General features: G+C 44.8%; 2 protein-coding genes and 1 long non-coding RNA gene across 4 annotated transcripts; 2 read left to right on the top strand and 1 right to left on the bottom strand.

Moving 5' to 3' along the window:
- The first annotated feature begins 48,781 nt into the window (after window positions 1–48,781).
- On the top strand, window positions 48,782–55,052 carry LOC125525552 (cyclic phosphodiesterase-like). Of its 2 annotated transcripts, XM_087535764.1 has the most exons (5): window positions 48,782–49,073; window positions 54,381–54,391; window positions 54,543–54,631; window positions 54,714–54,768; window positions 54,844–55,052. In XM_087535764.1, the coding sequence occupies exons 1-5, from the start codon at window positions 48,889–48,891 to the stop codon at window positions 55,050–55,052; spliced, it is 549 nt and encodes a 182-aa protein (XP_087391890.1). In that variant the 5' UTR covers window positions 48,782–48,888. The 2 variants fall into 2 exon arrangements, with proteins under 2 accessions (XP_087391890.1, XP_048546519.2); XM_048690562.2 differs by lacking the exon at window positions 54,381–54,391 and having other exon boundaries at window positions 48,782–49,071; window positions 54,533–54,631.
- Window positions 55,053–59,075: 4,023 nt separating this feature from the next.
- On the bottom strand, window positions 59,076–60,214 carry LOC125522305 (uncharacterized). The gene is made up of 2 exons (XR_007289718.2): window positions 59,673–60,214; window positions 59,076–59,467 (listed from the first exon to the last, which is right to left on the bottom strand). It is a non-coding gene; the product is annotated as an uncharacterized LOC125522305 (long non-coding RNA).
- Window positions 60,215–61,727: 1,513 nt separating this feature from the next.
- On the top strand, window positions 61,728–62,990 carry LOC147958630 (uncharacterized). Its single transcript, XM_087535236.1, has 2 exons — window positions 61,728–62,757; window positions 62,865–62,990. Exons 1-2 carry the CDS (start codon window positions 61,890–61,892, stop codon window positions 62,909–62,911), a joined length of 915 nt encoding a protein of 304 aa, XP_087391362.1. The 5' UTR covers window positions 61,728–61,889; the 3' UTR covers window positions 62,912–62,990.
- The last annotated feature ends 9,099 nt before the right edge of the window (window positions 62,991–72,089 follow it).

The following is a 72,089-nucleotide window of genomic DNA, read 5'->3' as shown; positions in this document are numbered from 1 at the left end:
CTTCACAAGCTTCTCACCGTCCAGCTTACCCCAGTGCACCTTTGCATGGGCAAGGGCCCGACGGGCACCTTCGATACAAACGGAGCGCTTGATGACCTCGAGCCTCGGACAGGCCTCCACCAGTCGCCGCACCAGCCCGAAATAGCTCCCAGGCAGGGCCTCTCCGGGCCACAGCCGAACTATGAAGCCCTTCATGGCCTGTTCGGCCGCCTTGTGGAGCTCGACCAGCTGTTTCAGCTGGTCGCTCAAAGGCACAGGGTGTCCGGCCTCAGAATACTGAGACCAGAACACCTTCTCCGTCGAGCTGCCCTCTTCAGCTCGGTAGAATGCGGCGGCATTGGATACGCTGCGGGGAAGATCTGCGAATGCCCCTGGAGAGCTCCGGATTCGGGTAAGTAACAAGTAGTTTACTTTTATATTTCTGCTTTGCATGAAGAATGCCTTACCCGCTGCTATCTTCCTCATCTCCTCCAACTCTTGGAGGGCCTTTTGGGCTTCGGCCTTGGCAGACTTGGCAGTCTCAAGGGCCGTCGCGAGCTCGGATGCTTGCGCCTTTGACTCAAGCTCCAAACTCTCATGTTTTTTCATGAGAGCCTGAAGCTCTTGCTGCACCTCGTCGACCTGAGCCCCAAGTCTGTCTCGCTCGGTGCGCTCCGCGACCGTTTTCTTTTCGGCCTCAGACAGCGCCTGCTTAAGGGTCGCCACCTCAGTCGTGGTCCCTACAATAAGCAGTACAATCCTGTTATTTTTTTTGCAATCACGCCTTTTTATAGGCACTTTTTCTGTAAGGTATTTCTTACCTTCTTTCTCCTCGAGCTGCCGCTTGGCAAGGCCGAGCTCTTGCTTGGTCCGCTCGAGGTCCTGCTTCAGGACACCCACCTCCGCAGTCAGTGCGGCGGTGGATAGCAGCGAAGCCTGCATACGCATATTGACTCTTTTTGTTAGACTCCTGCGAAATTTAATAGATCCTCTATTCGGCTTTTCTTTCCGAACGCCAAACAGAGCATCAGGGGGTACTATCTATGCGGTAATATTTTTACATATTTTTACTTACCTCAAAGCCTGTTAGAAGGCTAGTGCAAGCTTCAGTCAGTCCGCTCTTGGCGGAATGAACCTTCTGGATCACCGTACTCATAATAGTACGGTGCCCCTCGTCGATGGAGGCGCCATCAAGCACCTCCGGCAGATTGTCCGGCACCTCCGGTTGGACGGAGGCCGCCGGCTCAGAAGGCTTGCTCCTCTTGGAAGGAGTTCGCCTACCGCGGTCCAGAACTGTGGAAGATTCCGGCGCGGTGTCCGGCACAAAGCCGGACTTGGAGCCCTGGGGGGCCTTATCCCCTTCACTCCTGGAGTCCTGGAGGTTGCCTTGCGGCTCCTCCGGGACCACCTCCTCCTGCCCTGGAGCTTGTCGCAACGCCACTTCGGCGTCGTCTATAGTGCGGGGGGAGACAGCGGGCGGAACTGAGTTCACGTCCGATGAGTCCAGGGAGCCGCCCGACGATTCGTTGAATTCGGCTGGGGCGGGCTGCATAATTACGTTCGACATTAGGGACAGCTATGCAATAAAGGAACATCATGAGTTACTCTGATGTCCGAACTTACGATTTCGCCGGACGCTTGGCCCTGTTTGGCCACTCCTCTTCGCCCTCTTCGGCGTCGGGGGAGTAGTCCGGCGGAGGGGTCTTCCTTTTCCTAGACCCCTCGGCCTCCCCCGTTGGGGCGGCCTTCCTCTTCTCTCCTCCCTCCGCTGGGGGGGGAGAGTTTTCTTCTTCCTCCTCCTCGTTTTCACGGGAAGAGGGCGTCTCGGACTCGTCGGATGATGAGTCCGACACCACCACGTTACAGGCACTCCTTCGAGTCCCCGTGGTCTTCTTCTTCTTGGCCTTCTTCTCCGGCACCACATAAGGCGCCGGAACCAGTAGCTTCACTAGTAGAGCTGGGGCTGGGTCTTCGGGCAGCGGAGCTAGACAGTTAATTGGTCCGGATATCACCCGCCAAGCCTGTTAAAGGTAAGGGAGTTTAGATCCCGCATAGAGTCAAACTATGAAGAAAACTTAACATCCTGTAAAAGGTGAAGATAGCTTACCTCGCTAGCGTGACGCTGTGAGCTGTATCCGCGGTCCTCGGAAGCGGATGCGGGAGCCTCGGCGCCCTTGAATAGCACCTTCCAGGCATCTTCGTACGTCGTGTCGAAGAGCCTGCTAAGGGTTTGGTGCTGCGCCGGGTCGAACTCCCACTGATTAAAATCCCGTTGTTGGCACGGGAGGATCCGGCGGACGAGCATAACCTGGATTACATTAACAAGCCGGATTGGCTTGTTCACCAGGGACTGGATGCATGTTTGCAATCCGGTCACCTCTTTTTCGTCACCCCACGACAGGCCCGTCTCTTTCCAGGACATAAGCCGCGTGGGGGGTCCGGATCGGAACTCGGGGGCTGCGGTCCATTTCAGATCGCGTGGCTCGGTGATGTAAAACCACCCGGATTGCCACCCCTTTAGGGTCTCCACAAAAGAACCCTCGAACCATAGGACGTTGGCCATCTTGCCCGCCATGGCGCCTCCGCACTCCGCCTGGCTGCTGCGCACAACCTTGGGCTTGATGTTGAAGGTCTTGAGCCAGAGGCCGAAATGAGGGCGGACGCGGAGGAAAGCCTCGCACACGACGATAAACGCCGAGATGTTGAGGATGAAGTTCGGGGCCAGATCGTGGAAATCCAGGCCGTAATAGAACATGAGCCCCCAGACAAATGGGTGGAGTGGAAAACCCAGTCCGCGGAGGAAGTGGGGGAGAAATACTACCCTCTCATGGGGCCTTGGGGTGGGGAGAAGCTGCCCCTTTTCGGGAAGCCGGTGCGCGATGTCCTTGGACAGGTATCCGGCCTTCCTTAGCTTCTTGACTTGGCCCTCCGTAGCGGAGGAGACCATCCACTTGCCTCCCGCTCCGGACATTGCTGGAGAATGTTGAGGTGGGAAGTGCGGGCTTGGGCGTTGGAGCTCGAGTGCGCAGGAGATGGATAGGCAAAGGAGGAAGAAGGCGTAGGTAAAAAGGTGGATCCTTATCCCCTTATATGGGCGGATGCGGTTGTGCATCCCCACCAGCCTAGTAAAACTCGCTTGCCTCCCAAGCGTCGTGATAAATGGCGCGGTTGGGTTACCCACATCCGTATTGATGAGAATCCCGTAAAGGGGGTACACGATCTCTGCTTTGACAAGACGTGCCAAGGAAACCGCCTCGCAAAACATGCTGAGGTGGAAAAGTAAAAAACGATTCGAGTAAAGGACTTGGCCGTAGTGTGATGACACACTGCGGAATACGTCAGCAGTTTTGATTTGTGTTAATATTATTCTCTCTATGGCGATATGTGGAAGCTTATTTTGCAGAGCCGGACATTACTCTTGGTGTTTACAATCTTCTATGAAGGACTTGGAGGAGGAACCCGCCTTGCAATGCCGAAGACAATTTGCGCGCCGGACTCGTCATCATTGAAGCCTGGTTCAGGGGCTACTGAGGGAGTCCTGGATTAGGGGGTGTTCGGGTAGCCGGACTATACCTTCAGCCGGACTCCTGGACTATGAAGATACAAGATTGAAGACTTCGTCCCGTGTCTGGATGGGACTTTCCTTGGCGTGGAAGGCAAGCTTGGCGATGCGGATATTCAAGATCTCCTACCATTGTAACCGACTCTATGTAACCCTAACCCTATCCGGTGTCTATATAAACCGGAGGGTTGTAGTCCGTAGGCAAACAACTCCATATACATCATACCATAGGCTAGCTTCTAGGGTTTAGCCTCCTTGATCTCGTGGTAGATCTACTCTTGTACTACCCATATCATCAATATTAATCAATCAGGACGTAGGGTTTTACCTCCATCAAGAGGGCCCGAACCTGGGTAAAACATCATGTTCCCTGCCTCCTGTTACCATCCGGCCTAGACGCACAGTTCGGGACCCACTACCCGAGATCCGCCGGTTTTGACACCGACAGTCTCCAACGTATCTATAATTTTTGATTGCTCCATGCTATATTATCTACTGTTTTGGACTATATTGGGCTTTATTTTCCACTTTTATATTATTTTTGGGACTAACCTATTAACCGGAGGCCCAGCCTGGAATTGTTGTTTTTTTGCCTATTTTAGTGTTTCGGATAAACGGAATATCAAACGGAGTCCAAACGGAATAAAATCTTTGGGAGCGTGATTTTCTCACCGACCGTGATCCAGGAGAATTGGACCCTACTGCAAGGGATCAAAGAGGAGGTCACGAGGGTGGGGGCGCCCCCCTAGGGCGCGCCCCCTGCCTCGTGGGCCCCTCGGTGCTCCACTGACGTACTCCTTCCTCCTATATATACACACGTACCCCCAAACGATCAAAACAGGTGCCAAAAACCTAATTCCACCGCCGCAACTTTCTGTATCCACGAGATACCATCTTGGAGCCTGTGCCGGAGCTCCGCCGGAAGAGGGCCGTCATCACGGAGGGCTTCTACATCATCATAGCCTCTCCGATGAAGTGTGAGTAGTTTACCTCAGACCTTCGAGTCCATAGTTAGTAGCTAGATGGCTTCTTCTCTCTCTTTGAATCTCAATACAAAGTTCTCCCCCTCTCTCGTGGAGATCTATTCGATGTAATCTTCTTTTTGCGGTGTGTTTGTTGAGACCGATGAATTGTGGGTTTATGATCAAGTCTATCTATGAATAATATTTGAATCTTCTCTGAATTCTTTTATGTATGATTGGTTATCTTTGCAAGTCTCTTCGAATTATCCGTTTGGTTTGGCCAACTAGATTGGTAGTTCTTGCCATGGGAGAAGTGCTTAGCTTTGGGTTCGATCTTGCGGTGTCCTTACCCAGTGACAGAAGGGGCAGCAAGGCACGTATTGTATCGTTGCCATCGAGGATAACAAGATGGGGTTTATTTCATATTGCATGAATTTATCTCTCTACATCATGTCATCTTGCTTAAGGCGTTACTCTGTTTTTAACTTAATACTCTAGATGCATGCTGGATAGCGGTCGATGAGTGGAGTAATAGTAGTAGATGCAAAATCGTTTCGATCTACTTGTCACGGACGTGATGCCTATATACATGATCATGCCTAGATATTCTCATAACTATGCTCAATTCTGTCAATTGCTCAACAGTAATTTGTTCACCCACCGTAGAATACTTATGCTCTTGAGAGAAGCCAATAGTAAAACCTATTGCCCCGGGGTCTATTCTCATCATATCAATCTCCATCACTTCAATATTGTTTTGCTTTTTACTTTGCTTTTACTTTTTACTTTGCATCTTTATACCAAAAATATTATATCTATCAGATCTCACTCTCGTAAGTGACCGTGAAGGGCTTCACAACTCCTAATCGCGTTGGTTGCGAGTAGCTATCGCTTTGTGGAGGTACGAGGGACTTGAGCGTGGGCTCCTACTGGATTGATACCTTGGTTCTCAAAAACTGAGGGAAATACTTACGCTACTCTGCTGCATCATCCCTTCCTCTTCGGGGAAAACCAACGCAAGCTCAAGACATAGCAAGGATTTCTGGCGCCGTTGCCGGGGAGTCTACGCAAAAAGTCAATATACCAAGTACCCATCACAATCCCTATCTCTCGCATTACAATATTTGCCATTTGCCTCTCGTTTTCCTCTCCCCCAATTCACCCTTGCCGTTTTATTCGCCCTCTCTCTCTATCCTCCCTCTCTATTTGCCTCTTTTTGCCCATTTGCTTTTTGTTTGCTCGTGTGTTAGTTTGCTTGTTTGTCGCGATGGCTCAAGATACTACTAAATTGTGTGGCTTCACCAATACCAATAATAATGATTTCCTTAGCACTCTGATTGCTCCTCTTGCCGATGTTGAATCTTGTGAAATTAATACTGCTTTGTTGAATCTTGTTATGAAAGATCAATTCGCCGGCCTTCTTAGTGAAGATGCCGCTACTCATCTGAATAGCTTCCTTGATTTATGTGATATGCAAAAGAAAAAAGATGTCAATAATGATGTCGTTAAATTGAAGCTATTTCCTTTTTCGCTTAGAGATCGTGCTAAAGCTTGGTTTTCGTCTTTGCCTAAGAATAGTATTGATTCATGGAACAAGTGCAAAGATGCTTTTATCTCTAAGTATTTTCCTCCCGCTAAGATCATCTCTCTTAGAAACGATATAATGAAATTTAAACAACTTGATCATGAACATGTTGCACAAGCTTGGGAGAGAATGAAATTAATGATACGTAATTGCCCTACTCATGGTTTGAATTTTTGGATGATTATACAAAAAATTTATGCCGGATTGAATTTTGCTTCTATAAATCTTTTAGATTCGGCCGCGGGAGGCACTTTTATGGAAATCACTTTAGGAGATGCTACTAAACTCCTAGATAATATTATGGTTAATTATTCTCAATGGCATACTGAAAGAACTTCTAATAAAAAGGTGCATGCGATAGAAGAAATTAATGTGTTGAGTGGAAAGATGGATGAACTTATGAAATTATTTGCTACTAAGAGTGTTTCTTCTGATCCTAATGATATGCCTTTGTCTACTTTGATTGAGAATAACAATGAATCTATGGATGTGAATTTTGTTGGTAGGAATAATTTTGGTAACAACGCTTATAGAGGGAATTTTAATCCTAGGCCATATCCTAGTAATCCTTCTAATAATTATGGGAATTCCTACAACAACTCTTATGGAAATTATAATAAGATGCCCTCTGATTTTGAATCTAATATTAAAGAATTTATTTCTTCGCAAAATAATTTTAATGCTATGATTGAAGAAAAATTGCTTAAGATTGATGATTTGGCTAGGAACATTGATAGAATTGCTCTTGATGTTGATGCTTTGAAACTTAGATCTATTCCACCTAAGCATGATATTAATGAGTGTCTAAAAGCCATGAGAATTTCAATTGATGAGTGTAAAGAAAGAACCGCTAGGATGCGTGCTTCCAAAGATGCCTTTATTAAAGCATGTTCTTCCAATTCCTATGAAAATCAAGATGAAGATCTAAAAGTTATTGATGTGTCTCCAATTAAATCTTTATTTTGCAATATGAATCTTCATGAAACTGAATATGATCTTCCTTTACCTAGAAGGCGTTCTAAAAATTCAGAGTATTTAGATCTTAATGATGAAATTGATGAAAGTGGGATTGAAAGAAATAAAAATCTAGATGTTGCTAAACCCACTATATTGGATTTCAAGGAATTTAATTATGAAAGTTGCTCTTTAATTGATTGTATTTCCTTGTTGCAATCCGTGCTATATTCTCCACATGCTTATAGTCAAAATAAAGCCTTCACCGAACATATTTTTGATGCCTTGATGCAATCTTATGAAGAAAAACTTGAGTTGAAAGTTTCTATCCCTAGAAAACTCTATGATGAGTGGGAACCAACTGTTAAAATTAAAATTAAAGATCATGAGTTTTATGCTTTGTGTGATTTGGGTGCTAGTGTCTCTACTATTCCCAAGACTTTGTGTGATTTACTAGATTTTCGTAATTTTGATGATTGCTCTCTAAACTTGCATCTTGCGGATTCCACTATTAAGAAACCTATGGGAAGAATTAATGATGTTCTTATTGTTGCAAATAGGAATTATGTGCCCGTAGATTTCATTGTTCTTGATATAGATTGCAATCCTTCTTGCCCTATTATTCTTGGTAGACCTTTCCTTAGAACGATTGGTGCGATTATTGATATGAAGGAAGGGAATATTAGATTTAAATTTCCATTAAAAAAGGGCATGGAACACTTTCCAAGAAAGAAAATAAAATTACCATATGAAACTATCATGAGAGCCACTTATGGATTGCCTACCAAAGATGGCAATACCTAGATCTATCCTCGCTTTTATGCCTAGCTAGGGGCGTTAAACGATAGCGCTTGTTGGGAGGCAACCCAATTTTATTTTTATTCCTTGCCTTTTGCTCCTGTTTAGTAATAAATAAATTATTTAGACTCTGTTTTGGTTGTGTTTTTTGTGTTTAATTAGTGTTTGTGCCAAGTAGAACCGTTGGGAAGACTTGGGGAAAGTCTTGTTGAACTTGCTGTAAAAAACAGAAACTTTAGCGCTCACGAGAACTGCTGTAATTTTTATGTGAAGACTGATATTTAGTTAATTATTTTTGCATATGGTTAATAGATAAATTCCTCACGTCCATCAATTTATTTTAGAATTTTTGGGGTTCCAGATCTTGCGCTAGCTACAGATTACTACAGACTGTTCTGTTTTTGACAGATTCTGTTTTTCGTGTGTTGTTTGCTTATTTTGATGAATCTATGGCTAGTAAAATAGTTTATAATCCATATATAAGTTGGAATACAGTAGGTTTAACACCAATATAAATAAAGAATGAGTTCATTACAGTGCCTTGAAGTGGTCTTTTGTTTTCTTTCGCTAACGGAGCTCACGAGTTTTCTATTTTGAGTTTTGTGTTGTGAAGTTTTCAAGTTTTGGGTGAATTCTTTTGATGGATCATGGAACAAGGAGTGGCAAGAGCCTAAGATTGGGGATTCCCATGGAACCCCCAAGATAATCCAAGGACACCAAAATGTCAAAGCTTGGGGATGCCCCGGAAGGCATCCCCTCTTTCGTCCACTTCCATCGGTAATTTACTTGGAGCTATATTTTTATTCACCAACATGATATATGTTTTTCTTGGAGCGTCTTGTATTATTTGTGTCTTTGTGTCTTATTATGCCACAATCATCCTTGCTGTACACACCTTTTGAGAGAGCCATACATGAATTAAAATTTGATAGAATATTCTATGTGCTTCACTTATATCTTTTGAGCTAAGTAGTTTTGCTCTATGTGCTTCACTTATATCTTTTGAGCTAGATAGTTTTGCTCTATGTGCTTCAATTATATCTTTTGAGCTAGATAATTTTGCTCTATGTGCTTCACTTATATCCTTTGAGCTAGATAATTTTTCTCTGTGTGCCTCACTTAGATCTTTTAGAGCACGGTGGTGGATTTGTTTTAAAGAAACTATTGATCTCTCATGCTTCACTTAAATTAATTTGAGAGTCTCTTAATAGCATGGTAATTTGCCTAATAATAATATGCTTGGTATTCAAGATTTGTGAAACTTTCTTTTGAGAGTGTTGAATACTAAGAAAAGATTGAAGCATGATAATTGTTTTGAGATATGGAGGTGATAATATTAAAGTCATGCTAGTTGAGTAGTTGTGAATTTAAAGAATACTTGTGTTGAAGTTTGTGATTCCCATAGCATGCACATATGGTGAACCGTTATGTGATGAAGTCGGAGCATGATTTATTTATTGATTATCTTCCTTATGAGTGGCGGTCGGGGACGAGCGATGGTCTTTTCCTACCAATCTATCCCCCTAGGAGCATGCGCATAAAACTTTGCTTTGATAACTTCTAGATTTTTGCAATAAGTATATGAGTTCTTTATGACTAATGTTGAGTCCATGGATCATACGCACTCCCACCCTTCCACCCTTGCTAGCCTCTCTAATACCGCGCAACTTTTGCCGGTATCATACACCTACCATATACCTTCCTCAAAACAGCCACCATACCTACCTATTATGGCATTTCCATAGCCATTTCGAGATATATTGCCATGCAACTTTCCACCATCTAGTTCATCATGACACATCCATCATTATCATATTGCTTAGCATGATCATGTAGTTGACATAGTATTTGTGGCAAAGCCACCATTCATAATTCTTTCATACTTGTCACTCTTGATTCATTGCATATCCTGGTACACCGCCGGAGGCATTCATATAGAGTCATACTTTGTTTTAGTATCGAGTTGTAATCATTGAGTTGTAAATAAATAGAAGTGTGATGATCATCATTCAATAGAGCATTGTCCCAAAGAAATGCCAAAGAAAAAAAAAGAAGGCCCAATAAAAAAAGGGGGCAATGCTACTATCCTTTTTTCCACACTTGTGCTTCAAAGTAGCACCATGATATAGCGAGTCTCATATATTGTGCTTCAAAGTAGCACCATGTTCTTCATATAGAGAGTCTCATATGTTGTCACTTTCATATACTAGTGGGAATTTTACGTTATAGAACTTGGCTTGTATATTCCAATGATGGGCTTCCTCAAATTGCCCTAGGTCTTCGTGAGCAAGCAAGTTGGATGCACACCCACTAGTTTCTTTTGTTGAGCTTTCATACATTTATAGCTCTAGTGCATCCGTTGCATGGCAATCCCTACTCACTCACATTGATATCTATTGATGGGCATCTCCATAGCCTGTTGATACGCCTAGTTGATGTGAGACTATCTTCTCCTTTTTGCCTTCTCCACTACCACCTTTCTATTCCACCTATAGTGCTATATCCATGGCTCACGCTCATGTATTGCGTGAAGATTGAAAAAGTTTTGAAAAAGTTAGAGTATGAAACAATTGCTTGGCTTGTCATCGGGGTTGTGCATGATTTAAATACTTTGTGTGGGGAAGATGGAGCATAGCCAGACTATATGATTTTGTAGGGATAACTTTCTTTGGCCATGTTATTTTGAGAAGACATAATTGCTTTGTTAGTATGCTTGAAGTATTATTATTTTCTATGTCAATATAAACTTTTGTCTTGAATCTTTCTAATCTGAATATTCATACCACAATTAAGAAGATTTGCATTGAAATTATGCCAAGTAGCACTCCGCATCAAAAATTCTCTTTTTATCATTTACCTACTCGAGGACGAGCAGGAATTAAGATGGGGATGCATGATATGAAAGTCAACTGTATACACAATTGAAATTGAAATCAACAGAGCTATTGATAAGAGCAAACCTGTTAAAGAAACATGCGTGAACATACTGATACGTCTCCAACGTATCTATAATTTTTTATTGCTCCATGCTATATTATCTACTATTTTGGACTATATTGGGATTTATTTTCCACTTTTATATTATTTTTGGGACTAACCTATTAACCGGAGGCCCAGCCCAGAATTGTTGCTTTTGCCTATTTCAGTGTTTCGGATAAACGGAATATCAAACGGAGTCCAAACGGAATAAAATCTTCGGGAACGTGATTTTCTCACCGAACGTGATCCAGGAGACTTGGACCCTACTGCAAGGGATCAAAGAGGAGGTCACGAGGGTGGGGGAGCCCCCCCTAGGGCGCGCCCCCCTGCCTCGTGGGCCCCTCGGTGCTCCACCGACGTACTCCTTCCTCCTATATATACACACGTACCCCCAAACGATCAGAACAGGAGCCAAAAACCTAATTCCACCGCCGCAACTTTCTGTATCCACGAGATCCCATCTTGGAGCCTGTTCCGGAGCTCCGCCGGAAGAGGGTCATCATCACGGAGGGCTTCTACATCATCATAGCCTCTCTGATGAAGTGTGATAGTTTACCTCAGACCTTCGGGTCCATAGTTAGTAGCTAGCTGTCTTGTTCTCTCTCTTTGAATCTCAATACAAAGTTCTCCCCCTCTCTCGTGGAGATCTATTCGATGTAATCTTCTTTTTGCGGTGTGTTTGTTGAGATCGATGAATTGTGGGTTTATGATCAAGTCTATCTATGAATAATATTTGAATCTTCTCTGAATTCTTTTATGTATGATTGGTTATCTTTGCATGTCTCTTCAAATTATCCGTTTGGTTTGGCCAACTAGATTGGTAGTTCTTGCCATGGGAGAAGTGCTTAGCTTTGGGTTCGATCTTGCGGTGTCCTTACCCAGTGACAGAAGGGGCAGCAAGGCACGTATTGTATCGTTGCCATCGAGGATAACAAGATGGGGTTTATTTCATATTGCATGAATTTATCTCTCTACATCATGTCATCTTGCTTAAGGCGTTACTCTATTTTAACTTAATACTCTAGATGCATGCTGGATAGCGGTCGATGAGTGGAGTAATAGTAGTAGATGCAGAATCGTTTCGATCTACTTGTCACGGACGTGATGCCTATATACATGATCATGCCTAGATATTCTCATAACTATGCTCAATTCTGTCAATTGCTCAACAGTAATTTGTTCACCCACCGTAGAATACTTATGCTCTTGAGAGAAGCCACTAGTGAAACCTATGGCCCCTGGGTCTATTCTCATCATATCAATCTCCATCACTTTAATATTGTTTTGCTTTTTACTTTGCTTTTACTTTTTACTTTGCATCTTTATACCAAAAATATTATATCTATCAGATCTCACTCTCGTAAGTGACCGTGAAGGGCTTGACAACCCCTAATCGCGTTGGTTGCGAGTGGCTATCGCTTTGTGCAGGTACGAGGGACTTGAGCGTGGGCTCCTACTGGATTGATACCTTGGTTCTCAAAAACTGAGGGAAATACTTACGCTACTCTGCTGCATCATCCCTTCCTCTTCGGGGAAAACCAACGCAAGCTCAAGACGTAGCACATACCTGCTGTGCCATTGGAGTTTCGATTGGATCCTTCAATTTAAAAATAAGTTTGTATGAGTAAATACAGTGATACAAGAGCAAAGCAATCATAGTTAAAAAGGCGCGCCTAAGCGAGCGCTTAAGCGCGCCTAGGCTCTAGGCGTTGGCAAAACGCATTGCGCATAACTACGCATAATCTATGCATAACTGTGCATAAGCATGCATTGGTCAGTAAAGCGCAAGGCGGTGGCAAAACACACAATTAACGCCTAGCGCTTTTTTGAACTATGATAGCAATGGAATCTTAAATTAGAACCGTTGTTCTTCAGGTTTAGGCACTTATTCTACATGAACAGAGTACAGTAAGACGCAAGAATATAATACTTAAAAAGAGAAAATGAGCTCATAGACCTTACCACATTCTTGGTTCGAGACCAGTACAGAACAAGGTGTTCCCAGTCATCGTCCAGTAAATGTGTCTCAGGAGAACGTAAGGGAATTTGATGAGTTTCTTTGCCGGTGAAGTATGTTTTCTTCAGGTAGTTCCGATACTGCCACCAAGCATTCTTGAAGATAGCAGAGGTATTAGCACAGGTTACCTCATCCTGAGTTTCCAAATCGGTCCTTCTCTATAGAGAAAAATGGGAAAATTTGATGTATTATAACCATCATGGAGGTAGGATGTATGGGACGAAGCAAAGTAATTGCCATGAATAACATTACTTACACATAACTCCTGGACAAACACCTGCAACTGGCATTTTCCTTCATCTTCGGTATAATATTTCCAAGATGGGAAGATACGCACATACGATTTAACAACATCAAATGCGATAGATGCTAAACTACGACTAGCTGGTTGTGCTTCCTCCATAGGAATAGGCGTACTAACTGGTAGAGTTGGGGTTCACCGTGATAGTACTGGCCCTTTGGGCACTGGAGCTGCCTTACTAACTACTCTTGTTTGGGAGCTCTGTGGTCGAGATGGTGTTGTGTCAATAGGAACTGGGTTACTATCGGCTGGGGTTGGGGTTAGATTGGGTGAAGCTGGTTCTCTGTCCATCGCAGTAGGGGTACAATCTGCGAGAGTTTGGGTTATGTGTGGTAGGGCTGGTTCTTGTGCATGTACAACCGGGGTACTATCTCCACCAAGAGGTAGCACTGTTTTATTTGAAGACCGTGTTTTTAGTCCGCTAGATACTGGCATCACCCGCTCCAATTCAAATGGCTGATAAACAGGAAACATAGTTGAATGTACAGACATTGTATGAGAGACAGATGCAATAGATAGTGTGGAAAAAAGAGGGCACGAAATAGTTGACATGTATATTGTTTAACTAAAACGGATAGCATGACATAATTTCACATATATGATGTCTATCTAAACTGGATAGCATAGCATAACATAATTCAAAGATATGATGAATAACTAAATAGGATCGCATGACATAATTCACCTACATGTTATCTAAGTAATCAGAATCGCATCATTTAATTCACATATCTGATTTATATGCTAAACAGAGGGCATTCGATATGATGTCTGAACTAAGAACATGGTGTTGAATATTGTTTATATGATGTCTAAACTATGCAATGCAAGACACCGTATGCATGATATGAGCAGTATAACCGTGCCAAGTTAGAGCATACACCTCAGCGGGGGAATAGGACTGGTCATCTGTCTCTGAATCCATCTCTGAGGAGCTATCGGGACCCAACAAGAGATCTGCTTCGACGGGTAGCACTGTCTGCTCAGAAGGCCTTGTTTTCACTCCAGATTTTTCCATCTCCCACCCAAATGGCTGATTCACAGGAAGAGTAGTTTAATGTACAAACATTGTCGACAAATGGAAATGTAATGAAGAAAAGGATGGGCAAGATATCATTCAAATATATGATGTCTGGTTAAACAGGATGGCATTGCACATTTCACATATATTATGCCTGGCTAAAAGACATGAGACTGCATAATTCCCATATATGATGATGGACATTAAAGGGGAAAACTGAGCAAAGAGATATAAAAATATATTAGAAAAGCTTTTCACTTCTACTTCGTTTTCTTGTTTAGATTCATTACTTCAGTGATTGAACATGGGCAGATACCTATAAGGACCCCATTTCATTGACCTTCGCCCTTTTATATCCCTCGTTAAGATATGTTATAGAAACTAAACAGGTGGCATTACAGAACATGTCTAAACTAAGCAGATGACATATATGATGTCAAAAGTAGGCACTGCAAGGCAACATATGCATGATATGACTAACATCATCATGCCAAGGTAGAGCAAACACCTTGGGGGTAAATAGGAGTGGTCAGCGGCGTCTGAATCCGCCTCAGAACAGATATCTTCCTCTGGATTACAATCTGGAGAGGGGTGGGGAGGGTTTGCCATTGAACCCACCATGGAGCAATGTCTGCATGACATTGTATTGCCGTGCAAAACTCTTCTCTTTTTCTCTACATGTTCAGCATGACTGTGTACAATATCTGACATGCATACGAAAAAAATATGGTGACATTATGTAAGGAGAGCATGCAGAAATTTAGAGTGATGGTAACAACCAGTGGATCGACGTTTTTCCGTTGAACCAAAATAGCCCTAATGGATCGACGTGGATGTATAGTAATAAGTGATGCAACAAGTGTACAACCTCTTTGCCGTAGTTGTGTCGACCTCAGCATTAATGGGTTGGTCGCTGAAGCAGTTGAGGCAGAGTTGGCTGTCGGAGGTGTGGAGGAAGATCTGAGGAATCTATAGACGGCGTCCAGGGCACTGCTCTCTTGTGATGGATCGTTCTGTCGTTGGAGCAGCTCCGGTGAGCCGTAAGACGTCAAGGCTGAAGCAGCACAAGACAGACATCGTCAATCTCAAGTGGGATTCTAATAGCATCTCCAATAGATGATGTAAAATGGATGTAAAATTAACATCACCAAAAACCACCTGACTACAATAGATGAGGTAAAAACTATTGACTCTGAACTTAACTGTCGAAACTGAAATTTACTGTGGAATCTTAATGCTACTGTCGAAACTGAACGTAATGGTAGCAGAGAGGCACTTGACATGTAGTTTAGGGAGGGCCTGCAGTTCATCTTCAACCTGCACCCCCCTGAGCCGCCAGCCACCACCGGCTGAACCGTCGGCCCCAGCGCCGCCTCGCCGCCCCAAAACAACTCGCCACCGCCGCCCCGGCCAGCCCTCTAGGCCTCCCCCCCCCCCTGAACCCTAAGATAGATAGTGGGGTACCTCTCTGGCGAGCCCCCGTCCCCGATGCTAGTGGTTCTTCCTTAACTCTGGCGAGCCCCCCAACCCCTGAAAATCGACTGACCCAAAAGTCGATTCAGTCGACTAAAGTGTGGCTTAATCGGAGCAGAGCAGCAGCATGAGCGAGGGGGAGAGCAGCAGTAGCTGGGCAAGCGAGCGATCGAGTGAGAGCCAGAGCAGCAGCAGCAGCTCGAGCGAGCGAGCGAGAGCCGGAGCAGCAGCAGCAGATCCGGCTGGTATGGACGCCGCCGCCGAAGGGACCTCACATTGGGGGAGAGCCGCCGTGGAGATGTCTCCCGCGGTGCCGGCTTCAAGGTAGCCGCTCCATGGGGGTGCGGGATGGAGCACCGTCGGTGCCGGGAGGTCGAGTTAAGGAGAAGGGGCAATGCGATGAGTGTACAACCTCTTTGGTGGCGCCGAGTAGGACTCGACTTCGTCCGAGGAGTCGGTGAGGATGCTGCGGTTCCAGTGGAGCAGGTTAAGGCGGCGCTGTGGGGATGGAGCAGCCGCGATAGACGAGGCGATCGTCGGAGCAGCTCCTTGGAGGTGGAGGACGGGGCGGCTGAACCGGTGGGACGGCGAGATGGAAGACGGATCCTCATCCGGGGAGGTGGACAAGGGACGTCGAGCTGTTGTGGTGGACGACGTCGTCGGGGAAGAGGCTCCGGCTGGGCAGCGGTGACGTGGCGGACAGAGGAGGGTGGGGTTTCGCGGCTGGAGCGGAGAGGTTATGGCGGCCTGGGATTTCGAATGGCGAAAAGGGAGTGATGGGAGGGGGTGAAGCATGACTTAGGGACGTGCTTGTCCAAAATGTAGGGTGTGTTACAGAAGTACCCCCCATCGATTTGAACTAGCGGCCCTTTCGGCTCAGGGTTAGAAGGGGGATTTCATGTGTCGGGATTTGGCAGCTGGAGGGAGTTTTCACGCGCGTTGTAATTTCGGGATAGCAAGGCGCGGGTTGTGAAGGCGCCAGTTTTGGGAGCATGATATTTGAATTTTCGGGATATAACAAGACACGGGTTGAATATTAGGGACAAGCCTAACGTGTAGTAATATTGTACTTGTACGTACCAAATCAATTCGCACTTCCCTCAACCAAAAACAAAACGAAAAAAATAAAACTATTCACACCACACAAAGAGAGAGTCTTGCCCCGTTTTACTATACAAATGCTATTCAAAGCTACTCCCTCCTTCCATCTATATAGGGCCTAATGTGTTTTTCGATGCTAACTTTGACCAAATATTAGAGCAATGATATATGACATGCAACTTACACAAAGCACACCGTTAAATTCGTCTGTGAAAGGTTCTTTCAATGATATAATTTTCACATTGTGCGTGTCATGTACTATTAATCTTGTCAATAGTCAAAGGCGATCTTAAAAATCTCATTACGCCCTATATAGATGGAAGGAGGGAGTATGAATCCATGTTATGTCCGATTAAATTTTTTCGCTTGCTGTATAATGCATGTAACCTGCTCATACCAACATTTTAGTGCATTCCAAATGTCTATACTACCGCTGCAATTCGAACTAAATTTGAATTTGTTTCTCTATTTCAATAAGAATCTACAATCATGATTGTTGCCAACTTCAACCATCATAGTTTCCTTGCTATCCGCCAGATATAAATCGGACGGCCTATAATGCAGGATGGCAGGCACACCATCATCAACAACTCCGTTTTTATAAGAGTAGAGATAAAATATATTAAATGTAGTATAACATGTTCATAACCACACCATGTGTATCACCGTTATATATATTCACACATGCGTCGGTTTGAAACACTATGATAAATTCTTCAAATATCCGAATTCTCTTTTTATAATGAAGTATATATGATCTCTATTCGTCTTTTACACCCACACAACCCTCTTATCTTTGTAGCTAGCGCTAACTTTCTCTTGTGCATGCACACGCCCGCATCCCTCTCACCCTCCCTCAGCATTCTCTAGCTCCATCGCGCAAATTCGTCTTTTCACTTTAGGTCGTTCACCCACGGTGTGTGTAGGCCCCCCAACTCTTTCTTTACGGCACACATCGATGGATATGCCTCTCTAGCCAGGTGTGCCTAGCACAAACACAAGCTTCCCCTCTTCTCTTGTCACCGTCCATGTCTCACTCCCACCACTCTTTTCATCGTTCTCGTACTCGCACACTCCTCCCCCTCGATATAGTATGCCTCTCATACCACCTCCTACATGCATCCCTCTCTCTCTCTCTATCCTTCTCCTCGTGCCTCATTTGCTTCTAACACACACATGCATGTATACCATCGATCTCCCAACATATACCTAGATCGACTTTAACTAACCCCCCCCCATCGATCGACGTACCTCACAAGTTATGTCTCTCCTTTCTCTAACAAAGGGTGATTGATCTTCCTATGTAGTTACGTCTGCTTACCACAGCCACATCGTCCCCCCTCATCATTCGTGCATGCCTCCTGACCCGTCTCTCACACGCACGTGCACAGACAACAAGCAGCCATCTCCTCTCTTATTGATATTGCGGGCGTGCCCTCCGTTTGTCTAGCAAGCCTATCCCACCATTTGTTAGAAGCAACTCCACTACCACCCCCTCCAACACTCTAGCTCTGTCTCTCTCCCAACCTTATTCCTCTCCTACACATATGCATGGATGCCGATCGATCTCCCTTAATACATGAGGCAGATCGATCTCCTTAATACATGAGATAGGCCTCTCTCCTCCTCCACACATATACCAGCCATTGTACCTCTATAGTTAATTGAGCCTCCCTCTTCCCCCACCACACACAGATAGTCAAGCGCTGCAGGTAGGTATCCATGCCACAGAGACAAACTGCACATGTCCCGTCTCACGTCCCAGTAGGCCAGCCACTCTATATCTTTGACGTGGGCACACACAAATTCGATGGCACTCTTTATTGATCGCACGCGCGCACACACACATCATCCCTCTCTTCGATTCTATGGACACCTCAAGACGATGATACCTCCACTCTCTTCTCGTGGATCTCCCCCTCTATATATATGTTATATCCAGGACTCTATTTCACACACATTGCATATGTTACATTTTTTGATTGACCCCCCCCCCAAAAAAACTCTCAAGAACCCACACTATATCTCTCTAGGTTTGTATCTCTCTCACACAACCCCACGTAGGTGGTGTACGTATACAAGAAGAGAATAGGTGCACCGTGCACGTACTCACGCTTCGTGCCCAGCCACACCCGCGCGGGTACACGGTGGAGCTCATTTCTTTACGAAATAGCAGCCCACGTGCTAATTTGAACGCCTGTAGCGGTTGTTTACCTAGGGAGGTCGTGTACCACGCATGCACGAAACAAAGTTCGACTTGACGCGTTGCCGCGTTATTTTTAAATAAAGTTATAGCGCTCAATGGCACGTACATAGAATACAAAACGATTTTTATGGAGAAAAAGGTAGTCCGCTCACTATATACAATGGAGCATGCCTGCCTGGTTTGTCGCTCTTCAGAGTATCTCACACAAGGCTGCGGTGGCCTCTCTCTCTCACCGTTGGTCACTGATCCGGCCGCATCCCGTCCGCCGGGGGAAAGGGAGTGCGGTGGCCTCTCTCTCTCTCTCACCGTTGGTCACTGATCCGGCCGCATACCGTCCGCCGGGGGAAAGGGAGGAAGTGCATCGTTTCTCCGTTCGACGGCGTCGAGGCAGCACGTCCCGATCTATGGTACACGCCGTTCTCTCTGACCAAACTCCGGCACGGCAGGGCCTACGCCACCTGCTCGCAGATTCCGCCCGCCGCCGCTCACCTAGTTACATCCCGACGACCTCCAGGTATCCCCTCCGGCCTTGCTCCACTGCCCGTCTTCCCACGTCGCTGCATGTGGGTCTTCCATAGTTCTTTGCCCAAAACGTAGCTCGTCCGGCGTACTTTCCATATTGTATTCTCGTCCTCACACCATTTTAGACAAACACGACTGTGTTGTTATCTTCCCTTAGGATAAGGAATATGCTTATTTTTTGTCGTCGCATGTGTCATCAACTGTTATTGGCCAGTAATTGTTTCCTTTCTACCTCTTTTTTGCAAACAGGGCTATCCATTTCACCTTGTTGCTATTGCGACCTTTTGGTGAACTACACAAATCACTTTTTTCTTAAGAGTGTTTTGTGCAGTTGTACTAAAATGTCACACAGGCAACGTCTCTACATTTCAGTGCGACTGCACAGAGGGAGATTGGTTTTGCTCTATCCTCCTCATCCAACTCCGAGCCTAATCTTCTCCAACTAGTTAGTCTTAAGAGAGACTGCAAAGGTGACCGGCTTCTATTTGTGTGTTTATTGTTTCATCAGCAGTCCTCTATTATCGTAATCACACTTAATATCTTTGGAACAGGGACGCTCAGCTCTATTTTAGTGGAACTGCACAAAATGATCGGAATGTTGCATGCTCCAGACAGCTACTTTTTTCCCAACATGCCTTGTTGATTTAGACAGAGCTGGGGGGACGTTGCTGCCAATGAAAGCATGGATCAATTTTAATTTAACACCTTCTCACAACTATGTCTTCAGTTGTGATGTAATTATTAGCTCTGATCTGCTAATAATTGACATGCATTAGCAAGGAAGTTAGTTTTTTATTGTTTCCGAAAGAGCATCGATGGCAAGACACGCAAAACAAAAGCTGAAACCTCACACCATTGTACAATTTCATGTCGCTGGAAAATTATTTGTATAGTATGTCAATTATGTAAACAAATTATGGAAGCTTGATAGCATTGCCAGAAGCCTCTTCATCATCCGGGTCCATGTGCCATGCACAAAATTATACTCCTTCGTTCCTAAATATTTGTCTTTTTACAAATTTCAAACAGGCATATTTTAGAGTGTAGATTCACTCATTTTGCTTCGTATGTGTACTCCCTCTATTCCTAAATATTCTATTCGTCTTTCTAGAGATTTCAACAAGTGACTACATACGGAGCAAAATGAGTGAATCTACACTCTAAAATATGTCTATATACATCCGTATGTGCCAGTCCATTTGAAATCTCTAAAAAGACAAATATTTGAGTAGTCACTCGTTGAAATCTCTAGAAAGACAAATACTCCGGAGTATATTTAAGAACCGAGGGGGTAGTGCACAACCGCATGGGAGAGTCAGCCGGTCGTTGCGCCGCATTAATAATGAGTAATGAGCAGTCAAATCATAAGCCCCACCTTTCCCACTGTAAGTTGCTCTGAAGAAGCAACCATCAATACGCTCTTCTTTGAATCCGCTCATACTACTCCATCCGTCACTATTTATACAGCGCGCTTCAGAAAAAAGAAAAAAATCTGTGGGACCAAGGCGACTACCGATCGGCCTGAAAAATAGCATTGGTAGTTATAGCACGCCGTCTATTACTAGAGGGAATAATGCATACACACATGCATGCAGTGCTTCCACCCCGGGTACACACATGCATGCACTTACTCCACTCTATAGTAGTACAGTACATGGAGATAAAATTGTGGACTTGATTGCGGTTACCACACCCTAATTAATTGAGCATTAAACCAAACGCGTCTAAACTCTCTTTGGTGGTGGAAATGCATTGAGAGAAATGCATCATAATGAAGCGCGCCCTGTAAACTATGACGGAGGGAGGAGTAGTATGAAGGTGCAAAACCAAGTACGCGTATGGCCAGTCGGTCAACGCACCTCCTCTTGGCATATCACTGACATGTGGGACAGGAGTATGAGCAAACCGATCTCAATTGACGGCAAAGAGCCAACCCGCCGTTCCTTGAGAGAGACGAGGAGCGAGAACACATAGACGGGCTCGCACGGAGGCCAAGATATATTCGAGCATGGTTGGTTGATCGATATCATTCATTACATGTTGGGCTGCCGTTTTCTGCCCTTCTCCGGAATAAACGTGTACTTTATCAAAGAAAAAAAATAAGAGTACAGACGCTCCACCATGCGGTTCTAGTAGTAGTACTACTCATACTACTGTGCTTGGCTCTTCGCCTCTTTGTGAAGTCGAACAATGATGGTACTCCGCATGTTGGGTACTACAGTGTATGCCTCTGACAATCTGACACCGAATGGACTGATGCATGTCCACCGAGGGTAGGTTGCATTAGTCAAAAGGCGTAAGCGAGCTTCACCTTGTCCTACAAGCTTCTCCTTGTTCTGCGAGTTGACGGGACACACCAAAAAGTAGTGCTAGTCCATACTCCCTCCTTTCCGGTTAATATGGCTTAATCTTTTTTGCGGGTAAATGAGAGAGCTTTATTCATATATAAGCATTCTTAGGACGATCAGCCAAGACACTAGTCACTAGGAAGCGAGGTACCCCGCGAAAAAAGAAGTAGGAAGTGAGATGTTTCATCAAGCCAGCTCTCGGCCACATTCAAAGTGCAGCAAGCACGGTTCGCATGAAGATGCGCCGCAAGGTTTGATGACCTGTTTACATGTTGAATAACAAAAAAAGAGGAAATATTACCGAGCGCTACTATTTGTAACAGGATATGAGCCAGAATTAAACGAGAATTGTGGCAAGTGTTCCATGCAATCAACTTCCATTATCACATGCGAGAACCCTCGAAGAGAACCAAATGTGTTGAAGATTGCTTTATCACATTTTAAAATTATAATAAGAGTGCAGACGCTCCTCCATCCGGTTCCTAGTACTAGTATAGTACGTACCTTTATAGACTATAGTAGTAGTACTAGTAAACTTTGCGCTTGGCTGTTCGCCTATTCGGGAAGTCGAACAATAATAGCACTAGTAGTATAGTGTATGCTTCTGGTAATCTGACACCGAATTAACTGTTGCACGTCCTGTTGGGGATCGTAGCAGAAATTTAAAATTTTCTACGCATCACCAAGATCAATCTATGGAGTAATCTAGCAACGAGGGGAAGGAGAGTGCATCTACATACCCTTGTAGATCGCTAAGCGGAAGCGTTCAAGTGAACGGGGTTGATGGAGTCGTACTCGTCGTGATCCAAATCACCGATGATCCTAGCGCCAAACGGACGGCACCTCCGCGTTCAACACACATACGGAACGGAGACGTCTCCCACGCCTTGATCCAGCAAGGAGGAAGGAGAGGTTGAGGAAGAGAGTCTAACAGCAGCACGACGGCGTGGTGGTGATGGAGTGGCAGTTCTCCGGTAGGGCTTCGCCAAGCTCACGCGGAGGAGGTGAGGTATTGGAAGGGAGGGGCTGCGCCAACAGGTTCAAGGGTGTGGCCGCCCTCCCACCCCTCCACTATTTATAGGTGGGGAGAGAGGGGGCCGTCCCCCCTTAGATCCCATCTAGGGTTGGGGGCGGCGGCCAAGGGGGGAGGAGTGCCTCCCAAGTCAAGTGGAGGCCCTCCCCCTTAGGGTTTCCCCTATCCCATGCGCATGGGCCTTGGGAGGGCTGGTGCCCTTGTACCATTAAGGTTAGGGCGCCCCCCTACAGCCCATGTTGCTGTATTGGACGTGGTGGAACATTTTCCGGACCTCCGGAATCCTCCGGAAGCTTCCCGATACAATACCGGAAAAAACCGAACTTTTCCCGGAACCCGAACAACAACTTTCCATATATAAATCTTTACCTCTGGACCATTCCGGAACTCCTCGTGACGTCCGGGATCTCATCCGGGACTCCGAACAACATTCGGTAATCACATACAAGTCTTCCTAATAACCCTAGCGTCATCGAACCTTAAGTGTGTAGACCCTACGGGTTCGGGAACCATGCAGACATGACCGAGACAACTCTCCGGCCAATAACCAACAGCGGGATCTGGATACCCATGTTGGCTCCCACATGTTCCACGATGATCTCATCGGATGAACCATGATGTCAAGGATTTAATCAATCCCGTATACAATTCCCTTTGTCTAGCGGTATAGTACTTGCCCGAGATTCGATCGTCGGTATCCCGATACCTTGTTCAATCTCGTTACCGGCAAGTCTCTTTACTCGTTCCGTAACACATCATCCCGTGATCAACTCCTTGGTCACATTGTGCACATTATGATGATGTCCTACCGAGTGGGCCCAGAGATACCTCTCCGTTTACACGGAGTGACAAATCCCAGTCTTGATTCGTGCCAACCCAACAAACACTTTCGGAGATACCTGTAGTGAACCTTTATAGCCACCCAGTTATGTTGTGACATTTGGTACACCCAAAGAACTCCTACGGTATCCGGGAGTTGCACAATCTCATGGTCTAAGGAAATAATACTTGACATTAGAAAAGCTTTAGCATATGAACTACACGATCTTTGTGCTAGGCTTAGGATTGGGTCTTGTCCATTACATCATTCTCCTAATTATGTGATCCCGTTATCAACGACATCCAATGTCCATGGTTGGGAAACTGTAACCATCTATTGATCAACGAGCTAGTCAACTAGAGGCTTACTAGGGACATGGTGTTGTCTATGTATCCACACATGTATCTGAGTTTCCTATCAATACAATTCTAGCATGGATAATAAACGATTATCATGAACAAGGAAATATAATAATAACCAATTTATTATTGCCTCTAGGGCATATTTCCAACATGTCCACGCCTGAGCGAGGGAGAGCTTGCATTAGTCAAAAGTTTCTCCTTGTCCTGCGAGCCACCGTGCGCAAGCTTCTCCCGTAATGTAACCTTCTCCTTGTTCGGCAAGTTGACGGGACACAACAAAGTAATGCTAGTCCATACTGCCTCCTCTCCGGTTAATATGGCTTAATTTCAAACGAGATAAATACATTGTTTGTCACTGTATATTTGTAAAAATACGGTCAGTGGACTTCATAATATGCTCATTGCACTCAATATATATATTTTCCGGTGTTTATACGGTCACTAGCTCACCCTGACTGAGTATGTGTGTGCATGCACGTGTAGGTTGAGCACTTGAGCGTGACCGTGTGTGTTCCGTTGTGTGCTCGGACATGCATGCATTAGGGCGTCGCGTGCGTTTTTGCGTCCATGTGTACGTGTGACTGTTGCATACACGTAGGGGGAGTACGTGTAGGGGCCACTAAGGAGCAGTCAAATCACACAGTAAGTTAGTCGAAAGAAGCAACCATCATTTCACTCTTGAATGACACGTACGCAATATAAAATGGTTGATATGGAGAGAAAAGGAAAACCACTATATATACACTAGCAGGAGCCTAAGCTACAAGCCTGCTTGCTTAGGTTGCTCTCTTCACAAGCATGGAACGACGGGCCTGATCCCGCAGCTGGGGGAAGGGAACAATGTTCTGCGTAGACGCGGTCGACATCGGTGAGGGAGAAAACCCACAGTCGGTGCATCCCAATTGGGGGTCACCGCGGTATGGGCCGATGTCGCGTCCCAACCGCCCTTCTAGCTACAGCCCGACGTCCCAGGTAGTCCATCTTCCTTTTGGAGCCGGCTTGCTCCACTGCAGTAGCTCCATCTGCATGTCGATCTTTCTCTACTTCTACCGGCTTCTACTTGTGATGAGCTTATGTCTCATGAACTAGTGCCAGTACTATTATTCTAATCACACTTCTTCAATATCTTTGCCATCAGGGATGCTCAGGTCGATTTTAGTGGAACTGCACAAAAGCATCGTATGATCCGAGGGTGCCAGCCATATTTCCTTCGACAGGTTCTACCTGGCCAAGAACTTAAATCATGTTTAGGGTTTAGGGTTTAAGTCGTAGTGACCCCATCAGTAGTTTTTCTTTCATACACGCTCTCACAACTTTTTTCTTTAGTTGTGAAGTAAATATTGGCTATGATCTGTGAATCATTGAGATGCATAAGCATGTGTGTTAGTTTTTCTTTGTATTTGATGGAATGTTGTAACGGGGCAACCTTGGAATAGGAATGAAAATGGAGTGAAAGTTTCCGTTTTTCTGGAGAAAAAATGGAAACGGAGAGAAACCAACGTTTTGTTTCGTTGGATCGCGCCATCGAGCAAAACCAACGTTTAAATCACGTATGTCGTGTTCGTGTCTCACCCTCCTCCATGGCTCGACCCCACACGGTCGCTCGGCATGCCACTCACCGCAAACTGAGTATACGATAACTTTCCCGCCTGCTTGTCGATGGATCGCGCCATGGAGTACTAGCACTACTGGAAGAGATTGACGAGTTGGGGGAGGACAGCTAGCTGTAGCACGAACTTCCAAGAACTTTTTACATGCATGTTGTAGCCGGCTATTGCGACCTTTGAACGCGGAGCAGCCGCATGCACCCGAAAGCGGCGCGGGCGACGCTCTATCGGCCGGCGCGTCGCTTCAATGCCGCCGCCAGTGAGAGGTCGCGTCTGCTCTGGCCGGGCATGAATGTGGCACTGACCATTTCGGGCGGGAAGCACGCGCGGGTGATGAAGAGGGTTCGGGTTGGTCAGGACCGGCCACGGCAGCGGTCCGGACTTGCGCAAACAAGAGATGTTGTATGTTAATATTGCTGCGTATATAATTAACAACGTAAATAATGTGCCAGTTGGACAAGTATGATTGGAGATGGAGATGGAAACGGAATTTTACGTAAACACGGATATGCATGTCTATGTCTATGTGTGTGTGCGCGACGACTCTCACGACCTGGAAGCGGGGGCGTGTTTTTGATCGAGTTTTCTTTCTTGGTACGTTAGAAAATCAGTTTGTACATTAAATAAAGAGTTTCGTTTCGTACTTACACAATTTAAAACGATTGTTATGGAGATAATAAGAAAACCACTCCACTATATATTAGTCGTATGCACGAGAGTACTATATGGACGCAGCTTCATTGACTTAGTGCACCTGCCTTTGGATTCATGACAGGTGGGCCCAAAATGTGGCTGGCTCACCTGTCATACAGCGAAAAGCAGGTGCAGTGAAGGCACCAGAGCTCAGTCCGTACTACAGTAGTATATATATAAGCGGGAGCCTCAGCGCTTGTTCGCTAGGGTTTGCACTCTCCACACGCTCGCCGCACTACATATATGTTACACGGTGGAGGCTCAGCGTTCATTTGCTAGGGTTTGCTATATTCACAATCTCTCACCCTCTCTTCACCAGATCTAAACAAGACTGCGTTGGCCTCTTGTCTCTCTCTCTCCCCTCACAGCTGGTGAAGGAGGCGTCTGTATCCCGCCGCACCGGGAAGGGGTGGAGGTGCAGCGTTCACTCTATCACCTTCGGCGAGGGAGGCAATCCATTGTTGGCTGCGCTGTTCTCTTTCACCCAGCGCCTGTGCGGGAGGGCCACCGACCCCTTCTTCCTCGCTATCGTACGTAGTGTGGGCAGATTCGGCCTCCCGCCACACGCCTTGCCACATCCCGACGACTCTAAGGTATAAGTTTCTTTGAAACCGCCGTTGCTCTAGCTGCATGTGGATCTTTTTCAATCTGTAATCGAATCTAGGTCTTGGTTCAAAGAGGAAAGAAGGGTGCGGTGGGCTGGAGCAAGAATCTAGGACGTGGTTCAATGAGGAAAGGAGGGGCGGAAAGTAGTATAGACTGGCTATCCCGCCGCTTTGTAGGTCGAAAAGGGAAAAAGGGGGTAACCCAGTACACACATCTGTAAGGAACCGATCTCTTTGTTGAAAAGGGAAAGAAACTGGGGGGTCGGTAGTTTGTGCAGGACTAGATTTGCTGCCCTCACATAGGAAGAAGGTTCAAAGAGAACAAATATGGGACCAGCGCATATATGTTGCTTGGCTACATACTCTGCATCACCCATTTATACGTGTGGACGCACATGGTGCTGGCATGTCCCATACAGCTATTTTGCTATTGTTAATCTAAGAATGCCGCCGGAAAATTGAAGCAATGCCACTGTTAAAAGTAAATTACATTTTTTAATGAATGTTGTTTCAAGAGAATGTCTCTGTTAATATGAACCAATGCAACCATTTTAGAAATGCTACTGTCCTACTTTGTTTTCCATCCAAGATAAGTTAGATGCTTCTTTCTGTCACCGTTTGTTTCATCCTCCTTTATCGGCAAGTAATTGTTTCCTTTTTTGCCTCTGTTAAAACAGGGGTATCGATTCAACTTGTTGCTGTTGCGACATTTTGCTTCGCTACTTGAAACACTTATGTTTTAAGAGTGTTTTGTGCAGTTCAACTTGAATGTCACACCGGTGACTTTGCTTACTTTTGGTGGAACTACACAAAAGGAGATCGAGATTTGTTTCCTGTCTTCGTGGCGAGTTGTTTCAAATCTTGGTCTCAACCACATGATGTGTAGTGTGCTTTGAGATGTTGTGCTACTTGTTTTGGTGTTGTTTTAAATAAATGTTGAATTGAAGCTATTGTATTATTGTCTTTTCCCATTAAGTAGTGAACAAAAATGGGACCAACCCAGACATGATGCTTGGTGCTTTGTTACAACAAATTCAGCATCACCCCCTTTATAAGCCAGTAATTGATGCCACTCTCAGAATTAATTACTGAATCTTATTTCAAAACTGCAACACTTGTTAGGGATTGGCGGGATTACCATTTTTGTGGCCGCATGTTTCATCCTCCTTTATTAGCCAGTAATTGATTCCTTTTTTGCCTCTATTTAAACAGGGGTATCTATTCAACTTGTTGCTATTGCAACAATTTGCTTCGCTACGCGAAACACTTTGCTTGATTTCAGTGCAACTGCACAAAACAAGATTGGATTTCCTATTCGTGTTGGCAGATTCGTATTTTATCTTGTCCGTCTCATGAAAGGTCAGTACAGGCCTTCATCCACATGATTGTGCAGTGTGCTTTGAGATGTTGTGCTACTTGTATTAGTACTATTTTAAATAAATGTTTAATTGAAGCTATTGTATTGTTGTCTTTTCCCATTAAGTAGTGAACAAAAATGGGACCAACCCAGACATGATGCTTGTTGCTTTGTTACAACAAACTCTCCATCACCCCCTTTATAAGTAGATGGAAGCACATACTGTTGTTGCACCCACTCTCCCCTGGAACTGTTTATGCTTTTCGTTAATCTAATGCCACTGGTAAAATTAAGCAATGCCACTCTCAGAATTAATTAACTACTAAATCTTAGTTCAAAACTGCAACACTTGTTAGGAATGGTACTATCCTGTTTTGTAGTTCTTTCTACATGTTTAACCAAGGTATTGTTAAGATAATGTCTCTGTTAAAATGAATCAGTTGCATTGTTTTAGGAATGGTACTTTTCTGCTTTGTCGTTCTTTATACATGTTGAAACAAGGCATTGTTAAGATAATGTCTCAGTCAATATGAATGAATCACACTGATGGAGAATTGCTACTCTCCTGCTTTGTTTCTCATTAAGATAAAGTAGATCAGTAGATGCTTTTCTTCTGGGAGTACAAGTCATCAACTGTTATTTCTCAGTAATTGTTTCCCTTATACCTATTGTTGCTTACAGGGATATCAAAATTAAAGCTCGGTTTTATTCCGACTTCGATTTTAGTTGAACTACACAAAAGGAGCAAATGTGTAAGGCAAACTGTTGCATTACTGGGTCCAGTTGGTCGTTCCACTTTGCAGAAAGAAGCAGTCACTGTTTGCGCTACATTACAGAAGGAATGACCGAGAAGCTTTATAGAGTATTATCAGACATCGGTGACATGACTAGTCTATAGAGACCATTGGCAATTTAACAACACGTGGAGTGCCCTGGGCAAAAAGTGCCCAAACAAGTACAAGAAGCTATGATAGGACTCCACGATCATAGGCATTACATATTTTGAATGGGAAAAGCTTGTCAAAGTTTAATCATTGATGTTAGCAAGAAGACGTTAGTTTAATATATTGGAATTGGAAAACCTTGTCAAAATTTGCTCATTGATGTTAGCCAGAAGACATGCATTTGATATTTTTGAGTGGGACACCCTTGCTGTGAGCAGCGTCGAGTGTTTTTTCCTATTCCTGTGTTCAGTTTAGAAGTAAATAGTTACTTTGTTGAGATATTCCTGTGTTAAGAGTTTGTTCTGAATATTGTCTATGTAATGCCAGGCCTTGTGTTTGATTGCAAAGCTGAGCTTGGAATGTTGTGGCATGCGGCATCACAAGCTATTCACCGTGCCTCCTGAGAATAATGCTTCGTATTGTTTTGCATGTCGATCTAATGCCAGTGATTTGCTTGTTAAGAAGATCATCCTCTTCTGTTGTTTCTATGCTTAAGAAGTTCATCGTCTGATGTTTCATTCATAGCCTATATGACAAGTCGGGTAGGTTAGACGTGAAACCATATGATCTTCCGACCAACTCATGATATTAGGCCGTGATTGGATTGTCGTTTTCCAACCAAAACCGCTTGTAAAACTGATGCTTGTAAATTAAAGCAGATGGTCTCGGGCGAAGGCGCTTGGTTGGTCGATTTCGACTAGTAAAATATCGGAAGTACTTCACACACGATAAAAACGCTGAATGACACTCGAACGATTGCTAATCCAGCCGTTAGCTGTTGTTTCAGCCTTGCCCATGGATGGCATGATACGCACGTCGTGCATGTATCGTCTGATAATGTCATCCATATAGCAGTGCTCGTAAAATATACACTGGTCTCTCAAATTACACGCGTAACCCGCCGGTTTTACTTACAGACTTCGGGCCCTCGGTTTCATTACGCCTGTATTTTACGCGTTGTTTCCGATGACGAGTAAATTACACTTGTATGTTAATACAGGTTTGAAATAAACCAGAGCTCCCAAGCGCGGCCTTACCGTTTCATGCCGTCTCAGTTTCATGAAGGTGCTCATAGGTGTCCGATAATCCTGGCTTCCTAAATGATCAGCGGGCGCTGTATCAGACCATCCGTAGGGCCCGCGAGGCCCTCTCCGTTTTCCTTCGAGTTGTTGCGCTCGCCGTGGCGCCGAGCATTGTTAACATCGTCAACGAACATGAGGATTCAGGAGATGACTTTATTTTGACTAGATGACACTAGGGACCCACTAGGGCCATAGCCGTACGTACGCAAGTGCCTCTTTATTATGTACAACTATTTTTTTTGCTTTCTCCTGGTTTCCTGACATCACGGTCCCACACCATTGTCACCTATGTAGTCAATATAAATGAGAGAATTGCACAAGGTGCGGCCGACAGCTGGGACCAAGCAGCTCGAGCAGTATTTGTGTTTTTGAGGCGTGAGCACTGCAGAGTTTTTCTTGGCGATGATTTCGTTGTTGTTCAGAGGAGAGCAGGGTATTAACTGGGCGGGTTGTGGCCCGTCTAGCCCAAGCCAGATATCCAGCCCAGATACTAATTTTTTCAAGATGAAAATGGCTAGCCCGGCTATACGTTTTTTTGAGGAATACCCAGGCAAGGTCAACTTGTTATTCTCCGCCCCGCTGGGCTGCAAATCTTTCCTAGGAGGGATGCATTAGGCTTAACAGGAAAATGGGCTTTAAAAAATAATAAATGGGATGTAATTATAAAAACTGGGCAGTAACTATAAAAAAAATGCACCAAACACGAAATTAGTTTATAAAATATTATTTATGGATTTTGAAAATCTTAAATTTTCATTATTGCGCGTGCAATGTTTCGTTGGATTTTTACGTAATACAAATTTATATTTAATCTGACTAGAAATTTCGGGATAAAAATATTTCGGATCCCATCAAAATGTGGGAAATTTTATTGAATTATGTCTTCAACGGTTGGTTGAAATTATTAATCGTTGTCCTAGCTAGAAAATGGGTTGTATTTTTAACAAACTGTAAATGGGCTGTTGTAAATTCCTTTAGAATTCAAAAATGGGATGTACATTCTTACAAAACGCAAATGGGCTATAAGTTCTCTACCACACACTTGTGGGCCTACTAAGTGACGCGTCCCCTAAAAAAATAAGTTGACGCGTATGCAAGGCTTTGTCATCTTATTATAGTCAACACACGGTTCTAGCAGCAGTGGCCGTTGGATGTCTATCCAACGGATATCGTGCTTCTTCTTCAATCTCGGATATTCTTAGCTTCGGTCGCCCAAAAAATGATTCCTCCCCCTGACATCTGGGGCGCACCGTTTCGGAGACTGACCTGTGGGCCTACTAAGTTGGAGCGTACCAAAGGCTTTGTCAACTTAGTCAATATAAACGATTCTAGTTTCAATGACCATACGATGTCCATCCAACAGACATAGTGCTTCTTCAACCTCTGGTCTTCTTGGCCCAGCCTCCCAAAGCAGCGCCAGTCGTGCCGCCTGCTCCTGCCTCCCGTGGCCGGCTGTGCTGTCGCGGAGGCCTCACTGCCCCCATACTACTCCCACCGCTGGCCAGGCCATCCCTCCACTCACCCACACCCTCTGTTATTCTGCGGCGACGGCAACCTCACACCGCAGCCGAACCAGTGAACCCTCGTACTCCTCTCCGCGCGGGCTTCCACTGCTGCGTCTTCCCCGGCTCCGCGTCGTCCCCTTCCTAGGCCTTGCCGTCGTCCACCGCCCTGGTGCTCTCGGCGCGGCGTGGTCAACGTGGTCAATGACCGACTTCCATCGGAAGAGTACTATACGTGGAGAGGCTAACAGCTGGGTCCACGGCGGTCGCAAGGAAGTGCCTCCTTATTACGCGCAAAATAATTATTCCTCCACCTGATAGCGGGGACCCACCGGATAGGCCACCTTATTTCGCAAAAAAAAACATTGCCCCCCTGACTGCTGGGACCCACCGGACGGGCCACCGTATTTCAAGAAAAAAATGTTCTCCCCGCTGTCAACTCGGACCCACCGGAAGTGCCTCCTTATTACGCACAAAAAATGAATACTCCCCTGCTAGCTGGGACCCACCTTGGTGGGAGGCTGACTTGTGGGCCTACTAAGTTGATGGGGACGGAGGGCTTTGTCAACTTAGTCAATATGAACGATTCTAGCTCCAGTGACCGTACGATGTCCATCCAACGGCCGTAGTGCTTCTTCAACCTCTGGTCTTCTTGCTCCAGCCGCCCAAAGCAGCGCCAGTCGTGTCGCCTGCTCCTGCCTCCCATGGCCGGCTGTGCTGCCGCGGAGGCCTCACCGCCCCCTACTATTCCCACCGCTGGCCAGGCCCTGCGACGACGGCAGCCTCACACCGCAGGCGAACGAGTGAACCATCATACTCCTCTCCGCGTGGGCATCCACTGTCGCGTCTTCACCGGCTCCGCGTCGTCCCCTTCCTAGGCCTCGCCGTCGTCCACCGCCTTGGTGCTCTTGGCGCGGCGTGGTGAACGTGGTCAAGGAACGACTTCCATCAGACGTGGACTGTACGTGGAGAGGCTGACAGCTGGGTCCACAATGGCAGCAAGGAAGTGCCTCCTTATTACGCGGAAAATAATGATTTCTCCACCTAACAGCAGGGACCCACCGGACGGGCCACCGTATTTCGTGAAAAAAACGTTTTCCCCTGACTGTTGGGACCCACCAGCTACACCTTCGCACGCAAGGAAGTGCGTCCGGGCAAAAAAACGATTCGTCCCCCTGACTGCTGGGACCCACCAGCTACATCTTCGCACGCAAGGAAGTGCGTTCGGGCAAAAAAACCAAAACAATTCGCCCCCCTGACTGCTGGGACCCACTAGCTACATATTCGCAGGCAAGGAAGTGCCTGACAGTCGGGACCCACCTGGTCGAAGCGTACGTAGCGTTGTCATTCTGGTCGCGAACGTGTACGTACATATATACTGGTCGATGTAGAGGCGCGCACGTGTCGTAGTAGAGGCGCACACGTACAGCGGCCAGGGTGCAAGAAATAAAATACGGCCACATACATACATACATACGGGCAAGGTCTCGAACGCCTACTCGCGCATACGTACGGCGAGGGCTCGTGTACATGGCTGGGTCGGAACGGAGAAACAGCGTCGTCGTCGTGTTCATGGGGAGGCAATGGAATGCTCGTGTTCATGGGGAGGCAACGGAATGCGCCGTGTTCATGGGGAGGGGTGTGGCGTACCGCAAAACGGAGGAAACGGACCTTCTACGGTCGAAATGGGGGTCCTGTTGATCGGGAGGAGTGTGGCGTACCGCAAAATGGAGGAAACGGACCTCCTACGGTCGAAACGGGGGTCCTGTTGATCGGGAGGGTGTGGCGTACCGCAAAACGGAGGAAATGGACCTCCTACGGTTGAAATGGGGGTCCTGTTGATCGGGAGGGGTGTGGCGTATCGCAAAACAGACGAAACGGACCTCCTGCGGTCGAAACGGGGGTCCTGTTGATCGCGAGGGGTGTGGCGTACCGCAAAACGGATGAAACGGACCTCCTACGGTCGAAATGGGGGTCCTATTCATCGGAGGGGTGTGGCGTACCGCAAAACGGGACTCCACGGGATATTGTTCATCTCCACCGTCGACCTCCTCCAGCCTCCACGGGCTACCGTCGACCTCCTCCAGCCTCCACGGGCTCCTGTTCATCCAGCCTCCACCGCGCGCTACTCCACCGGCTACTGTTCAACCACCCCTCCACCGTCTACTGTTCATCCATCCCTCCACACCACGGGGTCCTGTTCAACCACCCCTCCACGGGCACCCCTCCACCGTCTACTGTTCATCCAGCCCTCCACACCACGGAGTCCTATTCATCCAGAGGCAACGCCACCGCTCACTGTTCATCCAACCCCCCCCCCCCCCCGCAACGCTCACTGTTCATCCAATCGATCGGCTTCAGTTAGCAGCAGTAGCGAAGGAATCGCTCGATCGGATTCAGTTAACAGTCATCGATCGATCGCTCGGGTTCAGTAACGCGTAGCGTGCAGTGCAATGGCTCGGGTCCAGTTAGAGTCCAACGCCTCGCTCGGGTTCAGTTAGAGCCAACGCCTCGCACACACGCGCGTATGTGTACGAGAGAAACGCGCATCGCTCGGCCCCCGACCTCCCACCGTAACCGGGAACTCCCCGAAATTTTCCTCGCCCTTGCTTCTACCACGGTTTTTTCTGTCATGGACGGCCCAAAGAATGTCATGCAGCTGCGTCTCCGGCCCGCCCAGGACGAAAAGCCCATTTTCTGTCATGATTTTTTGTCATAGAAGTAGGAGCCCACCACATCTATGATGATACCGTATTTTGTCACAATTATCGTCATAGAAGTGTCATATGTATGACAGGAAAAAATTTCATTTGGCCCAAAATGTCACGGATGTGTCTTTTTTTGTAGTGTACCCGCGCTACTACTACGACGCTACAGCTAAGTTTTAGCAGTAGCGCGGGGGGGCCGTGCTACTGCTATCCATATGTACCATTAGCGTGTTTTCACTAGTGCAGAAAAGCCTAGCTATGGCGTGCCAAAAACAGCCTTGCTGACGAGCCTGACGCCACTCTAAAAGCTGCAGCGCTGCTATTTACAGTGTGCTGCTGGTAACGCCTCGCTGCTGCTACATGCATACCCCGCACTACTGTAATTTTTTCTGATTTTTTTCTGGAGCATATTTCCTCTGTATTTGTACAGGTTTTATTCAATAGTCTATATCATATAATACACACAATAGTCTCGTAATATCATACACATACAAATCTAATCATATCATACACATACAAATAGTCTCATCAAATCATGTCATCATCATAATCATCATCCAACACAAATGACGTCTCTCGTCATCATCTCGAAATAGCAATACAAGTTATGACATGTCTCGAATACATGCAACTGCATCGTCATCCATCTAAACAATGATATAGAAGAGAAGAGCTATCATTATGAGTAAGAGCGGAATTATGCAGTACATGAGGCGGCGGTTTCGATTCCTCTCTCGTGCTAGCATGAACCTCAAGTAACTAGCTTCTGCTTCTTGTCTGCTATCGAACCCTTTATGGTTGCCGCCCAAGAACCGCTCCACTTGGGCCTGGCACTCGGGCCATTAGTCATACAGTCATGGAACCCTCCCTATGTACACAGCATAGCACTTCTTCGCCATCAAGGATCAATGCACCTGTTAGAGATGCATCTTCATCAAGCGAATTCAACAATAATATGCAACATGATATACTTGAGCAACACGAAAAGAAAGAGTTAGCAAATAGATGCAACATATTGTAAACATAATTAATCAAAGTAGGTTCATCGTACCTAAACTAATTAATTAGATGTACGTACGCATGTCATTTTATCCAAAATAAAAAACTAGCTCTATGCAAGTTCAGTAGCGACCATTGACATCACAAAGTTTCATCGCTACAAAAAGTACAAGTTCAACCGACACATCATCATCGGCATCCTCAATCACTGGAAGTTCCATCCATCCAGATCTTGGAGGATGCACCCTAGCTTCATGAACGGCGTCAGGTCCAAACGTTGTAGGCCTATGCGAGTTCGGACGTCAGCTCGCGATATAGGATCGTGGTGGAACATCGCCTTATCTTCGGCGACTTCTTTCATGATGATCGTTGCAATGTCCTTCTGGATGCGAAAGAATTCATCTATGAGTTTATAATCCGGTTCTTCTCCTAAGGATTCTGCATATTTGCGGATATGATCATAGTTTCTGGTTGTCATGTGAAGCTGTTGGTGACCCCTTTTGAACTCCATCATGAGATGGAGGAGGTAGAATCCATCATTCTTGCTTGCTGTCAGTTGATGGATGCAGCAAAAGGTAGTTTTATGCGAGAAACCCGCTTACTCTTCCTTTGTTCCCTGATCTCGATGTGGCCACCCCTCATGTTGAAGCCGTGGAGAGCATCATCCAGAATATCTATTATGTGGGTGTAGTCCTTCTTCTCATAGTTTCTGGACGAGTCGAAATACACAGCGTGGGAGACTCACGGGAAAAGAACGATAAGGACGGTGCGCCCACTCCCGCTGGTGCCCAAAGGACGGATACACATGCCTCGGCCCGTCACCTACCTCCGGCCAACATCCTCCGCCTAGCGCCCGAGCTCCATTTGCATCGCCTCCTTTGAAGACTGGCTCACCACCAGATCCACGGTAGGCGCTCGAGCTCCATCTTTGCCACCTCCAAAGAATAAGTAGCTGCAGTTGATTCTAAAAATCCACATCCAAAGCGATTCTCAAAAATCTGTAGCCCAAACAAAGGGGGCCTCAATGGAATGGCATATTAAACAGTAAAGGTGTCTCTCCTATCATAAGCTTTCCCAGCTTGGTTAGGACCCATATAGTCCTGGACAAATGATAATTGGCAAGGGATGAATGGCCTCAGCGATGAACAATACTGCTCAAAGAAAGGATGACAATGGTGGCACACGCTTAGTAACATGCAAGATATATCATTGGAGATTCTCTAATTTCTAGACTTTAATTTGGACATGTCAATATAGAAAAATAACGTGTTAGCTTGCTCTACTTAGGCTTTCACTTTTTCGTATCAGGCTATTAGCTTCCCCCACCTTACTATTTTATATTTTATGTGTATGTTGTGCGCTGACATCTTGCATCTTCATATGCAAAGCCCGAGAGGTAAACTATTGTGCAGATCTATCAGCTTGATGTGATGGTAAGATTAGTAAAATTCATTATCAACCAAAATATGTATGAAAAACTATTTGAATTTTTAGTTGAGGAGAATGACACCTGAATCTAAGCAGCAGAACTAGAAAATGGAAGGGAAATGTATGTTACCTAATAGTTGATCCCCACTATCTCTAATTCTCTCAACATGAAGTTTTCCACATCATCAAACATGTCATGTCATCATCCACTAAAACTATTTTGTAGCACATGCATACTTCAATTTAATTGTTTCATCTCCAATAGTCCAGCGCACATGCAAACTTTTTGTTATCCCACTAATTCTAAATCTCTCAACATGCAGCCCTTCACATCATCAAATGACGTACGTCATCATTCACTAAAATTATTTTGTAGCGCATGCACATCCCAATGTAATTGTTATGTCTCCAATAGTCCAACGTGCATGCATACTTTGTGTTCAGACACAATTACTTTAAAAAATAATAGCTTTTGATTTAGGTCATCTCGTCCAGACAAAATTATCCAAAATTAATCTTCAAAAACTATAATAATTAAATAGTTGATCCCCACTAACTCATATTCTCTCAACATGCATCCCACCACATCACCAAATGTGCCACATCATCATCCACTAAAACTATTTTGTAGCACATGCATACTTCACTTTAATTGTTCCATCTCCAATGGTCCAGAGTACATGCATACTCTCCATTATCCCACCAAGTCTAATTCTCTCAACATGCAGCTTTCCACATCATCAAATGAGCCACGTCATCATTCACTAAAACTATTTTGTAGCACATGCATACTTAAATTTAATTATTCCATCTCCAATGGTCCAGAGTACATGCATACTCTTAGTTATCCCACTAGCTCTAATTCTCTCAACATGCAGCCCTCCACATCATCAAATGAGCCATGTCATCATTCTCTAAAATTATTATGTAGCACATCTATATCACAGTTCCATCTCCAATAGTCCAGTGTACATGCATATTTTCTGTTCACATACAACTACTTCCGAAAATAATAGCTTTTCATTTAGGTTATTTCATTCACACAAACTTTGTCCGGAATTGATCTTTCAAATCCCTCAGCAACGCTTAGGAAAATCACCTAGTTTGTCGAAAACTGCAGTTAGGTTCTAGTCCTCGAGGGATGGGAGAAGTTCCCCTATTGCCAAGTTTGCATAGATTAGTAGATGAAGATCTTGCACTTCCGCTTTCATATTCTTCGTCAATGCGGTCTGTATAGGGCGCCCCCATGTCTCGCTTCTAGCGAGACCTACGGAACTCTCGCTGAAGGGGAGAGCCAGGTGGGCCGGCCTAGGCGCGCCGGAGGCCACATTTTGTTTTTTTCTCTGTTTATTTTTATGTTTTCTATTTTCGTTTGTTGCTTTATTTTTTATTTCTGATTATACTTTAAAATATTCCATATATATAAATATATACATATACTACAAAAATATTGAAAAAATATTGACCAAGCATTTGAAAAATGTTAAATGTGTATAGAAAAAAAATTATCGTGTATACAAAAAAAATAAAAAACATTGATCATGTATTTTAAAAATGTTAATCAAGCATTTGATTTTTTAAAAACAAGTATAAAAAATGATAAACTTGTATTTGAAAAAATTTAGATGTATAAAAAATGTTAACCATGTACTAAAAAATGCTAAACATTTGTTTGAAAAACATTGATCATGTATTTAGAATCTTAAATGTGTACAGAAAATATTGATCAAGTATTAAAAATGTTAAACATGTATTTGAAAAATGTAAATGTGTATAGAAAATATTGACCATGTATTAAAAAATGTTAAAACTTGTCACACATCACACCAAGGAAGGAGCGCATACTAGTCACTGCCGGGACAGAGGCGCCAATCTATCAGCTTCAAACTGGAGCTATAGCTGTGTCGCTGTCAATGGGGAAGAACATGCCATGCCGTGTGTCAGCGATAGCACCCAACCACCATCAAACGAGGCGTCGCCCGTCACAGTGACACTCTTTAAGCATCGCAACAGTAGATTGAGTTCGTGTCCGCTGATACATATACCAACCAAAAACATCGAATAAATACATACATGATGGTTCCTACGGAAACCGTGCATCACACGGTCGTTTCGCAGCACGGCCGGAAAAATCTCCTGTCCCGGCCTTTTCCAATCAAACGTTTGCATTGATTATGTGTGAATCGCCCCCGACACATAGGAACAAATAAACATGGCCTTGCAAGCCGGACTTGAACTACTCCTACAGGAAAACTTTTATTTCTACCGTAATGTTACGGCGAACGTCAGCTGGGAGAGGGATGGCAAGCGCACGCCATTTGATAGTAGTTTTAGTTTTTCTTTTCTTTTTTTGGAAGATAGCAGTTTTAGTTGTGAGAAAAGATCAAACGATGACAGTTTTAAAATAAAAAATGCTTTCTCTGAAGAAACAATCAGGTTGCTCTAAAGAAATTGTCATCCCCTCACAACTAAAAGTGTCACCTAAAACGTTCAGAAATGCCACCCACCTTGACGAACGTTCGCCAGTAAGAAAATATAACACGGTTTAGATCACTATTTTTGAAACAGTTTAGTCGTTCGACATGTTTCGACGTGGCTGGTGTTTTACCACATGGCATCCACCTCATTCAGGCTTTGCATGAAAGAACAACATGACATCCTTCCACCTCCGGACCTCCACCTAGACCTCCCCTTCCTGTCTCTTTCCTCCCTCCTCCACTTCCCTGTAAAAAGAGAACAAGAAGAGAAAACAGAGGAAGCTTGTCTTGCACTCAGAGGATCAAGCAACGCCCACTCTCCCAGACCCAGTAGCTTGTTGTGCGATGACGACGCTCGATGATGAGCCAGAAATAACTTCTCCCCGCAAATAAATGTGCATTTGATCTTCGTAAATGGCGTGCATTTACACCACATCCATATGATATGGTAGGCTTCAATGTAAGTAATTCAAGTCGTCCGCCAGATCCCCTGCAGGTTTCAGCGACGAAATGAAAGGGGGGAAGTCGGAAGAGAGACACAGTCGCCTCCCCTGTTCTTAATGAGATGCATGCACGGCCTCGCAAAATCATTGCGGCTTAGACTGCCCGGGCAACGTCCGATGGATGAGCCGTAACATTTTTGAATCCGATCCTGCGTGAATGCATGCACGGCCGCGCGCGTACTACGTACCAAGTACCACTACGTGTTTGTGCAACCACTGAAGTACTGACGAGTACTAAACCCTAGCTACAGGCGAGGTGACTCGGTGTTCTGTACAGTAACCAACTCGATCGACTGAACCACTGAATGCGGCTGCTAGTGGTGTACTGGTGCTGCTCCTGCTACCCTTCACCTCACTAATGCAGACGTGCCGTGGTGCCTAATAAAGGACATCACGATCAATCAGACCGGCTCTGTTAGTATTCAAATACGATGGTATTCAATAGATCCCAATAAAGGAGGAACAAGCCTGCAGGGTTGAAAGGTTTTTAAGGATCTTATAAATGATCATTTAGTGTAATATTTGCCTTGCCTTTTTTATGGTCAGGACACCATGTGTATCCAGGTTTAATGGCAGTACTCATTACTGTTTGTATTTCTAACTGATTGATGTTCAACATTTTCCATATGTCCTGCATTGAAAAAGCACTCCATTGATTCTAGTTGCTGTCTTGAGGGCCCTTATTGGGTGATGTCGTTGATCAGACTAGTGACCACCTCAATGACAGTGACCTTCTTCCATGCTATAACATCAGCATCAATGAACTGGATATGCACCTTAAATAGCAGAATTGACATTGGCTCATGTCTTCTCTGCCATAATTTGATTTCACGTTGAGTAATTAGTTCTTCCATCTGCCCTTTGTCTATTTCACATTTGAAGGTGATCGGCAGAGCTTAGTGGATAGCCAGGCATTTATGCCTGTGAGAAGTACTAATTGGTGTGTTATAGCGAAGCCTTTAGATTTTATGGCTACAGTTCTTAGGTGGTGTTTGGTTCTCTAGTCTAGGACTTTTTCTAGTCCCAACTGAAAAGTCCCTAGTCCCTAAAAAACCCCTTCCTGTTTGTTTCCAGAGACTAAAAAGTCCCTAGTTCCTTCCTAGAAGTTATTAAATGACCATGTTGCCCCTAGTATATAGAAAAATAACAATCAAACAACACCATGGGGTGGCGGACCAATAGATGCATGGAGGAGCATTGTTGGAAAAGTCCCAAAAAGACTCTCCTTGAGAGTCTTCTTCATTTAGTCCAAAATGCCTAGTTTAGTCCCTAAAAAGTCCCAAAAAGTCGAGCCTTTTTTTAGTCCCTACACAAAAAAGTCCCTGAAAACAAACACCCCCTTACTCTTCTTTTTTCTTTTGCGGGGAGCTACAGTTAATACATTGAAGAGATGATGGAGAGTAAGTGTGTACTCAGTTATGACTTGTATGACCAGCTTCTGGATTTTAAAAAAGTGTGATGCATTCCTCGACAATATAACCAGATTTTTTTTAGAACAACTCGCTAAGCTTTATTGATCATCAGGAATGTGTATAGGAACTGTTGTCGGATCATAAGGCTCTACAAGCCATCTATAACGATATAATCTGACGATATAGCTGCTTCCGAGCTCAAATGGACCCTCGTAAACAGTTAAAAAGGGCAGCCCGATGCACGTAGCTCCCTCTTGAGCAGGCCCGGGGAAGGGTCCGACCCTCGTAAACAGTAAAATTGAAAGAAAAAAACAGAAATTTATGGAAACAAACATTATTGAATGTATCATACATGCAAATTTCCTTGAATGAAAATATTCATGATGCTCTGGGCAAAAAAAATGATGTTCCAAAAAGACTATTTTTTGAAAGTATTTTGGAGTGCAGATTTAGTTCTTTTTGTAGGCCTTCACAAATATGATTTCATCACGAAAATTTGCACGCAGGAATAAACCTAAGTAATGGTTGTTTTCATACGAAAGCATAAACTTCTGGATTTGTTTTCTAATTATTTCAATTTTATTGTTCATAGAGGAGCATGTGAGCTCATCTATGAACACTAATGGGGGATTCGAGAGAGTTGTGGGAACATATAAAAGAGGCTGCCAATTCGGTGGTGTTAACAGATGAAAAGGATAAGATGAAGTGGACTCTGACAAAAAAAGGGATTTACACAATGAAATCCTTCTATAGACATTTGATAGAAAATGGGATCAAATACCCACACTTATATATGTGGAAGATTAAAATACCACCTAGAGTTAAGGTGTTCATGTGGTTAGCTCTTAGAAAAAGCATCCTCACTAAAGATAACTTGTTACACAGGGGCTGGAAAGGAGATGATAAATGTCCATTCTGTGGAAGAAAAGAAAACATCAATCATCTGTTTTTAACCTGTTCGGTAGCTAGGCTTCTGTGGATTATTTTGAAATGTGCTTTCAATCTCAAAGATATACCAGACGATTTGGATCTGGTGATGAGGGGCTGGGCTAAAACTTTTGGAAAAGAGGAAAGGGGTTTAGTTTGGATAGGTATTTCTGCTATTTGTTGGACTATTTGGAAATTGAGAAACTGTGTGATTTTTGATAATAACATGGTAAATGATCCCTGTGTGCCTGTCAACTTGTTACTTAAAAACTTACATGATTGGAATCTCTTGCAGAAAAACCCCGTAAGAAATAAAATGATGGAGGCTGGACTAAAGCAGATTGGTGTGGTGGCTGAAGAAGTGTTTCGAGCAGCTCATGGGTGGCGACTGGCGACTAGAAGGATCATGGGGTGAAAAGCTTCAAGGGTCTTCTGGATTCGGTGACACTGCGAAGAACTCTACTGCCTCAAGCCTTCCCACTGTTTTTTCTGCTTTTGTCTTTGTCCTTCAGAGAAGACTAGTGTGTTGAGACTGTTTCCGTTATCGCTGTTTAGTTGCTGTTCTAAAGACTTTTTAAACTATGTAATGCTGGTGCTGGGACCGGTTTTGAGCCCAGGCCTTAGGTCTCCCCCTTGGGAAGCTCTGCACTTTTTGAGGACCTATGGGCAGGGCAAGGGATGGCTTCCCTCCTACCTCAATGCAGTGCTGACAGGGACCAGGGGGAGACAGCTTAGTTTCTTTGCTTTTATTTTCTGCTAGTTGTAAGACTTGGTGATTTCTATTAATGAAAATCGGAGAGGAGAGCTCCCTTTTATCAAAAAAAAAAAAGCATGTGAGCTCATGATATGAAGGGCACTTTCAGGCCTTCGGGTCTGCTTTTTTCATCTATTATGAATTATGAAACGGCCTTTGGGTCTGATGAAAGCTGGACCAAATTGCCTAGTGGGCTTTGGGCTCATTCCTGGACATGGGATTAATTTGTGTGCTTTATTTATACTTGTTCTTCACTAATGCAGTCCTCACACATATGTGGTAAGCAATTCAAACTAATCAAAAAGAGTTTCCATCTTTTCATACACATCTAAAAAAATGTTTTTTCCTCAAAAAAATTAAAAATAAATCATTTTTGTTTGCTCATCCGCCAGGAATATAAGACCGTCTATGTCCAAAGATTCGACTGTAAGAATTTTTCTGTAAAATATAGTTTGTTTGTTGTCCGGAACCAATTAGAACCATAATAAAAGGTTTCCAAACATAAATTTAGTTTGTATTGTTTTTGTGTTATACTATAACCAACATATTATTTGATAAATTGTTGCTTAGGAATTGAACTTTCTTTTTTTGAACATAGTGCAGACGCAAGCGCTCATACATACGTGCATACACTCATCCCTATGAACGTACACACACACCTTACCCCTATAAGCACCTTCAAGAGACTGAGCCGGCATATTATCTTGAGATTTACGAAGTCATCGTAGGCGTCTCGTCGTCCATGGGAACATCTCCTCTCATTGACAGCGCATCGCCGAAAATTTTGAAATAAATTCAGAAATAATGCAAGCACCAAGACTTAAATTCTGATGGGCTAGGGATGCCACTGTCCCTCTAATCATACAACCACAGGTTTTAAATTTTAATGGTAATAATTAAACCCAAGCAAAGGAAACCCAACTTGATGACCCGGGAACCCCTAGTTAGCGCCTTCGGCGCCACGAACGGCAACTGGCGCTCACAGAAATCCCTCATGGGCCAGCCCACGAATGCGAGGCGACACGAATTGAATTCTTTTTTATAGCGCAAAAAATACTAGAAAAAGGCACTACTAGGAATCAAACTCTCACCCCTACACTAGTACACACGCCTAACCATTGGACCTTATGAGCTATAGTGACTAAATTCATGGCGTATTATTTAAGAACGATGGCAGCCACGCTATCTATTGCACAAAATATTGTACGATTTACTTTATAGCTTAGATTTTCGAATTTTTTGAATACATTTTTGAAAAATGTTATTTTTTTGAAAAAAGTGAACAACATTTGAAAGTTCTCAGGTTTCAAAATAATTTCGTCTATTCAAAAAAAAGTTCATGAAATCAAAAGAAGTTCATGTATTCCAAAAAGAGTTCACAAATTAGAAAAACATGAAATTTCGAACTAAGTTCGCAAATTTGAAAAATATTATTTGGAGAAATTTCATCAAATTTGAATTTTTTTAATCGAATATTTAAAGAAATGTCATAAAATTTGAATTTGTTTTAATTGAATTTGAAAAGGTTCATCAAAATTTAAAAAGTTTTATCAAGTTTTTAAAAAGTTCATCAATCTTTTTTAAAAAATCATTGAATTTCAAAAAGGTTGATCAAAACTGAGAAAAGTTTCATCGAATTTGAAAAAAAATCGTGGATTTTGATAAAAAAAAAGTTCATTGGACTTGAAAAAAGTTCATGAATTTTTGAAAAAAGTGCACAATTTTAAAAAAAAAAGTTCATCGTCCATAAAAAGTTCATCAAATCAAGAAAAATTTCACGTATTTGCAAACAATTCATCGAACCAGGAAGAAGAAAAAACAAAAAAGGAAAAGGAAAACAAAAAAGGGAAAGGGGAAACGAAAAAAAAGAAAAAAAGGAAAAGAAAAACAGAAAAGGAAAATGAAAGAAGAAAAGGTTAAATCTTAACCGTTCACGCTAGGTGGCGTGGTGGTTAGATGAGCCTAACTAGAGAAGGGAGGTCGCTGGTTTGAATCATGATAAGAGCACACAGAAGCTAAAAACTCTAGATGGGCCGGCCCAGCGCGGGAGCGCTGCAGGCGCCCGTTAGCAAAATGCCCTATAATGGGCGCATGCAGCACCAAGTAGGGTTTACCTAATGACCCGGCCTGAGACTGGCTCAAAATTTCCATACCAGGACGGGTGGGGGTTGTCTCCATTGCTAGGTTAGGGCCTCTTTTGTGCCTTGAAAGATAATGTAAGGCATGCTTAGACTTCTATTTTTAGCCCAGAAGTAGTGACGGCGCCTCTCCGGTAACATAAGATTGAAGCAAAGTCCAGAGGCCCAAAAGTCCATCCTGCACAAAGCCATGAGCATATTTACCCATCCCTCAAAACATTATGCAATAAAGAGTAGACGATGATTTTAAAAAATATGAGCACATTATTGCGCGCCCCACCCGTTTGTAACCCTAGTTACCATGCCCCCTCCCCCGGTGCAACAATGGCACCACTCGCCAACCCTTTTCCTCTATACTGCCTCCACTGCAGGGCCAACCCTACCTCCTGGTCTCATTTGCCATCGTAGTGGATTCATGTTGTAGAGGTTGACACCGCTTGCTGAGGCTGACAACGACCTAGACGTTTTCGCCCTCATCGAGCGGAAGATGCGACGCAAGTGTCGTGCCATTGAGCTCGCCGGCTCCGACAACATCACCTCCTTTGCCATCATTGAGGTGCTTGGCTCCACCATCAACAACAACTCAAGAAGTACTCCCAGGGTATCATGAAGCTTGTCGACCTCACCCTACTCTGTCGGCAATGGAGTTTCATCCACCCCATCCTCCACTTCTACCCTCCACCTCGATGTTGTTGTTCGCGACCATCATGTTCTCCCTCAGTGTTGCGGCGCTCCACCGACCTAGTTCACCTCAACCGGTGTTTGTGCTCCTAATCCGGCAATTTTGTTTTGTGACGCTACTTTTTCGTTCTATAATGATGTTGTTCAAATATGTTTGTGAAATTGAATACATTTCAGAATGAGGGGAGAATAAAGTAGTAGAAATAGTCTTATCATTGCCCATTTATACATGTATTGATATGACAATAAAGAACAACACATAATAGTATTACCTCTGTCCCAAATTAGTTGTCTAAAATTTATCTTGATACGGATGTATCTAACACTAAAACGTGTCTTGACGGCAAATCTAAGACAACTAATTGGGGATGGCAGGTGACTCCGTGTTCTGCATAATTGACCAACTTGACTGAACCACGTGGCATTCCATTTCAAAAAGAAGAAGAAGAAAAAACTTGACTTAGTCGCTTAATGTCAGTAGTACTACTGCTAGTGCTGTACGTTTGCTGCTACCCTTTACTCACTAATGCAGACGTGCCGTAGAGCCTAATAAAGGACAACAGAATCAATCAAACCGGCTCTGTTATTCAAATATGATAGTACTCAATGGATCCCAATAAACAAGGAACAAACCTGCAGGATTGAAAGGTTTCTAAAGATCTTATGAATGATCGTTTATACTTAATATTTGCCTTGCCTTTTATCATCAGGACACCATGATCGTTTATGTTAACAATGGAGCATCTAGGTTTAATAGTAGTACTTTCTCCGTCCGGAAATACTTGTCGGAGGAATGGATGTATCTAGATGTATTTTAGTTCTAAATATATTCATTTTTATGCATTTCTATGACAAGTATTTTCGAACGGAGGGAGTACTTATTAGTGTTTACTATACTTCTAATCGGGTTGATGTATGTCCTGCACTGGACAGCACTCCACTGATTCTACTCGCTTTCTTGAGAGCCCTTGTTCGGTGATTTTGTTGATCGGGAGTGCTGGAGTAGTGACCCACTGCAACGACAATGACCCTGTTGGCTTCTTCCATTCATCAATGAGCTAGATATGCATCTTAAATAGCAGTTTTTTTTGCGGAAACCTTAAATAGCAGAATTGGCATTAGGTTCTGTCTCTTCTGCTATAATTTGATTTCATGTCGAGTAATTAGTTCTTCCTTCTGCCCTCTGTCTATTTCACAGTTGAAGGGCAGAACTTAGTGGAGCAGGCATGCATCTGGTGAGCTAAAGTTCACACATTGAATAGATGATGCAGGGCAAGTACTTGGTTTGAGTGAGTTAATGGCATCTTCAATGCCGACTCTTAAACTGTCCGCATACGGGCTATGCGGTCCAGACCTGTTCTACCATCCAACATGGACTTATATCGGTCCGCCGAGCGATCCGGACATACTTTTTCCCGCAAATTGAAAGCAAAGTTGAGGGGGCTTTACGGTGGTACAGACAACAGCCACATAGGACTCTGTCACCCTGGCCCACTAGATCTCCCCTCCCGGTCACATTTTCTTCCAATCCGCGCCTTCTCCCCCTTTACTTTGCATACACACCCTATTCCTCCGACGCTACTGTTGTACCTCTCCAACCGCCGCACAAGCACTGCCGGACCTCCGCAACCAGCACCTACGTGCCCGCTCACCTTTTACAACGGTGTCGTCCACCCAGTACCCGTCTGTAGCCAGGTCTCAAGAAAGTTTTATAAGATCTTGAGATTGAAGTTTGTTTGTAAAGATTGAAATATGTCTATGATTAAGATTTTGTCATGTTCGTCGGGCTTCTCACTTTTGTCTTCGGCCAAGGTCGGGCATCTAGACACTTGACGTTTGGACTTCTGTAAGCCCCGCCTGAAATACGTAAACACACTTGAGCTAGACACTTGATTTAGAAAGGTGAATCATTCGTTGTTCACTGCTAAAAATCCACACATTATTTCCTTTTTGTTTAGCTCAATGTTAAATTATTTTGTCATCAAAACTATACATATGTGTAGTATATACATCCATATTATCGTGTAAAATTTGTTTTAGCGGTTTTTAAAACTTAAAAAATGTATGTTTTGAACTATTTGAAACAAAGTGCTCGCTAGCGCCCGTATTCCACGGCAGTGGCGAATCTAGAAAAAAATGGAGAGCGGGTTGGGCTGCCTGGGTCATACAAATATGTATTGGATTGGGCCTGCAAGTAGCTAGGCTGGGCCTTAAAATTAGTAGTAGAAACAAATTTTACAGTGCTGGAGGGGGGGCTTGAGCCTGTTAACCCCCCCCACCCCCCCCCCCCCCCAGTAGAATCGCCTCTGTTCCACGGTGACTTTTTGATAATTAGCGCTCTTTGTAGACTCCCCGGCACCTTTAGGACACGTGCCATGGCCAATATTTTAGTTTACATAACGAGAGAATTTAGTGCGTATATTTGCATTGAATATTCCACAACATGCTACTCCGTCCGTTCCTAAATACTCCCTCTGTAAACTAATATAAGAGCGTTTAGATCACTATTTTAGTATTCTAAACGCTCTTATATTAGTTTACAGAGGGAGTAATGGTCTTTCTAGACATTTCAAATGGCTACCACATACGGATGTATGTAGACATATTTTAAAGTGTAGATTCACTCATTTTGTTCCGTATGTAGTTATTTGTTGAAATATTTAAAAAGACAAATATTTAAAAACAGAGGGGATAGATTTTTGCCTTGTTTATTACCTTATCTTTGTGGAGAATCATACTGATTGGCATGACTTGTATTTGTATCCTATGTTAACAGCTTTTGACTTGACTCCGACGTCATGTCCAATCCAAGTTTGCATTCGATTTCGCTAAGCATGTCATCACGGACTCTAGAACATCATATTTCCAAACCTGGGGTCCACAGTCAGTGTCCCATCGGTGGAAGGCTCCGTGAAGCTTCAGCATACGGAAGAACACGGCTCCGTGTATTATTTCAGGCAGCTCTCGCGATGCCATTGCCATGAGCTTCTCGTCCTAAAGCCTGCTTCCATTTCAGGCTGCGCGGCGCCCCAGCCTCCGTCGACCAGCATGGACCCCACCGATCAGTCGCCGGAGGAGATGTACTCCGTATGGGCCCTCCCGCCAGAGCCCGTCCGCCGTCGCCTTCTCGGCCTCATGGCCAGCCTCCGTGCCGCGCACGGCGGCGCGGTCTTCGAGCCGCACGCCACCGTCCACGGAGCCATGCGTCTCCGCCGCTCCGCCACCATCGAGGCGTGTTAGACTCTCTATATACTGGGCCTACATGTGTTATAGTTGTAATTGTATTTGTACATGATGATGTATCTCTTATATAATACAAAGGTCACCCCACGTTGGAGGTGTGTCACAAACCCTAAAACCCTTTGTTTTACATGGTATCACGCCTACCGATCTAACCTAAGTCTTCCGCTCCAACCCCGCCGCCAGCCGCCGTCGTCATGTCGCATCCGGCCGTCGACACCGCCGCTGCTCTCGCAGCGTCCCTCGCCGCCGCATCGACTACTGCTGCCGCTGGTGCGGGTCTCCGATCCGTCGCCACGGACCATGCGTTCCTACCGCCGTCGCTCGCGGCTCTCCTGTATGGAGGGGCTGCGCCCTACACGACGGAGGGTTCGCTCGGCCCCCTGTTGACGCGATCTGCAGGCCACCAGTATGTCGGCCCCGTCGCCTACCAGTACGCCGGCTACTCCTCGTCGCCCTCTGCATCTACCCTGCTTCCGGCCGCCTCGTACCCGCTGGTACCTGCGCCGCCGCCCTCGGCCGCCCCGCATCCGATGATGCGCCCGGCCGTGTCTGACCCGACTGCTGTCATCTACACCGCAGCGGGCTCGTCTATCGCCGACGCCCCTCACGTGGCCTACGACGGCTATGGTGGCCTTCCTCTATATGGTGCCCCGTACGGCTCTTCGCCCGCGCCTCGGTCCGGCGCCCCCGTGGCCTCCTCGATGTATGGTCCGCCGGCAGCGTACGGTGCACCATCGTCCCACGGCGTTGCGGCGTATGGCGCTCCACATCAACCCCCGTCCGCGCCGCCGCCCTACATGGATCTTGAAGCTGCTTTGGCTGCGATCTCCTCGCCGCCGTTCCTGTTCTCGCACCTCCTCCCGGTCAAGCTCAAGCCGGATAACTACCTCTACTGGTGTGCGCAAGTGCTACCTTTGCTTCGCAGCCATTACTTGGAGGGCTTCGTCGACGGTACCCTGCCGTGTCCGCCGCCGCATCATCCGATGTTTCGTGCGTGGATTGCTCAGGACCAGGCCATCCTCTCGGCGATACAATCCTCCCTGGGCGAGGGTGTTGCCGGCCTGGTTCTCTTTGCCGCGACATCTCATGAGATGTGGGACATCTTGGAGTCGAGTTTTTCCTTGCAGTCTACTGCGCAGAGCATGTCCATCCGCGCTAAACTTGCTGACACTCGCAAGGACAACGGGTCGGTGACCGTCTTCTACAACAAAATCAAAAAGCTGGCTGACACTCTTGCTTCCATTGGCGAACCTCTTCGTGACACTGAGTTCACATCCTACATCCTTGCGGGCCTGGATAGCGACTACGACTCGTTGGCGGAAGTGATCAATGAACGCAAGGTTCCTATCCGTCCTCAGGATCTCTACAGCCGCCTCCTCTCAACGAAGCAACGGCTCAACGCACGCCGCCCGGACACTCCCGTGGACCTCTCTGTTAACGTTGCGTATCGTTGCAAAGGAGGTGGTCGCGGCCCTTCTGCTTCCTCGGCTGGGGGGGGGGGGCAAATCCGGTGGCAGTACATCCTCGGGTCAGCAGCCGCCCTCGTGTCCTGGCTCCTCTGTGGTCACTATTGATGGTCGTCCACGTGCATGTTGTGCTGCATGTGGAGCGGCCCAGCAGTGCCAACTCTGTGGTCTGCCAGGTCATGTTGCCTCTCGCTGTCATCGTCGCTTCAAGACCGACTTCCTCGGCCTCGGCAACAACGGCAAGGGCAATGATCGCCAAGTTCTTATGGCGCAGCAGGGACATACGCCTTCATATCCTATTGATCCTTCCTGGTACATGGATACTGGAGTAACAGCCCACGTGACGAATGAACTGGGCAAGCTCAACGTTCAGCAACCCTACCATGGCCACGACAAGGTTCACACAGCGGATGGGGCAGGTATGCGCATCTCTCATATTGGTCAGGCATCACTTCTCATGAACACCTCTAGGAATTTGCATCTTAGAAATGTTCTTCGTGTTCCCTCTGTTACTCGTAACTTGCTCTCTGTTCCTAGACTTACTCAGGATAATAATGTCTTTTGTGAGTTTCACCCGTTTCATCTTTTTGTTAAGGACCGAGCTACGAGGGACATACTTCTTAGAGGTCGTTTTCGCCGAGGCTTGTATGCTCTGGATGCGCCCACCACCGTGCCTGCTGCCGCTGCTGATCTTCAGGTCTTCAGTGGGGTTCGCGTGTCTCCTGCATTGTGGCATTCACGTCTTGGTCACCCTGTGTTACCCATTGTTCGCCATGTTCTCCACCGTCATGAGCTACCATCAGAGTCTAGAAATAATGATGCTGCTATCTGTGATGCCTGTCAGCAAGGCAAGAGTCATCAGTTACTTTTTTCTGTTTCCAACCACATAGTCAAAACTCCTCTTGAGCTTGTGTTTTCAGATGTATGGGGCCCTGCCCAGCTGTCTGTTAGTGGTCATGAATATTATGTCAGTTTCATTGATGCTTATAGTCGGTTTACTTGATTATATCTTCTTAAACGCAAGTCTGATGTTTTTGGTGTATTTCTTAAGTTTCAAGCACATGTTGAGCGTCTTCTCAATCGTAAAATCATTTATGTGCAGTCGGATTGGGGGGGTGAGTACCGCAATCTTAGCACTTCCTTTGAAAAACTTGGAATTGCTCATCGTGTGTCCTGCCCACACATACATCAGCAGAATGGTTCGACTGAACGTAAGCATCGTCATATTGTTGAAACTGGACTAATCTTGCTAGCACATGCATCTGTTCCGTTTCGTTTTTGGAGTGATGCCTTCACCACAGCCTGTTTTCTTATAAATAGGCTCCCTTCACGGCTCCTTCATATGAAAACTCCACTTGAACTCTTGCTTGGTCAAACTCCTGATTACATGTTCCTTAAGGTGTTTGGGTGTGCATGCTGGCCACACCTCCGTCCTTATAACAATCGCAAGCTTGAGTTTAGATCCAAACGATGTGTCTTCCTTGGGTATAGTTCTGTTCACAAAGGGTATAAATGTCTTCATGTTCCATCTAATCGTGTGTATATTTCCCGCGATGTTGTCTTTGATGAACATGTTTTTCCCTTTTCTGCTCTACTCGCATCTGTTGCCGCCTCCACACCGCCTGTGCACCCCTCCAGTACCTTGCCTGGTCAATTTTTAGATGCTGCACATTCGCCCCTTTTGTTGTCTAACCATGGCGCAGGTATTGGAAGAGGCGCACGCTTGCAGCTTCTAGACGAGGAAGAACCACCGGCTCCCTCCTCCACAACCCCGCACGACGACCAGCCGGCCACCTGCATGCCCCATGCAGCTTTCCCGCCATCTGGCCATGCCCCGGCTTAGCGGACTGCCTCGCCTGGGCCCGGGACTCCTCCGCCGGCTGCATCCACGCCGGCCTCACCTGGGCCGGCCTCAGCTGAGCCGGCCTCCCCTGTTCGGCCCGCTACGCCGCACTCGCCTGGGCCGGCCTCGCCTGTCGGGTCTCCTACGCTGAGCTCACCTGCGCCGTTCGTGTCGCCTGGGCCAGCTTTGTCCTCCGATGGACTATCGTCCCCTGTTCTGTCGCCATCGGCCACGTCTTCACCGGCTTCCTCGCTGTTGGACTCTTCTGAGGCGGTGGTTTCCTTACTGCTGTCACTGACTCCTTCACCACCACCTACCCCTGCTCATGTATTGCGTCCTCATACACGCAGCAAGAGTGGCGTGGTTCAACCGAAGAAGCGCACGGACGGGACTGTTGCCTGGCTCGCGACTTGCATGGCGCAAGCACAGGCGGATCCTACTGCTGAACCAAGGCATTTTCAGGCAGCTATGAGCATTCCTCACTGGCGTCTTGCGATGGAACAAGAATACCAAGCTCTTCTTCAGAATGGCACGTGGTGTTTAGTTCCTCCCAGGGCAGGTGTCAATGTTATTGATTCTAAGTAGGTGTTTAAGGTTAAGCGACATGCCGATGGTTCTATTGAGCGATACAAGGCTCGGGTGGTTGCTAAAGGATTCAAACAACGTCAGGGTCTTGATTATGAGGATACCTTTAGTCCGGTGGTTAAACCCACTACCATTCGACTTTTGCTCTCACTGGCTGTTACTCGTGGATGGTCTCTTCGTCAACTTGATGTTCAGAATGCCTTTCTTGATGGGGTATTAGAGGAGGAGGTATATATGCGTCAGCCTCCTGGTTTTGTTGATCCCGCTCGACCGCAGCATCTGTGTCGCCTTGTTAAGGCGCTCTATGGCCTGAAGCAGGCTCCGCGTGCTTGGCATGCACGTCTTGGCACCACTCTTCGGGCTCATAGTTTTGTTCCCTCTACGACTGACACCTCACTATTTCTTCTTCAGCGTCCTACAGTTACTATGTACCTGCTAGTTTACGTTGATGACATCATTCTTGTCAGCTCTTCAGTATTTGCTGCGGATCACCTGGTGTCTTCCTTGCGGGCTGATTTTGCGGTTAAGGATCTTGGAAAACTGCACTATTTTCTCGGTCTGGAGGTCTTGTACTCTGGTTCTGGTTTGACGCTGACCCAGCAGAAGTATTCTTGATGTTCTTCGACGTGCTGGTATGCTCAAGTGCAAGCTTGCTACTACACCTATGTCCTCTACTGACAAACTGTCTGCCCTCGATGGTTCTCTTCTTTGTGCTGATGAGGCCACTGAGTATCGGAGTATTGTCGGTGGTCTGCAATACCTGACTATTACTCGTCCGGATATCTCTTATGCTGTCAACCGTGTCTGTCAGTTTCTGCATGCACCTCGAGATTCTCATTGGACTGCTGTTAAGCGTATATTACGCTACATTCGGTTGACACCTTCATATGGTCTGCATTTGCAACCGGCGACCTCTGGAGCTCTTTCCGCGTTCTCTGATGCAGACTGGGCTGGGAATCCAGATGACAGGCGATCAACGGGGGGCTATGCAGTGTTCTTTGGTGCTAACTTGATCGCCTGGAGTGCTCGTACACAAGCAACAGTGTCTCGCAGTAGCACTGAGGCTGAGTACAAAGCAGTTGCAAATGCTACGGCTGAGCTGATTTGGATACAGTCCTTGCTTCGAGAGTTGAGGATCTCTCAGGAGCAACCTCCTGTTCTTTGGTGTGATAATATCGGTGCTACGTATCTGTCTTCGAATTCTGTATTCCATGCCCGAACAAAACACATCGAAGTTGACTATCACTTTGTCAGAGAACGTGTTGCCCAGAAGCTGCTTCTCATCAAGTTCATCTCTTCAAAGGATCAACTTGCTGATATCTTCACCAAGCCACTGCCGCTTCCTCAGTTTGAAAGGTGTAGGCGTAATCTCAACCTAGTAAATTCTTCTGAGCTCGGTTGAGATTGAGGGAGGGTGTTAGACTCTGTATATACTGAACCTACATGTGTTATAGTTGTAATTGTATTTGTACATGATGATGTACCCCCTATATAATATAAAGGCCACCCCACGTTGGAGGTGTGCCACAAACTCTAAAACCCTTTGTTTTACAAGGCGCTACGAGCCGCGGTGGCCGGTCTCCGCCCATTCACCGCCCGCGTCGCCTCCATCGGCCGCTACGGCGTCAACCTCCTGCTCGAACCAACCCGTGAGGTCGGCCTCCGGTATCCCTAGCTCACCCCTATCTGCGCCGGTTTGCTTTGCTCCCATCAAATTATCTTGATTTTGCTTGCAGATGATGGCCACCAGCGACCACTGCCGCGCCCACTTCGATTACCAGAGACCAGCTCGTGAGTCTTCTGCCTGAACTAACTCCGTCTCCGTAAAATTACAAGCTGATGACAGCTGATTAAATATACTCGCAGCGTACGTGCCGCATCTGAGCCTCTTGTATGGGGATCACCTGACGGAGGAGGAGAAGGCAGCGGCGAGGAAGAAGGCAGGGGAGATGGACAAGGGAATATTTGGGCTGCAGTTCGAGATATCTGAGCTCGCGCTTTACAAAACGGATCCGAAGGACAAGAGCTTGGAGTCGTGGGAACTGGTTGAGTTGTGCCACCTTCAGAAGAAGTGATCTCAGTTTGCTCCCAATGCATGCTGATGCTGCATGCTGCATGCTGCATGCTGCCATGTATCTATATTTGCGACTTATGTTGTGTACGTGTAGTAATAACCTCATGTATAATATGTCTCCCAGAGACCAGAGCCCGGCTTGGAATAAGGAAATAATGTAATATAAGGGGTTGCAACTGTTTTGTCTTCTTAAATGTGCAAAGAAAATTGAACTCGCAAAACATGTTATGATTCTGGTCGATCCTACAGATTTATGTAGGAGTACAGTTTAATTACCTAATGTTTTGTTTTGCCAAAAAATAGAGCTGCTAGTCGGCTCGTAGGACGATGGGGAGCCAGCAAACGCGCACCATCATCCTCTTTTTTTATGGTAATACGTGTCTTATTTATATAATAAGGATCATAGTACAAGTCACGTACGCACTGACCTGTCAAATACGCACCCCTCCCGACGCGATAGCTAACTACACCGCGCCAATTAAAGGATAGCCAGGGCCATCGACATATTCTCTGGATTGTTAGATATATGTTTTATTTATGTCAGCTTTCTATTATTTATTTTTAAATGCTTAGGCATTCAAAACTGTCTACAAATTTTAAAAATATTCAAAAAATGAAAACATGTTCTTGAATTTTAAACATGTTTTCTAAATTAAAATATATTTGTGATTTCATAAAATGTGAATGAACTTAAACATGTTCTTACATTTAAAAAAATCTTCAATTTTAAAATGGAAAAGGGGGAACCATAAAATGAAAGCAGGTAAATAAAAATCCGGAAGAAACCCGTTAAAACCAGCAAAGAAAATACAGAAAGAACCTTCTTTGACCGGCCCCAGTAACCATATAGTGCACTGAGGCATGCATTTGGTCGACAATTGTTCACATATGCGCGGAATCGGGAATCCTTGTCTGCGTGCACTGCGTTAGCTTTTTTTAGAAGATCGCACTGCGTTAGCTAGTGAGCAAACGCACACCCCTCAACACTACATGGGCCAGCCCAATTGGTCATTTTTTTGCCATGTGTTTATCTTGTTTTGGGATTTTCTCAAAAGAAAAATCTGGTTTTGTGAAGGTTCTCCCTGAACCTGTTTTGTTTTACTTATGGGTGTAGGTATCCCTGAACCTGTGTGTGTGTGTGTGTGTGTGTGTGTGTGTGTGCACGCGCGCGTGTGTGTGGGTGCCAATATATTTTTAAATGTCAGATTTTAAAAAAAATCTGAGAAAAATATTCAGGTTAATGAACGTTTAAAATTTTGAGAATAATTTTAAAATTTGCAAACAACTTTTTGAAATCAAAAATAGTTTTTCAATACATGAACACATTTGAATTTCAGCATCATATATTAAATTCAAAAAATTGAATTTTTTTAACATCAGTACAGACGCAAGCACTCATACATACACGCATACACTCACCCCTATGACGCACACACGCACACCCTAAGCGCATCGCTGGAAATCCTAAAATAAATCCAGGAATAATGCGAGCACCAGGATTTGAACCCTAGTGGGCTGGGGATATCACTGCCCCTCTAACCATCCAACCACAGGTTGGTTCACTCTTGAATATATTCTTAAATTCAAGATTCTATATTTAGAAGGTATTTAATAAAAAATCAGCCCATATAAAATAAAATGACCGAAAAACCATTTTAAGAAAAAAAAAATCATGAAGCGGGCGCACACTGGGCTGGCCCGTTTACCATTCCTCGCGTGGAGGGGTTCCGAAGCGAGTGTGGCTGAGGTGCGCGTTTGCTCGCGCTCACTCGCCCTACGCAGAGATTAGATGCATTTGCATGGATTACAAACAAGCCAATGCTTTGGAGGCGCGGCAACTTTTCTTAATGGCCCTTGTTTCTTCATATTTTGACGCCCGTGTGCGTCTTCAACTAGGGGTTATTTCACCGATGCCAAGAAAAATATGGCAGCCCACTATGCCCGTAAACTGCTTTTATTTATTTTTCGGTTCTTTGTCTCAAAAATAATTTATTTTTCGGTTTTTTAGTTGGGTTTCCACGAATAAAACTGGATGTTCTTTTTTAAGAGCTAGATATTTTTAAAAATATTAAAAATTAGAAATGTATTTTACACAATTTTTCAGTTTTTATTTTATATAAATTTCATTGCATATTGAAAAAAGTTCACCATAGGTTAAAAAATATTAAGTGTGTTTAAAATAACGTTCATCATGTAATTATAAAAATTCATAGTATATTTCAAAAATGTTTAAAGTAAGATCAAAAAATTGTTCAAAGTATATTATAAAAATTATTTTCTATTTGAAAAATGTTCACCACATACTTAAAAAGTACAATTTGTACTGAAAATATATTCATCATAATTTGGAAAAAGTTCACCGTATATTGCAAAACCAATAAAAATATGGAAAATAAAAAAACATAAGAAATCCCAAGATCTGAAATAGAAAAGGGAAATGAAAAAGAAGGAATAGGAAAAAAATCAGGAAAAAACGCACCAGAACAGCTGTTACGTGTGCCAACCGGTTTGAACATCTATACGACGCACGTGATTCTCAAAAAATCTATACGACGCACGCGGGCTTCATATAGGATTGTCGGAGGTCCGTTTTCTTCCTGAAAGGACACGAACTGAACTTATTTCTTAGGAAGAATGACCTTCTTTTTTAGAGGGACGCAAAATGAACTTAAGAGAACAGAGTTTGCGCATGATCTGGACCGTCCGTCGATGGTAATATGAGGACCGCGTTCGTTGAGCTTTGGCATTTCACCAACGCATGATCACCTCACCGAAGTAATGGTCATAGTGATGGCTCCATTTGCATATTCGTACATGCTCGAGCGCCTCACAAAAAACAAGAGCTAAAAGAAGAAGAGTAAGACGACATCGACATGGATAACTAGAATTCACCGCAAATACGATGAAATTCAGCCCAAAGAACGAAAAAGCGGGTATATGTGCTATATAAAAGAAAAAAAACAGAAAAATAACAAGCAACATGCCGTCACTAAGCGTGTGGTCCATGTATATGCATCCAGTATTTTAAGCAACAAAATAATAACCAATGAAACAATAGTATTAAGTTGACTGATGACCGGAGGCCGGATGCAACACTTGTTTTTCTTGCACCATCATAAGCCCCCCCCCCCCCCCCCCCCCGATAGCTTGACTCGTTGACCCGTCCATGTCTCAGCCAGCTAGGTTACCGCTTGTGACACCGGCCCGGACCGGACGTGTAATACTTGACCCTGAAATGAATTTTTGTACATCAACGCCAACAAAAAGTTCATGCATGTTACGTCAAGATCGAACTGGATAGAGAAAACTCGATAACCGGGATGACAACATTTGTCCCTCAGTGGCACTCAATATCCTCTGGAAAATCTGGGACTCCAGAAACTCATTGGGCTTTAAGGGCACTGTCACACCACTCATGTAACCTTACAAAAAGTTGTTCATGACTTTAGTCTTTGGACTGCTAGATTTAGTGGTACTCTTTAGGAAGTCGGCAATTAAAAAATTCCATCCTATATTTGAAAACTGTTCAAAGTAATATAAAAACAATGTTCATTGTATATTATAAAAAATCCATTTTCTATTTGACAAAGGTTCACCATATACTTAAAAAGTACAATTTGTACTGAACAAATATTCATCATAAATTCGGGAAAAAAAGTTCACTGTATATTGCAAAACCAATAAAAAAGGTTCAAAATAAAAAAAAACAGAAGAAAGACCAAGATATGAAATAGAAAAGGAATGGGAAAATAAGAAAAAGGAAAAGGGAAATGTCAATAAAAAATGCACCAGAACAGCCGTGACATGGGCCAGCCCGTTTAAAGGAGTCTTCGCTATACGGCGCACGCGGGTGTCATATAGGCTTGGCGGAGGTGCGCGTTTGGTCGCCCTCGCTGGCCTTACAACGCAGGATCATTTCACCTTAGTAATGGTCATAGTAATGGTTCCATTTGCATATTCGTCCATGCTCGAGCGCCTCACCAAAAACAAGATCCAAAAGAAGAAGAGTAAGACGACATCGACATGGATTATCAGAATTCACCGCAAATATTATGAAATTCGGCCCATCAAGAACGAAAAAACAGGTATATGTGTTATATAAAAGAAAAAAACGAAAAAATAACATGACCTATTACAGCGTGGAGACACATGCACGCCCCACGCGAACAGCAAGAGATGCCGTCAGTAAGCGTGTGGTCCATCTATATGTATCCAGTATTTTATGCAACGAAATAATAACCAATGAAACAATAGTATTAAGTTGACTGACGACCGGAGGCCGGATGCAACACTTGGTTTTCTGCCACCATCCTGAGCAACCCCGATAGCTTGACTCGTTGACCCGTCTACGTCTCGGCCAGCTGGGTCACCGCTTGTGACGCCGGCCCGGACCGGACGTGTACGACTTGACCTGACCTGAAATGAATTTGTATATAAGTTACCAACGCCAGGAAAAAGTTTATGCATGGTCCGTCAAGATCGAAGCGGACCGAGAAAACTCGAGGAAAACCAGAAGGGAAAATGAACTGAAATTGCCCGAGCACCAAACCAACCAAAAAGAGTGATGGGTAAAATAACGGCTTGAGGACAACGGCGTCTATGTAGGTACGCACGCCCGTACCTGCAGAATAATTGACGGATACACTCCAGTTGAGGAGAGGTGGTGGTTGATGGTTAGTACTACGTGCCACGACGGCCCGGCGGCGCGGCGGCGCCCCTGCCGGGACGGGGGCGGCCGGCACGGCGGCGGCGGCGGCGCAGCAGCCACGAGAGGAGGCTTTTGAGCACCCGCTTCAGCACCAGGCCCCTCTGGGGGACGTAGCGTCCCGGTGTAACTCTAGGGGAGTCGGTGGCTCGTGGGGCTGGGCGCGTGAACGGTGCCATATGGGAGTATCGGAGTGCAGGACGGTGGAGAGAGCAAGGGCAGAGGAGGGCGAGAGGCTGGCCGAATGGTGAGGTCTGAGGTGCTCGATAGCCGTGAGCCCAGGGCCATGTATATATAGGGGATTGAGTCGTTGGGACGTCCGATGCAGAAAGCGAACCTGCAAATGGGAGGGATGGTTTGCGCCCGTGCCAATCTGGGCGAAGCACGTCCGCACGCTCGATTTGGTTGCTACGTAAACATGCACGTTCATAACAAGAAGAAGAAATATTCGATATGCATCGGAGTACAAGTTGTTAGGTCGATCTCTCCACCGAGTGGGCCCAACGGTCCATCGGGCCCTGATCTATTCGCGCCCTGATTGGGGGCGCCCAACCCTCTTATGGTTGGTGGGTCCCTGTGACCTGCGATATATAGAGAGGTGGGGGCCGGGGCACACGGTACGAGGTTCACCGAGCCGCCAGTCTCCCCACCGATATCCCCTTCCGATCTAGGGCAATCGCAGTGCTCACGGGAAGCACCACTGCCACCTCTCCATCTCGATCTTTCTGCTACCACCGGCCTCTACTTCACCATGGCCGGGTCTGGATCGAGCTCATCCGCACCCAAGGAAGGTAGGTGACCGGAAAGATCAAAACCTACATCGATCCAGTGGGTCTAACAATGGTATCAGGCCATCTTGGCAAGATGATTTTCGGTCAAAAAAAGATAAAACAGAAAAAGAAAAAGTTCCTCTCCCCAAAGAACCCTAGCAGGGCAAAGAAATCTCAAAGAATGAATCCTCAACGGACAAAGTAGCGCCGCCGCTATGGCCGCGCCGTTCCTCTCGATCCCCACACGCATCGGCAAGCCGAGGTGCGGGGAAGAAGAACACAGCCTCTCCAAGGAGGCAAAAGGGCACCACCACCGCACCGCTTGACGGCGGCGCGCTCTCCATCGGGAGCTCGCGCACACCGGCAAGGGGGACAGAGGGGGCACCGCTGCTTCACGCCGTCTTCGTCCTCGGTGACACAGAGAGGAGGCGGTGGTGGATGGGGGAAAGAATGAAGAAAGGGATTGAGAAAGGGAAGGAGATGGAGGCGCACGCGGCGCGGTGGCTTCCGCCGCCGTCGCCGGCGGCCGGACCGGGCGGCCGGGGCGCAGCCCCGAGCTCTGCGTCGTGAGAGAAACGGAATGAGGCTAGGGTTCGGGCGGTCAAGCCGGCTGGGCGTTTTTGATCCAACGAAATCAACGGCTGGCCGTCGGATTGCGATGGACGGTCGAGATCCAAACCCTAGCGCCATAGTGGGCCGCTGGGCCGAAAGAAAAGAAGGCCGTCGGCGGCGGGGGCAGCCACGTGCGCTGGGCCGAGCCCAGCAGCTGCGGGCGCCGCCGCGCGGCTGGGCTGCGCTGAGCCAAGGGCGGCTGGGCTGCGCTAGGCCGAGGCCAGCTGCACGTTTTACGTTTTAATAGTTTTTGTCCAGTTTTTTGGCAGATTTTAGATAGTCCTTTCTGTGCATTATTTTTCCAACGAAAAATTATGTTCAGAAAATAGGAAAGAAAAAGTTGCAAAGTTTCTGAGAAAAAAAAATAGAGAAGTCTTTGAAAATAAAATTGAAATTTTCAGAAAAGAATTAAAAGTTCATGAATTTATTTTCATGTTTTCCGCTGCGTAAATATTTAATAGTGTGCTTTTATAAAGAGATAAAGTTTAGAGAGAATTATTTTTTATAGAGCACATTAAAGTGATTATTCGAATTAATATGATTATGTTATTTTTATAACCAACGTTGTTAATAACATGACCATATTTTATTATTGAAATTAAAGGTGCATTTATTTCTAATATTTTGCCCAACGGTAATATAGATTTAATTGCATAGACAATTATATGTTTAATTTGACCAACGTTAGATTAATGCATATGATTGTTATATTGATGTCACTTAAATTGTGATTTCAGGAGGCTTTTACTTGATGAGTTGCCTAAAAGAAGTTCCGACACTCAGAGGTGACAACCACACTGAGTGGAGGAAGAAAGTTGAACTGGCATTTGTTTGTGCTGATCTGGACTGGGTTCTGGAAGAACCACAGCCGGTCAGACCTACAGAGCCAGTAAGAGAGACTACTGAGGATGATGCTGCATGGGCTAAAAGGAAAGGGGATTATGCTCCTTTGGAGATGTCCTACATCATAGCCAACCAAAAGTGGGTCAATGCAAATAAAAAATGCATGGCCTTTATAAAGAATACAATTGAGAGCACCATTGTGGGCTCCATTGCAGAGTGTGCTTCAGCTGCGGAGTTGCTGACAAAGATAAAGAGCCAGTTCACTGGCTCTTCAAAGATATATGCCACCCAGGTGTTAAAACAACTTGTGACGGAACAATACACAGGTGGTGGAATAAGAGAGCACATCTTGAGGATGAGCAATATGGCAACAAAGTTAAAGCCTATGGATGAGGATCTGGAGATCAAACCAAAGCTCCTGGTCCACCTTGTCATGGCTTCACTGCCAAAGGAATTTGAAACTTTTGTTGTGAATTATAATATGTCACCTGGAACATGGGACATAGAAAAGACAATTGCTATGTGTGTCCAAGAAGAGGACAGACTAAAAGCTTCACATGGTGGAACTCTCAACTATGTGAAGGATCATAAGAAAAAGAACTACAATCAAAACAACAAAAGTTCTCCTTCAAAGCCACAAGGAAAAGCTCCCTATCAGCATCAGCGTCAGCAACAGTCTTTCCCAGTGGACAAAGACACTTGTCTCCACTGTAAGCAGACTGGGCATTACAAGAAAGACTGCCCTGTTTGGCTGAAGTCCTTAATGGCAAAGCAAGGTAACAACATTGTTTCCTTAGTAAATGAATCCTTGTACACACAGTTTTCGAAATCTACTTGGTGGATTGACTCAGGAGCAACTGTTCATGTTGCAAATTGTTTACAGGGATTCCATTCGACCCGGACTACGCTAAGAAGAGAAGGAGGCATTGAAGTAGCCAATGGAATAAAAGCAGAAGTTGAAGCTGTCGGCGACATCTCCTTGGAGTTAGCTGATGGATTCAAGCTTCTACTTAGAGATGTTCTTTATGTTCCTTCATGTAATAGAAACTTAATTAGCGTTTCATGTTTGGACAAAGAAAATTATGAGTGTTATTTTGGACATGGCAAGTGTGCCATCTGGTATACTAATGCTTATGTTGGTAATGCTTTACTACATGATGAGCTTTATCTGTTATCACTTCGTAAAAAAGTGCATTCTGTATGCAATGTGAATGAACATGTTTCCGCGTCGAATAAAGAACAAAAGAAAAGAAAGAGAACATTCGACTCATCAAAATTATGGCACTGTCGCTTGGGCCATATTTCAAAGGGGAGAATAGAAAGATTAGTCAAAAGTGAAATTCTTCCACAGTTAGGATTCTCAGACTTAGAACAATGTGTAGATTGCATTAAAGGAAAGTATATAAAACAAATCAAAAAAGGTGCAATCCATAGCTCAAGCACACTAGAAATAATCCACACCGACATTTGTGGACCATTTCCGGTGAAAAGTGTGGATGGATATGACTCGTTCATAACATTCACAGATGATTACTCTCGCTATGGTTATATTTATCCAATCAAAGAAAGATCTGAAGCGTTGGATAAATTTAAAATATTCAAAGCTGAAGTTGAAAATCAGCATGATAAAAGAATAAAGATAATAAGGTCCGACCGTAGGGGAGAGTACTACGGTCGGCACACTCCATATGGCCAAGTCCCTGGACCTTTTGCAAAGTTCTTACAGGAGACTGGCATAGTTGCCCAGTATTCAATGCCGGGTGAACCTCAGCAAAATGGAGTAGCTGAAAGGCGCAACCGTACACTTATGGATATGGTGCGCAGCATGATGAGTTATTCCAACTTGCCATTGGGATTATGGATGGAGGCGCTTAAAACCGCCATTCACATTCTCAATAGAGTACCAAGCAAGTCGGTGCCCAAAACACTGTACGAGCTATGGACAGGAAGGGTACCCTCCCTACAACACTTCAGGGTGTGGGGGTGCCCTGCTGAGGCCAAAATGTTTAATCCAAACATTGCAAAGTTAGATTCCAAAACAGTAAGTTGCCACTTCATTGGCTATCCAGACAGATCAAAAGGTTTTCGTTTCTACTGCCCAGACAGATATACAAAGTTTGTAGAAACGAGACATGCAGTCTTCTTTGAGGACGAAATGATGAGGGGGAGCTTGGTAGCTCGGAAAATTGATCTTGAGGAGAAGAGGGTGCATGCACCTAATCCGATGATTCAGGAGCCATTTTTCTCACTACCAGTTGCAACTCCACCCATGACAACCTTGGGGGTAGACCCGGAACCTGTCCGTCAGGAGCCGACTGAACCCGTTGTTGAGCATGAAAGGGAGGTGCAACAGCAAATTTTAGAAGAAAATGAGGCCCTAAGAAGGTCTACAAGACCAAGAAAGTCAGCTATTTCTACTGACTTTAAAGTTTATAACACAGAAACGGTTAATATGGAAAAAGATCCCACCTCATATGAAGAAGCCATGAGAAGCCCTCATTCATCAATGTGGATGAAGGCAATGGAAGACGAGATGAAATCAATGAGTTCCAAAGATGTTTGGGACTTAGAGGAAATTCCTAAAGGAGCCAAAACAGTAGGCTGTAAATGGGTCTACAAAATTAAGTATGACTCCAAAGGGAATATAGAAAAGTATAAAGCACGTCTCGTGGCAAAAGGATTTATACAAAGAGAAGGGATAGATTACAATGAGACATTTTCTCCAGTCTCATGTAAGGATTCCTTCAGAATCATAATGGCATTAGTTGCTCATTTTGATTTAGAGTTACATCAAATGGATGTTAAGACGGCATTTCTGAATGGTGATTTAAAAGAAAAGGTCTACATGAAACAACCCAAGGGTTTTATCATGGAAGGCAAGGAAAATATGGGATGCTGCCTGAAGAAATCCATTTATGGATTAATACAAGCCTCTCGACAGTGGTATCTAAAGTTTAATCAAACGATTAAAAGTTTTGGATTTAAAGAAAATATTGAGGATAATTGCATTTATGCAAAGTTTGAAAATGGGAAATATATTTTCCTAATCTTGTATGTGGATGATATCCTGCTTGCTAGTAGTGATGTTAGTCTACTACAAGAAACAAAGAAATACTTATTCTCAAATTTTGACATAACAGATCTTGGTGAAGCATCATATGTTTTGGGCATAGAAATTCACCGAGATAGGAACAGTGGAGTCTTAGGACTATCGCAGAAAGCATATTTAGAAAAGGTTCTTAAAAAGTATAACATGCATGTGAGTAAAGCCACACCTGCTCCTATAGTCAAGGGCGATAGTTTTGGGAAATTTCAATGTCCCAAGAACCAGTATGAGATCGATCAAATGAAAGCAGCACCATATGCTTCGGCAGTTGGCAGCTTACAGTATGCACAAGTGTGCACTCGCCCTGACTTAGCTTTTATCACCGGGGTACTCGGTAGATATCAAGAGAATCCAGGCATGGAGCACTGGAAGATGATAGAGAAAGCATTGCGTTATGCGCAAGGCACGAAGGACTACATGCTAATATACAGGAGAAGTGATTCCCTAGAGATAAAAGGGTATTCAGACGCAGATTTTGCGGGGGACAGAGATGATAGAAAATCCACGTCAGGATACGTCTTCACTCTCGCTGGGGGAGCTATTTCGTGGAAAAGCTCCAAACAGTCAATAGTTGCATCATCCACGATGTATGCAGAATTCATAGCATGCTTCGAAGTCACGGGGCAGGCGATATGGCTAAAGAAATTTGTACCCGACTTGAAAGTGGTAGATTGTATTCACAAACCACTAAAGATGTACTGCGACAACCAACCCGCAGTATTTTACGCTCACAACAACAAGTCGAGTAATGGTGCCAAAACAATAGAGATAAGGTATTATGTTGTGAAAGATAAAATCCAGGATCAAACTATAAGTCTCGAGCATATAAGGACAAAGGATATGCTTGCGGATCCGCTAACGAAAGGCTTACCACCCAATGTGTTCAAGGAACTCATAGCCGGCATGGGTTTAAGGGAAAGCCTTATGATTCCTGGATAGGCCCAAAAGGAACAGAATTTGCTTCTGATCATAACGTATGTTGTAGCTGTATGATTCTAACGGCAATTAAGCTGTGACGATGAAACATGCTCTATGTACCAATATGTGATGAAACAAATAAACTAGAAAGTATAAGGTTAAAAGTAAAAGTTGAGATCAAGGGGGAGAATGTTAGGTTGATCTCTCCACCGAGTGGGCCCAACGGCCCATCGGGCCCTGATCTATTCGCGCCCTGATCGGGGGCGCCCAACCCTCTTATGGTTGGTGGGCCCCTGTGACCTGCGATATATAGAAAGGTGGGGGCCGGGGCACACGGTACGAGGTTCACCGCGCCGCCAGTCTCCCCACCGATATCCCCTTCCGATCTAGGGCAATCGCAGTGCTCACGGGAAGCACCACTGCCACCTCTCCATCTCGATCTTTCTGCTACCACCGGCCTCTACTTCACCATGGCCGGGTCTGGATCGAGCTCATCTGCACCCAAGGAAGGTAGGTGACCGGAAAGATCAAAGCCTACATCGATCCAGTGGGTCTAACACAAGTTGCACCGATGAAACCCAGGCCGTAACTGTACACGTCGGTACGTGCGCAGCACGCTCGCGCGTGTATGTAACCATCGTCGGATGTCTATCTTCGTAGGACATCCAAGAGCCACATGTGCATGACACATCTAAACGGAGAATCCCACGACGACCGCGTGGAGATTTCACTCGTCCATGCAGGTATTACCTACGCTTGCAAGACCGAACCGCGTTAATTCGATCGATCGATCCATTATCCTTTGCTTTCCTGCACTGCGCTGCATGTGGCTCAGCTCGCTCCCTTCCTTCCCCGAGGCTTCCTCAGTTGCTTTCACTTGCGTAACGCGGTAAGAATTCCCGGGCCGATCGACCCCTTATTTACGTAGTACCTTTTTTGATAGTGCAAACACGTCCTTCAGCTTACAAGACAATTGAACATTCATCAAATTTGGCCATGTTCATGAAACACAAATCACTTGCATGAGAGTTAGCAAATGCGTTTTAGTGGGCAGGGGTGTTTTACCCGTGCAATCCGGGCGCACGCAAATCAGTTGCATCGACTCATCGTGCCTGATACCGCGTGCCGATTGGGACGTACGCGTCCGTAGTATGTTAAATCGCCTGTCGCTCATGCCAACTAGGAAAAGCGCGTCCGTCTCGTTTGGCTACACTTAGAAGCGTCCGTGTCAGATTATCAGTATCATACTGCTTGGGGTTGGATCGGATACATCGATGGGACACGGTTAGCTTATAGATAACGCGCATGAGCAGAAGAACCAAGTGAGCCGCCAGGTCCCTAGTGTACTGCGACTGCGTGATTAGCCGCCATGCATCGTCTTGTCTCGATGTCTTTTCTGCGTGTGTTTCTTCGGAGCTTGTGTCACGGTTGCGCGCTGCGTCAGCGCGTACGTGCATGCAGATGGACGTTATCATGCCCCGAAACCATGCATGCATGAGAGAACTCCCAGCTGCGTGTGTTCTCTAACCTGTTTTTGAACCAATGACCACCCAACACCTTGCCCATCGGCAATCATACAATTTCTTTTTTGTTTCGGTTTTAACAACCTATTCAATCTGGAGAGGCTGACAAAGCAATGAGTCGGCCCGTACGTAGACTTGACGGCTCACTTAAACTTTGTTTAGACAGATTTTTTTTAAAGACGAATTTAGTAAAACAGATTGGGAACGACTAGTCCAGATATGGAAGCCGCCCATGGTTTTCCTTCCATCACAGACATCCGGGCGCCCGGCTGACTGACACGGCCAGTGAGATCGGGGCAGTGACGGTTCTGGAAGATCCCCTGATTTTACCGTGCGTGCTTGCGTGGAAGTTCAGTCCTTCCTCCTACTAGATAGTACGTACTATCTCAGTGAGTTGCCAGGTTCCAGGAACGTTCCGATTTCCTCTCCAAAGATGCCCTTTTCAGACATCACTCTCGCTCCGACCTCGGCGGCGTCCGCCGGCCTGTTACGCGGGTCACGCCGGCGCCTCGTGCCAAAGCGCGTCAGTGACAGAGCGTGACTGTGCAGGTGTAACTCTCGCCACGAGCGGATGCGGATGGTCAAGGGTCAATACAGAGTTTCCGTGTCGCTCCCACGCATCGCCCACGGCCCTAAATTCTACGCAGCGCGCGTCCTCTCGATGTGATATGTCCCTGGCCTCGCTCCTCTCTCTCTCTCGACAGTTATCACCACCAGACCCGATCATGAGTGTCTGACAAAAAACTAGCAGGGGTTACCGTCCAACAGAGCTACATTTTTTGAAAACTGACTAAAAACTGCCAACTTTTTTAAATTTTATGACTAAAAACTACTCCCTCCGTTCCAAAATATAAAAACGTTTTTGACATTATGCATAGTGTCAAAAACGTTCATATATTCTGCGACAGAGGGAGTATCATTTTCGGAAACTAGTCAGTTTAGGCAATTTAAACAAGTTTATGACATGTGGGACACACCCGTTAGATCAGACGTGGCGGCAAAATCAACTTCATTTATTTTGACCGTTACTACAGATAGGGCCCACATGTTAGTCTAAAAAATATGCTTATTTTTTTTAATCTCCAATCTCAGTTAAAAAAATACAACTGCTGTCCCTGACCCCGCACTGCACCTCTACTCCATCCCGCACCTCTGCTCCCGACCCCGCACCTCTCCTCCTGACGACAGCGGCGGCGCAATTGTGGACGAATGTTTGACCGGTACGTGCCGCGATGGCCGACACGTCGCCGACCGTGTCGCTCTCTTGGATGAGTTGGAGCTGGTAGCTGCTGCCCGATTAATCAAGGTAATTACGCGAAGATGGAGCCGATTATCAGTTCACGTCATGCATGACAATCGGGTCATAGATTCGTGCATGGTTGCGCGGCGTAGTGTTCATGCCCAGACTTGACCCTTGAGACATGCGGATGGGTGGCTGAGGCAATCATCGGTTGGAGCGGTCATGCATGGTTAGTGATGAGAGAGGGACGTACTACTCCTCCCGCCGTCTCGTGAAGAAAATGGACTGACTAGCAATCCAGCAACATTCGTATGAAACCTGTGTCAAGAGGAAATGAGGGCAGTTTGGTCATCTCCCGGAATTGGAAATCCAGCAACATTCTCAAGTTTTTTTGTTTTTGAATTGTGGATTCTCAAGCTGAATTAAGGGTGTTTGCTTCGCGGAAAAGAAAAATCCGTGGAGACCTTTTCCGGACACGACTCTCCTGACGTGCCGTTGGCACCATACTACCAGAAAATCCCCCAAAAATTAAGCTCTTCATGGAATCGACCTCACAACCCTTGGAGAAAAGGTACAAATTCTTACCGTTTGAGCAACCAAGTGTAAGCGACTAATACACAGCGCGAACATTTAAGAATAAATGCAGCGGCAGATTAAGAAAAAATCAAAAAGTTTCAACCATTTGTTGGAAAATTGTAAACATATTTTCTCAAAAATGTGAATAATGTCTGAAATATTGAAAAAAGTATAGAAATTCTAAAAAATATATATAAACGTGAAAAGTTTCTGAAAAAATTGAACAAAAGTTGGAAAACATGAACACAAATTCAAAACATGATTTTTTTTTTGAAGAAGTGAACAATATAAGCATGGCCAATTTTCTAAAACATGAACAAAAAGAACAAAGTTTGAAAAAGTGAACAAAAATTAGAAAACGTGAACAAAAAAATCAATGAAATTGTGAACAAATTTCGATTGCAGAACATTATTTTCAACTATGAACAACATTTGAAAAATCAATTTAATGTAAGGTGAACAGTTATTTGAACGGTGAACATGTTTTATACACAGTGATCATTTTTTCCAATATGGCGAACATTTTCCTATACACAGTGATCATTTTTGTAATGTACGATGATCATATTTTTATACACAATGAACATTGCTTTATCATACGGTGAACATTTCCCGGACATTTTTGAAACCTGAATAAAATTTGAAAAAAATGAACAAAATTTGTTATTCTAAACATTTTTTGAAGGTTTAAACAAATTTTAAAAACTTGATCAATTTTTAAATTTTTGAATTTATGAAAAAAGATAAAAGATAAAAAACAAAAGGTGAAATAAGAAAATAAAAGAAAGAAAAAAATCATAAAACATGAAGAAAATCGGAAAACAGAAAAAAAACATGAGAAAACTGGTTCAGGGAACCTTCTAGAAGATTCCCAAAACAAGTTGCCCCCGAAGTGGGCAGGCGCGTGTGGCATCGTCGTCGCTAGTTCAGCGAAGCCGCGGCTACTTGATGCACGCGCGCGTCAAATAGGATCCGCCCTTCTCCACGCCGACCTTTGTTTCGATCCTGTTCATTCTGGCTTACATGGGCCTGGGACATACTTTGGATCAATACTGTGGGCCTAACCTCGCCACGGCGACTATATCTCGCATTAAGCAAGTCCGTAGAAAGTCTCGCGTCGAGGTTTTTTGTGGTCGTGGTTGTTACTTGGCCGACCCATTTTCGTGGAAAGTTTAAGAAAATAGAAGCGAAAAGGGGAGTACGAAGGATCAATCCCTGGTCGTCGTGAACATAGCAAGCGCGACTAGCCACCGCTCCCGCTCACAGTTCGTGATAACTAAAAGGGAGTGACCTACTTGAGGCAAGTTGATCCGAGTTTCTCCATTTTTTTTTCTTTTTTTGGTTTTCTTTTTCCATTTATTTCTTAGTTTTCTAATTTTTTTATTTGGTTTATTTCATTTCTTTTTTGGTTTTCTTTGTTTCTTTTGGTTTTCATTCAAGTTTTTTTGTATATGTCAACAACAATTATCTAATACACGTTTAACATTTTTCATATACACACATTTAAACTTTTTCAAATGTTTGATTAAAAAATTTCAAATACAAGACTAACATTTTTTGTATGCATGATTAACATTTTTCCTATACACACATTTTTTAAATGCTTGATTAACATTTTCCAAATACAAGATTAACATTATCTAATACATGGTCAACATTTTCTATGCACATTCTAAATTTTTGTTCAACCACTTGATTAAAAAAATTAAAATTTAATATTCATATTTTTTAACACATGATCAACATTTTTTCTAAACACATTTAACATTATTGAAATGCTTGATTAACATTTTTCAAAAACTTGTTCAACATTGTTTCAAATGCTTGATTAATATTTTTATGTACATGATCAAATTGTTCCATCATTTTAAATATATGGTCAACATTTTTTTATAAACATTCAACATTCAAATACTTGTTCAGCATTTTTTTCAAATTCTTGATTAGAATCTTTATATACATGATAAAAAAATTCATCATTTTTTAATACATGGTCAACAATTTTTCTATACACGTTGAATATTTTTCAAATGCTTGATTGAAATTTTTAAATACTTTTTCAATATTTTTCAAACATTTGTTCAACTTTTTTCAAATTCTTTTTAAGAGTGTTTTCCGTAATACGTATATTTTTAATATTTTGAAGTATGAAAAAATACAAAAAAGCAAAAAAAAATAGGAAAAGGTGGTTGTGGCCTTCCTTTTTAGACACCACTCTCGCTCGGCGTCCGCCGGCCTATTTCACGGGTCATGTCGGCGCCTCGACCCTCGTGTCAAAGCGCGTCAGTGACAGAGCGTGATTGTGCAAGTGTGACCATTCGTTTCAGTGACTCGTTGCGGGCGTGCGGATCAGATGGTCTAACAGGTCAAGGGTCAAGACAGAGTTTCCGTGCCGCTCCCACGCATCGCCCACGGCCGTAAAATTTCTACGCAGCGTGCGTCCTCTCGATGTGATATGTCCCTGCTTTGCTCCTCACGACGGTTACCAGCACCAGACCGGATCACTGATCCTGCTCATGCTTCTTCCTTCACATTCGCACATGCGCAGGCGATGCCGATCGGTCGGGTCGGTGCGCGCTCGGCTCGTTCATACGGCGGCGTCGGCGCAATTGTGGACGAATGTCTGGCCGGTACGTGCCACGAGGGCCGACACCTCGCCGACCGCGTCGCTCTCTTGGATGATTTGGAGCGGGTGGCTCTTAGCTGCTACTCGATTAATTAAGGTAATTACGCGAAGATGGAGAC

The sequence above is a fragment of the Triticum urartu genome, chromosome 7A (assembly GCF_056163025.1).
Source record: "Triticum urartu cultivar PI428250 chromosome 7A, HENAU_Tu73, whole genome shotgun sequence".
Taxonomy (NCBI): Eukaryota; Viridiplantae; Streptophyta; class Magnoliopsida; order Poales; family Poaceae; genus Triticum; species Triticum urartu.
The sequence above is the reverse complement of the archived record's forward strand: the minus strand, read 5'-3'. Positions and strand labels throughout refer to the sequence as shown.

Coding starts and splice junctions, on each gene's coding strand:
- LOC147958630 (XM_087535236.1), top strand. CDS start 61,890: ATGAGTTGCCTAAAAGAAGTTCCGACACTCAGAGGTGACAACCACACT. Junction 62,758..62,864: donor GTCCTTAATGGCAAAGCAAG/GTAACAACATTG, acceptor AATTGTTTACAG/GGATTCCATTCGACCCGGAC.
- LOC125525552 (XM_087535764.1), top strand. CDS start 48,889: ATGGACCCCACCGATCAGTCGCCGGAGGAGATGTACTCCGTATGGGCC. Junction 54,632..54,713: donor TGCTCGAACCAACCCGTGAG/GTCGGCCTCCGG, acceptor TTTTGCTTGCAG/ATGATGGCCACCAGCGACCA. Junction 54,769..54,843: donor CGATTACCAGAGACCAGCTC/GTGAGTCTTCTG, acceptor ATATACTCGCAG/CGTACGTGCCGCATCTGAGC.